Genomic DNA, 72,089 nt, shown 5'->3' with positions numbered 1-72,089 from the left:
TGATATGAAAAGACCCAGTATTACAGGAATGCACTTGAGATACAAGTCTGTCCGAGGTGCTGGTGTAGACTATGTTGAACTGACAAGCAGGGGCAGCCAGGAAAGAGAAAGTTTGGGTGAAATGGGCTGTTACAGGGGCACAGGGTCGAGCAGGACCAATGCACTCTATTTATATTCAAGGCAGACACCAAACATTTGACTCCTACTAGGGGGTTAGGCACAGCACTGCACTAATTTATATATATTTTCCACTTCCCAAATAGGTATTATCATCACATAGATATAAATGGTAGTTGGGCATTTTTGCAAAATGACCTGAGGTTATTGAAGTAGAGGCAGTAATAGGGATCTCTGCCTTGCACATGCTACATCCTGTTAGCTCTTCCGATTGAATTTAAGGGAGAAAAGTTAGATTTGCATCTGAGACCCCTAGGTGATCTATGCTGGAAAGCATCTTCACGCAGAAGCACAGTTGGGAGCGCACTTCCCAGGCCCCAGGCCCTGTGGCCTTATTGAATTGTGCTCCTCTTGCCCTGGGTTCCCTGTGCTCCCTGAATGGGGGCTGAGGGGAAGGGGGAAGACCTTGCCAGGCTGCTGGGTGGGGGTGGGGGGGGTGGGGGATGTGACTGCACCAAAGGGAGTGGCTTCCTGCAAACATCAGCCAGATCACACGGAAGACTAATGAGAAAGTTTTAGGGATGCCTGGGTTGCTCAGCAGTTGAGCCTCTGCTTTTGGCCCAGGGTGTGGTCCCAGTTCCGTGATCCAGTCCCCCATCAGGCTCCTTGCAGGGAGCTTGCTCCTCCCTCAGCCCGTGTCTCTACCTCTCTCTGTGTCTGTCATGAATAAATAAATACAATCTTTTTAAAAAATCTTTAAACACACTGAAAAAAATTATAGCAAGATGATTAAAGATTAGGAAAATAAAAAGGTAAAAAAAAGTTTAGAGATAAGCTCCATCTCTGCAGACTTTTGCTATCAGGGTTTCCATCTTGTGTTTAGGTTTTCATGTACATGTTAGCAAATGAAAGTTTCAAATAACATTAAACATAGCTTGGGAGAAGGGAATCTGAATATATACATTCCATACTTTGCCATCATTTAAAAATGTATTTTTATTGTTTACTTCTCAGTTTTCTAACATCTAGTTTATTATGGTGCACATGTCTTATTGGACTATATGGTGCCAATTAAAAAAAATCTATGCTGAAGGATGGATTCCTATTTTTTAATATAGCTGTTCATATATCACATACTCCTCTTGATGTTTTTCTTCCTCTTAGCGCCAAAATGGAACATAAACATTTTAAGAACATTTAATTCCAGCACATATATATTCTTCATTCGAAATTGGAATTGATTCCCATTTTGTGCTATTAAAATATATGTACTATTCCTAGATATTTAAGAACCTTATGGTTGTTTGATTTCTCTTCTATATCATCTTTAGTTCATCAGCCAAATCATAGTTTCTCAATCATTTTAGGACATAATCCATTTTTTGCACACTGTTATGAATATGAAATCAAGTGCCAGAGTGACACTTATTTCTCTATCTTTAAACTCTAATATCTAGGATAAAAGTAAAACTCTCATGGAAATCAGTTTTTGTAGTAATCTCCTTGGTTGTTATCTTTAATCCCTTTAATTTGAGCTGCTAGAGCTATTTGATTCTTACATGTAGAATCATTGGAACATTGAGAACAAACATATACAAAATACTACAATCATAGTGCAAATAATACTATAAATAATACAAATAGCAGTTAACGCTTACTGAGGGTTGTGACAGAGATTACTAATTGCCTAATCCCACTGTGCCTTCATCTCCTTAGTGGTTCCCAGGCTGCTACCGAGTGCCACGCTGGCCTGCTCCTGACTTAGATAAGGTGAGGGTCCAGGGAAAGATGAAGAAGAGAACTAACAGTGCCAGCTCTTAAAGTGTTACCATTCTACGTAATTTTACTTAATAGCCCTGCAGCACTTAAATGAGGTAATGATAGGATGATCACGTCATTTATTACCCAAATGGGCTCTTTGGAGGGAATAATAGGAAACTAGGATGTGGCCATGATGATCATCGTGATGATGATATATAACATTGGTTATATAGTTACCATAGGCCAGGCACTACTCTCAGTGCTGTGTATGTATTATTCCATTTCATTCTCCACAACAATCTCATGAAGAAGGGATTTTTATTACTTCTAGGTGGCAGGTGAGGAAACTTGGGCACCCGAAATTCCTTTCTTTGCCTAAGATCATCTAGCTGGCTAATGGGAGAGGCATAGTTTGAGCTCATGCAGCCTGAACCCTGTCTTTACCCTTAGCCACACTGCACGTGGCTATACCTGGAGCTCTCAGTGTATCCCCACAGCAGCTCTAGGAGACAGATTCAACTGTTTACATTTTTCTTACTCTATTTTGAAAAAGATGAAGCCTATATAAAAGTCATACAAGAATAGTATAATGACCACTAGTATACTCTTAGCTAATTCACTAATTATTAAAGTTTTGCCACATGTGCCTTCTCTCTTTCTCTCTGCATATGCCTGTATGTGTGTGTGTGTCTGTAATTTTTTTCTGAAATAATTGAAGAAGAGTTGCCGACATTATTCCACTTTATGCATAAATACATCAACATGTATCTCCTAAAAACAAGGGTCATCTCCTAAATAGCCACCATATCATTATCATACTCAAGAGTTTTAATATTGATACAATAATGTTACCTAATAGGCAAACCATATTTAAATTTTCTCAATCATCCTAACAATGTCTTTTAAAACTGTTTTAAAATATCTCACATCTACATACAAAAACCATATATGCATTTAGTTGTCATTTATAGTCTTCTATTTAGGAAGTAAATTCTATTTTTGTTTCTAATATATAGTCCAAAAAAAAAAAAGGTGTAGAGTATGCAGCAGACACCATCCATGCCCTGCCTCATATCCCCACAGCTCACCTGAAACTGCGATGTCACCTCAGCAGCCCCTGGCCATTTTCTGTGCAAAGACAGCTTCTGGCTTCACATGCCCACAGTCTCAGGTTCTCTGCCTTTGGGCTTTTTTCAGAGCCAGGGGAGCTCGCTCCCACATGCAGATAGAGCAGCCTAGAAGAGCAGAGTATTTTATCCCCTCCAGGACAACTCTTAATCAATGAAGTTCACCATATGATCCAACAATTCCACTTCTGGAAATAAAAATAGGATATTGAAGAGATATATCCACTCCCATGTTTATTGCAGCATTATTCACAATAGCCAAGATATGGAGACAACCTAAGTGCCCATCAACAGGTGAATGGTTAAAGGAGATGCGATGTATTGTACTTTGGAATATTATTTAGCCACGAGAAAGAAGGCAATATTGCCATTTGCAACAGCATAGATGAACTTGAGGACATTATGTTAAGCAAGCTAAGTTAGGCAGATAAAGACAAATACAGTATGATATCCCTTTTATGTGGAATCTAAAAAAGCTGAACTCATAAAAACAGAGTGTAAAATGGTAGCTTCCAGGAGCTCAGGGTGGGAGAGTGGGAGAGATGTTGTTTAAGGGTACAAACTTGAGACTAGTAGATAAATATGTCCTGGAGATCGAATGTATAGTATAGTGAATATAGACAACAACATTGAATTATAACCATCAAACCCGCTAAGAGACTAGATCTTAATGATGCTCACCACCAAAGAGACATAGTCATTATGTGCCAGGGATGCTATCTGCTACAACGGCAATTATTATGACAATATATAAATGAATCATATCAACATATTGTAACCTTAAATTTATACATTATATGCCAGACATATTTCAATAAAAATGAAGTTCACAAGCTGGTGCACGAATATTTCAGCTTCCCCTTCACTTAGTGAAACAGCTCTGAGACTTGTTCTTCATACGACCTTATGGAAGCTGGGGCCTATCCAGCAGTATCCTGCCCATTAGCACACTTTGAGGGATTTTCCCTCTTTCCCACACCTCTCCTCCCACTCATTCACTTGTGCTTCTTGGGATTACCTCCCAAATAAGTTACCTGCAAGCAAGTCCTTGTTTCAGGATCTGCTTTGTGTGTAACCCAAACTTAGTTGTCCACCATCATGCAGCTCACTTGTGGCAAACCCCAGATTCAGACCCAGGCAGCCCAGCTGCTGAGCTGATGCTCTTAACTCCTAAACCAAACATTTTCTACACAAAGAAACATCCCTAGAAGGGACAAATCACTTACTTCAGGTCTCATAGTCAGTAAATCAGGGCTGAAATGGAAATGCAAACTCATATTGGACTTATTCTTGAACTCTTAACAATAACATCATATAAATTCATTGGAGCCTTGAAAATGTGGAACTTGACCATAAGGACAACAGAGACTAGATTGCTTTCCCTCTTAAAATACTGAATTATAAAATTAACTTATTCTTTTACTAAAGTCAAGATTTGCTTTATTATAATCTGTAAGTCAACTATTCATCAAACCATGACTGAATTCCAAGGGCTATGCTGGGTATGGGTTTGGCCTTTAATTTCTACCCTCAAGAAGATTACAGTTCAGTGATTGTAATTTATTATTGTAGCAACTCAACAACATTCATAATTCCCTCTGATTTCTCCAAAGAAGACATATAAATTGGCCAACCGCACATGAAAAAATACTGAGCATCACTCAGCATCAGGGAAATACGAATCAAAACCACAATGAGATACCACCTCACACCAGTCAGAATGGCTAAAATTAACAACAAATCAGGAAACGAAAGATGTTGGTGAGGATGCAGAGAAAGCGGAACCCTCTTAATGCTATTGGTGGGAATGCAAGTTGGTACAGCCACTCTGGAAAACAGTATGGAGGATTCTCAAAAAATTAAAAATAGAGCTACCCTATGACCCAGTAATTGCACTACTAGGTATTCATCCAAAGGATACAGACATAGTGATTCCAAGGGGAACATGCACCCTAATGTTCATAGCAGCACTGTCCACAATAACCAAACTATAGAAATAGCCCAGATGTCCACCAACAGATGAATGGATAAAGAAGATGTGGTATATATATATATATATATATATATATATATATATATACACACACACACACAATGGAATATCACTCAGCCATCAAAAAGAATGAAACCTTGCCATTTGCAATGATGTGGTTGTAACTAGAGGGTACTATGCTAAGTGAAATAAGTCAACGAAAGAAAGACAAATATATGATTTTACTCATATGTGGAATTTAAGAAACAAAGCAGATGAACATAGGGGAAGGGAAGGAAAAATAAAATAAGATGAAAATAGGGAGACAAACCATGAGAGACTCTTAACTACAGGAAACAAACTGAAGGTTTCTGGATGGGGGATGGGTAGGGAGATGGAGTAACTGAGTGATGGGCATTAGGAGGACATGTGATGCAATGAACACCGGGTGTTATATGCAAATGTTGAATCACTAAACTCTACCTCTGAAACTAATAATACATTATATGTTAACTAATAGATTTTAAACAAAAAAATACAAGAATAAAAAAAATTCTGTCTCTCTCTCTCTTACACACACATGCACACAATGAACCTCTCTTACTACACAGACTTTGTCTTTCTCTTCTCTTTTTTTCCCCAAAGATTCTCCTAAATGTTCTTGTTAGGGCACTTATACTTCCTTATAGTTGCGTGCTTATGGATCTGTGTCTTCCACTAGACTTTGAGTTCTTCAAGGGCAGGGATCCTGTTTTATCCTCAACACCCAGCACTGACCTTAACAAACAGCTAATAATTTATCAATTTCTTTCCTCCGTAGCCAGGGATGGTACTAAGCATATTAAATGCATTGCCTTGTTTGATCTACAAACAGTCTTCTGAGACAGCATCTTATTAACTGTGTTCATTTACATATTACTTAATAGAGACTCCAGTCGGGGAGGGGTGGCACCCACCTAGTAAATGGCAGAGGTGTGGTCAGTCTTAAAATCTGTGTGACCCCTGGCTCTTATCTAGACTGTGTGGGCCATAACTGAGATCTTCTAAAACTAGAGATCACTGAAAATGGCTCTGTTCTCTTTAAAATTGTGCAAAATATTGCCGCTGCCAAGCCTCTCAATATGGGCTATACCCCCCAGCAGATGAGACAGCTGCCTTGTCTCAATTAACCTTTACTGAGATCGAGCTGGGTTGACATTAGCTCCCTGAGCACCTCTTCAATCACTCATTCATTCATTCATGCATTCATGGGTTTTCATTTCAAATCGCTCCTTTGTGAACCAAGTTGGGAAATTCTCATTTTCACACATCACCTATTTTGATGGATTCTGCTCGGTTATTTTCTATTTTCATGATTGACCAGCAGCCGTTTATACATTTTTCCAACCATCATCTCCTTTGCAGCAGTAGGCCTTCGACCTGTGATTGCTTTCAAGGAGGTATTTTACCAGTAGTTGTTTTTTTGACTGTGGTTTCCTGGTAGCTTCAGTTTTCAAATGAAATTGAAATGAAATTGAACAAGATGAATCTTTGTCACTTCTGAATCTGTGAAATCTTTATACATATGTATGTGTGTATATATATATCTCATATTTAGTATACATATATATAGCATATATACAGTATTTAGATATGTACTAGTATTTAGGTATATATATGTGTGTGTGTATATATATATATATAATTAGGTAATTAATATACTAGTTATTTGTGTACTGCCTAGTATATCAAGTAATTAGTATTCAAGTTGCTTATTAATTAATTAGTATACTAGTAATTAGGGATATGTATGTAATTTAGATAGGTAATCTGCACACCTTGGAAGACAAGGTGCCTTCCTTAGCACTGATATGAAGTTGTGTGTCAGTACTTGAGGGGTGGAAGTGCCAGCCACAGTCATTCTTTATAAGATGGCCAAAATAGTTTTTGTAAATAAAGTTTTATTGGAACACAGCCATGCCCATTCATTTATGTGTTGTCTATGACGGCTTCTATGCCAAAATGGCAGAATTGAATAGTTGCAGTAAGAGAACACTTGGCCTGAAAAAAGTAAAATAATTTATTAACTGTTTTTTTTTTTTTTTTAAAGAAAAAGTTTGGAATAGAGAAAAGGGCATGGTTATAAGATCTTTGTTTGAACCCTGACTGCCATACAATAACTAGGAAAACTTGGGCAAATCATAATGTTTCTGAACTCTGGTTTCCTGATCTATAAAATCGTGTTAATAATGAATGATGAAGGGGCACCTGGGTGGCTCAGTGGTTGAGCATCTGCCTTTGGCTCAGGTCGTGCTCCTGGGGTCTTGGGATTGAGTCCCGCATTGGGCTCCCCACCGGGAGCCTGCTTCTCCCTCCGCCTGTGTCTCTGCCTCTCTCTTTGTGTGTCTCTCATGAATAAATAAATAAAATCTTAAAAAAAAGGATGATGAAACATAATGGAAATACCTTGTAATCTGTAAAGTCTTATTCACATTCTGTTTGTGGGGAAAGTAGCACATATCAGTTAGCTATTGCTGTAGAACAAACTACTCCCAAAACCCAGTGGCTTAATGTAACAATAATTTATTACTTATTTCTCCCAAGTCTTCAGCTCAACTGGGTATTTGGCTAATCTTGACTGTGGGCTCAATTAAGTAGATTTTCTGGCCCTTGCTGGACTCAGTTTCACACTATATGCCTACCTGAAGGGTGGCTTTGCTATACTTGTCTCTCATTCTCTTCTGGAGGCCAGTGGACCAGCTTGGGCAATATCTTCTCATGGTGATGGCTGGGGCACAAGAGAGCAAGCCCAGTCATGTAAGCACTTTTGAAGAATGTCCACGCATCACTACTGCTAATGTCCCATTGGCCAGAGAAAGTTGACATGGCCAAAGTCAAGAGAAGGGAGTCACTGTAGGAGGTGGCTGCAGAGTCACATGGCAAGGAATACAGGGAGTAGAGGAGACTTGGGGTCATTAAGGCAATGCATTAAAACTATTGTTTGAAGAAACGAGCATTCTCAAACTGTAGTGGTGAGACTACCACTTCTTTGGACATTAATTTGGTGGCACACAAGAAAAACATTATATGAGTGTGGACCTTTTTACTCAGCTATTACATTTCTAAGTATTTATCCTAGGTTAATCATTATGAATATATACAACGATTTATCAGTAAGGATGCTTATTATAGCATTGCTGATAAAGGTAAACTATTAGAAACAAATGTTAAAATATGGAGGCATGGTGAATAACTCAGCCCATCCAAAGGGTGGAATAATATGGAGCCATAGAGGGTAAAGAAGATAAATGAGGGTAAAGAAGCATAGTGCTAACAAAAAATGTGCATGTTATATTGCATAATTATAAGTCATAAAATAATTTTAAAATTGTTTATAATGTATTCATATTTTACTAAAAATGTACATATACATATATGAGAAGGCATATAAAATAAAACAGTAACACTAGTTATCTAAAAAATAAAATTTGTATTGAATTTTTATGTTCTTTTTTTAAAAGATTATTTATTTGAGAGAGACAGAGAGAGCACATTGTGAGCAGGGGAAGGGCAGAGAGTGAGGGAGAAAGAGAAAGAATCCTGAGGCAGACTCCTCCCTGAGTGAAGAGCCTGATGGGGAGCTGGATCTCAGGACCCTGAGATCATGACCTGAGCTGAAATCAATAGGTGGCTCAACCTACTGAGCAACCCATGTGCCCCTTTATGTTCTTATTTGTATTTTTGGGGGATAACTTAAATTTTCCAAGATGATCCTGTCATATTTTTGTAATAGAAAATTGTTTCATACAGAATAGAATAGTTTATCTCTTTTTAAAAAAATGTGGGAAAGACGTAGGGTAGCAGCAATCATCATATATACCATGGGTTGCTGATTCTTGCTTTCAATTTTTTTCTCTGTCCTCCCAGAGGCATTGTAAGATAATGTGTACTTCACCCATTGATTGAAAATGCATTTTAGTGCAAATGAGTAACTTGTTGGACAGGAATCCTTTATGGCTATGTAGCTATGCATAAATTGTATCACTCTTGTTTAAGTTATTTATTGTAAATTAAAATTATGGTTATTCTCTGTCTCTGACTAAATATTTTTTATGTATACTATTCCCTTACCATTGCATAGCATAGCCACTAGCTGTGTTTTAACTTTGAAACATCTAAGAGAAGGCAGATTTCAGAAAGCATCATCACTTTCTGTAGTACTAAAGTATTGAAACATAAAATAATTGCCAATGTTTGACATATTGGGAGAAAACTAGTTCCGGACCATTTGCCTACATTCTTTCCCCTTCAGTCTTTGGTCTCCACTTCATGCCATTGTACTTGTTAAGATTTATGCTGTGGAGAGGAAGTTTCCTTCCCTTTCTATAGCTATCTGTGGTCAAGAGAAATGTGCTCATGAGGCATTAATGTACTCTCAATCAAGACCACTCATAAATGTTTATGGATATAGTAAGGAACTAAATTAGGTATTAAAAATATATAGAAGAAAAAGGCAATGCAACTGGCCTTGGACACATAGGCTACCTATCTCAGAACAAAATAATAGTAATGGGAATAGAAAATAAGTTTGATCATTGCAGGTATCATATGCTTGGCAAAAAAATAAAAAGAAGAAGAAGAAAGAAAGAAGAAAGAAAGAAAGAAAGAAAGAAAGAAAGAAAGAAAGAAAGAAAGAAAGAAGAAAGAAAGAAAGAAAGAAAGAAAGAAAGAAAGAAAGAAAGAAAGAAAAGAAAGAAAGAAAAAAGAAGGTGTAGCCTCAAACATTCAAAGGCAGACAGTACAAGTTTTTCAGAGTCTACCACCAGGGGACACATCGCACTGATAGCCACCCACTCACTTTCTTCAATGACTTTCGCATACACAGAAAATTAAAAAATTTGCTTGTGGTTTATGTGATAATCACAAGCTGTTTAATAGAAGATATCTTTAGGGGAATGGATAAATAAATTGTGATACAACCATACAAAGGAATGCTATATAGTGATGAAAATGAATGAATTCACTCCTCCCTCAGGTATCAACAAAAATAAGTCTTACGGAAATAATGTTGAGCAAGAGAACAAGTTGCAAAAGTATGCATACCTATAGCACTCTTCAGTGATTGCATTTGAATAAAGGTTAAAAACATACCAAACAATAGTAAATATTGCTTAGAGATACACATATAGTAAATAGATACGGTTCTACACATTAGTTCCTCACTATCTGGACATTAGCTGGGCATTAGGAATGATGAATGCCCAATTCAGCAGAGGGGTTTTTACTAAGGGTAAAGATAGAGTGCATTTGGGAAAGAGTTTACAGAGGGCTTCAGATGTATTCACAATACATATAATTCTTCCATTGGATGATGAGTGAGATAGAATTTATTATTTTTTATAGCTTTCTGTATGTCTCAAATATATTGTAATAAAACAAGAAAATTCTAGAAGGCCCTGGCAGATGCCCCTAAATTCAAGTGTGATCTGTAAGAAAGAAAATATTTTCTTTTTTTAAAAAAATATTTTCATCAATTGTAGATAAAAAGGCGACAAAAGCTTGAAAAAAATTTACAGCAGTGCATTAATATACAATGCATTCAGTTAAGAACTTGAACACAGTTTTTAAGAATATGAACTCAGTGTTGACTATGTAGACCAAGTCTGTTTGTCTGTCTAGGAACCCATTTATGCTGAACCAAAGATTTGTACTGAAGTCCCTGAATTTTGAGAAACTGCTTACTGAATTTGGGGAAAGTTTCCATGCCTGAAAATTTAGTGTTGTTAATCATCTGCCACATTTGTGTTAGGTCCATTAGACCGTTTCAGGTCTTGTCTGTTTTTATTACTTGTTATATTTCTAGTAAAGTTAAGGCTTTTAACACTGCTTGGGTGCCTGTGAGGTTGATGAATTCCTGCACTACTGATGGTGTCTCATGCTGATCCTCTAATGGGTGCATTGAAATATAATCTGCTGGGTTATTTTCTTTCCCTGGCCCATGCACAATTTTATAATCATAACCATGCAGATATTGTAAACCCCATCACTCAGAGCACATTGCCTCCGTGAACTGTGAACTGCCAAATATTGTCATGAGTGCCTGATGATCTGTTACGACAGTAAATGGCGAGCCATAAATGAAGAAGAGACAGTGTATGAAAACTGAGAGGGCTAGAAGGCCTCTGTCACTCCTCTAGAGTAGACTTGGACTCTCTTAAAATTGGTCTTGCGTAGAAGAAAAGTCAGAGCACTTGTGCCTGGGTTGGAGTACAAGCTCTATTTTCATAGATTCAAGGAAGCCCTCATAAATCTGGTGGCAGAGCCTTTTTTTAAAGAAAAAACTGTTAGGTAATGGCCTGTAAGTTCAGATATTGCAAAGCATGCAAGGGTTATTGTCTTCATTCCCATTTGTCAAGTGGCTGAGAGTATACAAAATTACTTTACAATGCTTGCCATTATATTAGCTTCCCAGTCAACATGGCAATACCCAAGCCATATTTGTGAATGGGCCCCAAATTCTGATTTCCTGAGGAATGGAGATGTGTTTGGTATTAGTGTCTCAACTTCCCCATCTAGAAAATGGCGATCATAATAGTTTCTGTGTCCTGTAGTGTTGTGAGAATTAGTTCGTGTTCAAAATGGAACTTTGGAAATGCAAATTGCCGTATGGAAGTGAGGAAACAAGTGATAAGACATATAAATTTAGATTTTTTGTTTTGATTCTATAAAGCTCAATTATCAGTTTATTTTATTCACTATACTTGCTTACATTTTTTTCATACAAAAAAAGAAAGAAAGAACACTAAACTTATGCCACCAAATGTCTCATATACTTTAGGGATTATAGCAGCTCTTATGTATCTTAATGAGTGCTAAAGATAATAAAATACTTGCCATGTCTAAAATCATCACTTTATTTTATGCTACTTTTGATGTGCTTAAAGAACATAAATGACTTTTCAATATTCTCCTTTCAAAGATAATTCTTTCTCAGCAAAAATGTAAAGGACATTGAAGACTTCAACACAAATTACTTGGTACATGCAAAAATCACTCAGTATGGAAATCTAGTGTATATCTTTTTATCTGGCTCTCATCCCTTTTATCTCACTTAATTTCCTAGTTTTGATTACCAGGTTTCTGTCCTATTTCTTTATGCCTAGTACCCCAACCCTAGAAAGGCAGGGTTCCACATTCTTACACCAATGACCTTCTACGGCACATGGCAAAGTAGCCTTTTGTTCAAACCGATGTCCCGTCTTCCAACATTTTTAGGAATTAACTGAAGAAATAACAGCAATGTAGTGAACACCTACTATATATCAGATGCTGTACCAGGTATTTTACATGTTTTATCTCATTTAACTGTCACTACAGTCTGAAGAGAGGTATATACTATAACTATTTCCATTTCACAGATGAGAAAAGGATTCAGAGAGGTTAATAACTTTCCCAAGGTCACAGAGCTACTAAGTAGCAGAGGTGGTATTCAAACCCAAGCCTGTTCAGTGATCTTTTGATACCTTTCCTCCTTTTATCTGTTTGCAGATAAATCAGATATGGTGGCTTGAAATATGTCCATAATTCTTTGATGCATCTCCCTTCAAAAGGCGGAAGTGATTGTGTGGTTTCTAAGATACATCAAAAGCACTGTAGCTTCCTCCTTGCATGGTTCACCCGTGGTGGGGGAAGCCAGCCACCAAGCGGGAGTACTCTCAGCCTTATGGAGAGGTCTACACGGCCTGAAGACTTTTGCCAACAACTAGCACCAACTACTTGTCATGTGAGTAAGCCAACTTAAAAGTGGATCCTCCAGCCCAGTGAGGTCTTCAGATGACTGCAGTGCAGGCTGACATCTTGACTACACCTTCATGAAAGATCCTGAGTTAGAACCACCCACCTAAGCCACTCTCAATTCCTGACCCACTGAAACTCTCTGAGACTCTAAATGTTAATTGTTGTTTTAAGCTGCTAAAATGTGGGTATTTTGTTATGCAGCAATACACCAGGTAATAAAACAGATAGCAGAGTTTGTACTTAGAGTGATCACAATAGTTTGGAATTCTAGGCCAAAATCAATAAAAAAAATTTAAAACAGTTACTGTTTTAGATACTTGCGCAAGTTCAATTGCTAATATGGGAGCAGTTAATTTAAAAATAACTGCAATTGATCACAACTTCAAATTGCACTAACAATGTGATTCTTTAAGAAAAAAAAAAAAATCAATGTTTGAGTAGTCCTGGGCTGCATTTATGGAAGTAGTCACTCTCCCCTGCTGTTTTCTGGATAGATCAGACCACAGCTGGAAGCACAGTAAAGCATCATTTAAGAATCTGGGGGCTCTTTGGTCCAAAGCAAGAAAGACCAGTAAAAATAGTTTTGCTGTCTCCAACTCTGCGAAGAGTTACAGCACGTGTGCTAGAGTATTTGTTGTTTTGTTCCATGGGACAGAACTAGAATATTTAAGAGGTGGCTCTGGAGATTGTGTTAACACTCTAGCTCTAGAAGAGACTACTACCCCTGATGAGAGGTGAGACCACAAAACTCTAGAGTTCTTTACAACTATAATTCAAGGCAATAGAACCCAGTTTTGGTGTTGGTGGTAGGTGGTAGGAATGACCCTAGTAGCCTGGACTATTCATGTACTACATTCAAACCCTCAATATGATACCAGAAGGGCTTAATGATTTTTATAAAATCAATATGCAATGTGGGTGAGAGTATAACCTCTAACCCTGGCTTGTGGAGGAATAGTTACTCTTCTAGGAGATGTCTGCTACTTGGAGAAAATTGACAAAGAAATAAGCTGCCCTATTTCTGAATACCGTCTTAAGTGCCAGTCCCCAGAGCCAATATACACTGTACTTGTTGAAAGTTTAAAGAAGTTTTATTTTCCATTTTATTTTTACATTTATTTTTATGAAATTATGCAAAAATTCCAAATGGGTTCATGTCATTCATGCCATTTTTCATGTAATTTTTTCTTCATGTTTTTGATCTCCTTTTTCTTTTTCCTACTCTATCCACAATAGATCTCCTCACCCCAAAATGTTATGTTACCAATCCAGAAAATATATCCTGCCATATGTCTCTCCATGCTCATGTACAACTAAACACATGTGTACTAAACATAACCACATAGACAGAGGGGTGTTTTTGGTGTTAGTTTATGAATGTGGAATCACATTATAAATAATTCCTGCATTTTGCCTATAATAGTTGTCATTTCCACTTGCAATGCAGAAGAATATTCTTTTGCCCAGGGTGTTATGGTACTTTTTATTCTTCTGTCAAACCATGGTTTCTCATTGTAGCTTCAGTTTGCATTCCAATCACTTGTTTGCAATTTTGAGGCTCTTTGCTTTGTTGTACTTGTCATTTGGACTTCATTGTTCTGGCAATTACCTATTTGTATCTTTGGCCCATTTGCTATTGGGTCTTTGGTCTTTTTCTCATCAACATAAGTAGATTCCATACACTATACATGTTGTCCCTTTTGTGACAGTGAACTGGCAGGGCTTACATAAACTGCTATGAAGAATGCATTGTGAACTCCCACTTTTTGCTCATCATTCCTCATGAATCCTTCTGTGATACCAATTTTGACATATGGACCAAACGAATGTTGCCATGGTCATCTTTGTATTAAATTAATGTAGAACTTAAATAAAAATTATAGTATTTTCCTTCCATAGCCTAATAGATCATCTTGTCCTTCCATAGCCTAATAGATCGTCTTATGCATAACCTGGGGGTATGTATATCCTCATTTAATTTCAAGAGGAATGAATATCTCACAATTAGCATCACTCTGATCTCACTTTTATTTTTTTAAATTTTATTTGTCTATTCATGAGAGACGTACAGAGAGAGGCGGAGACACAGGCAGAAGGAGAAGCTGACTCCTTGTGGGGAGCCTGATGCAGGACTCAATCCTGAGACTCCGGGATCATGACCTGATCCAAAGGCAGACACTCAGCCCAGGTGCCCCTTATCTCACTTTTTGCAAGAAAACCCTCTTCGCTTTATCTAACTTCTTGATGAAGGCCACGTGGACCTCCATTGGGGTCATGTAAGATGAGTAGCACTGTTCTAAAATAATTTCTCTTTGATCACCATTTTTTGAAATGTTTTTTCTAATCCACACCTTTCTTTCTGATTAGAGTGAAGGGAATGAGCTAGGAGTGGGACCGTTGAAGTTCATCTGCATCACATTCAATACAGAAGATAGCAACGAGCCAAAACATTACATAGATGAGTTAGAAAGCCTGATTAGGCAGGAGAAGGTTTAACCTATACATTTGATGGAAATGTGCCACAAATTTGGTACAAAGCTTTCTTGCAGCCAAACAAAAATGGAAATGCAATTGGATATAAACTTCACAGTGATCACAAGTTAAATATTAATCGCTTGCTCAGGAAATAGCTCAAGTATCCCTATAATTTGACAAGAGATTAATTTTTTTTCCACAGAGCTTTTCTTTTTTTTTTTTAATTTTTATTTATTTATGATAGTCACACAGAGAGAGAGAGAGAGAGGCAGAGAAGAGACACAGGCAGAGGGAGAAGCAGGCTCCATGCACCGGGAGCCTGACGTGGGATTCAATTCCGGGTCTCCAGGATCACGCCCTGGGCCAAAGGCAGGCACTAAACCGCTGCGCCACCCAGGGATCCCTCACAGAGCTTTTCATGTCAAAAAAGGCAGGTGTTTGTGCCTTATTTTTTCTTACCAAAGAAGAGGGAGTTGAACTGGATCTTTTCCTTGGATCTTTTTAGCTTTTTGTGCTCTGACATTTTGCTTTATTATTATGATAATGTTTTGTTTGTTTTATAACTTCCCAAATATCATCTGATAAGACAGGGACTGTGGGCATATTCTTCTGATCTTATTTTCTAGTTATGTAGAATTTGGCAGGGCTAAATGTAAGCTACAAAACAAGAATACCTCTCCTTAAAGTTTAGTGTAGGTCTTTGTAAAGACTCCCTTTATTCTATATTTAGGGTCTGGATCCGGTAAAGGACTTTTCATATCAAAATACTACATCTTCAATCCTCATCATCTTTGGGTATAATCACCTCTCATGTTATAAATGAACCATTTTGTTCATTGTTGATAGAGTAATTTGCTGAGCTGATGGATTTAGCTGGAATAGCTCCAACAGTGGTTTTGTGTGTGTGGGGCGGGGAGGGCAGGGGGTTATTACTAGATTTTAATTTTAGACCAGTTTTAGGTTTACAGAAAATTGAGCAGAGAATATGGACAGAGCTGCCGTATACTTCCTCCCTCCCTCACCCACAGTTTACTGTCTTTTAGTATATTGAATTAGTGTAGTACATTTATCACAACGGATAAGCCACGGTTGGCTATTGTTAACTAATGTCCATGGCTAACATCAGGGTTCACCCTTTGTGCAGTATACTTTAATGGGCTTTGCCAAATGCATGGCATGTGTCCACCATTATAATATTAGAATAGTTTCACTGCCCTGACTTTAGGTGAGATAGCTCCAATAGTATTTTTATCACATTTTGATACTTTGTTTGAGGTATTCTCACTCATGTTCAAAAACAAAAATTGTGTAATGCATGAGGGCCCCCAAATATGGCCAAATATTTTAATTTAGCATATGGCCAGTATTTCTTTCCTAGTTTAGGATATATGTTTTTGTGAGACTTCAGTGTCATTTTCCAGAGACATTTATAAAACTTGGAAATTCATCTGGGCTGTTCAATGCCATTGTCAATTTATTATTCCAAAAGAGCACATGGTGGTGGCTTAGCACGACATTCTGATGTTACAACAAGATGTCAAATTAAATATTGAAGACGTAGCACCTAAACAGTCCTGTCCTAGGGAGCATTGTACTATTTCTAAATATTTGATGAATTCAACGGAGTGAGTTAGTACTTCAAGTTTTAAAGTGGTGTAAATTTATACTCAGTAGGAAGAATTTCAGCCCCAGAAACATGGAAGCATGCAATCCTTATGTTATTTTGCCATCTGTCCCTTGCTTTGTTGCCGATGTAAGGAAAGGATCAAATACCCAGATATCCAGACACCCACATATGCCTTTTATTTCATGTCGTCATGCTGTTTCCTAAGCTTCTGGGCATATTGAATATCTGTGGCCAGTGGTTAGACAAGGTATCACCTTTAGTCCGTGAATATATACCCTCTGTGAATATATCCACTTGAGTAGAGAAAAGTGGATATATTTATTTACATATGATTGTTTACTCACTCAGTAAATATATCTTGAGTCCTCCTATGTGCTAGGTATTGGGCTACATATAAGAACAAAAAGTCTACTGGTGATACAGATAATAAGCAATTACAGGGCAAGATGAATGTACACAAACATAGTATTTCAAGGGTGGTCAAAGCCTCTCATTTTACAGCTAAATAAGCTGAGGTTAAGAAAGGTCATTATCAAATGAACAGCAGAGCCCAGAATAGAACTGACTCATCCCCCCAGATCCCCTTTTTGTTTTTGTTTAAATACCATTGCTTTGTTCTGATAAATCTGCAACATCTTTAATATTTTAATTTTTGCCAACTATATTCCTTGGGATGACTAGGGGAGAAGGAAGATGCCTACAAAATTCTAGTGAAGTTTAATTTAATTTGCCTTGGATGAAACTGGAGCTAAAATTGTTAGCTGAAAGACACACATAAGGAGGTATGAAAACCCAAGAGTATTGTTGTTGCTTTTTCCAAGTTTGTTGCAGATTAGAATTTCATCACTGGAGTTAAAAGCATTGGGGACATGTTGAATTACTTTTCTGATTGTATCTTTAAAATTTTTCAACAGCCGAGTTTATTTTAGACATTAATCTTTGAGGCTGTCTCAAGAAAATACAAAAATAAAATGTTTTCCAAATAACAAGATTTTGTAACGAGTTCTGAGGGTCACCTTTGTTCAAATCTGGCTCAGAAAAGACAGATGAACCATTGAGCAATTGAACTGTATCTGGTAAAATTGACCAGATAATGTATGTATCTCCTTCTTCCTATCGCTTGATCTGAGTGATTCACACCAATGCAAATTCTGACCTACCTCCATTATTCAGTTTAAGGAGAGAAAGTATAAAAGATGTATTAGTGCATGGTGCTGGATCAGTCACTGTCCTGATTTTATCTGTGCCTTTTCCATTCTTTTAAATTAGATTCTTCATTTTTCTTAAGGTTTCATGTTTCTTCATTTTTATCGTGCCGCGTCAATAATTCCTCAACATTTGCAGCTAAGGCAGGCTGTAGAATAGATGAACTATATTTTTAATGGTACACGTGAAATTGCACTCTAATATCCCAAAGGCGGAAGACTGATTCTATTAAATTACGAATAAATGTAGAACATTCAGGGATGCTGGAATTACAACAAATGTTACGTTGTCTAACATATGGAACAGAATGTTTTCTCAATAGCTAAAAATTGCTTTTATTGTCTGAATATCATAAAGGAGCCTTAAGTTGTGTTTAAAGTAAGCCAATAGAGTAGAACACACTTGGAGGGACATATTATATTATATTATATACTAACCATGTTCTAGGAAGGTTTTCCTCCTTGCAGGTGTCCTGCTTCTGAGGATTTGCCTTGACCCAGGGCTCACCTGAAGCAGTGCAATAATGAGTCACGAAGATCTCAGAATAACTCCTTTTTGCCCTTTACAGCTTATAGCAGTGCTTTCATATAATTATATCATTTTGATTCTGTTTATGACCACACAAGGAATATGCCTCTCAGTACCTTACATATACATATGGTCCTTTATCCCCAGGGGGCTAAGTAGGAAGAAAACAAACACTATTAAATGCCTGCTATAAGATCATTGCTAAGAGCTCTTCCTCAGAATCTTTTTGTCTTTTTGTTACCAGAAGATGTAAATGTTCTGAACACAAAGCATTTCCCATTTTAATCAATAACAAGCAATCAAATTGGGAAGTTAGGAGAAAAGTAGCAGGAAGAAAATGAAACAAACCTCTAGATACGTTGAGAGAGGAAAAGCAAAGTAATCCTAATTGTGGAGAATATTTCTTTTTCCTAATAGAGGCCAAGAGATATTATTGCCTAAAGCCCTTCTTTTCTCCTGGCCCTGGTCGTAGAGCACAACAATCTATTTGCACACTCGAGCAGAGAACCAAAGCATAATGCTTGTAGCAAATATCACCACCGTGGATGCCTTGCTCATATGCTCACCCAGGGGCCACTAACTGACAGTTCTCTCCTAGGATGCTTCCCTCATCCTATAATGGGGAGGGGCGGGGTCTGCTGGTCCAGTTTGCCGCTGGAGCCAGTGCACAGGGCAGACTGGGAACGCTGGAAAGTTAGTGCCCTCAGGAGTGATCCTCAATCAAGGAAGGATGGGCAGCTGTGGATGTGTTTGGTTCAGATTTCCGGGAAGCAGATGCTAAGGGGTTATTTAAAAGGCACATAGGGGAATTGCTCTGCGGGAGGAAATAGGGAGGGGGGGCCAGGGAAGGCTGGGAAAACGGTGAGTCCAGGATACTAGTCTGACCCTGACAGAGGTGATGACGAGAAAGTTGGGTGGATGCATCCTACAGGGCAATGCAGTCTAGGGATGGTTCAGCAAAGCCCACAGGAAGTCCTGAGCTGAAGTCACCAGGAAAGGAGTCTCCGGTCTCTAAGGAACATGTCTGCATAGTATCCTGTCTCTTTTTTTCAACCGCTTTTTCAAGTTTGATTGACATGTAAAAAGCTATAGGTATATAATGTATACAACTTCTTAGTTTGATGATATGCATACACCAGCATTATCATCAAGGCCATGGGCATACCCATCCCCTCTCAAAGTTTTCTCCCCTGCTTAATATTATTATCATTTTCTGTTTTGTAGTAAGAACACTTAACATAAGATGTGCCATCTTAGCAAATGTTAAATATATAATAAGGTATTATTGTTAGCTTTAGGCAGTATCTGTATAGTGGATCTCCAGGGTGTATCTTGCACAACTGACACTGTACCCATTGATCATCACCTACCCATTCCTCCCTCCCCCCCGTCTCCGATAACCTCCATTCTACAACCTGCTTCTATGAGTTTGACTATTTTAGATTCTACATATAAGTGAGATAATTCAACTTTTGTCCTTCTGTGACTGGCTTGTGTTCTCCAGGTCCATCCATGTTGCTGCACGGGGTAGGATTTCCTTCTTTTCAAAGGCTGAATAATATTCTGCTGTATATATTTGACTGACCCCGTTTTCTTTACCCACTCATCTGTAGATGAGTATTTATTTATTTATCTTTTTATTTATTTTGGAGACAGAGAGAGAGAGAGAGGAGGGGCAAAGGGAGAGGGAGAGAATCTCAAGCAGACTCCACGCTCATCACAGAGCCTGTTATGGGGCTTAGTCTCATGACCTGAGATTGTGACCTGATCCTAAATCAAGATTCAGGAACTCAACCGACTGGGCCACCCAGGTGCTCCTCCCCTTTTTGTAGATGAGCATTTAGATTATTTCTATATCTTGGCTATTTTAAATCATACTGCAATGAACATGGAGTCCAGGCATCTCTTCCATATTCGGATTTCAATTCCTTGAGATTATTACCTAGAAGTGGGATTGCTAGATCATGTGGAAGTTCCTTTTGTAATATTTTTAAAACCTCCACACTGTTTTCAATAATAGCTACACCAATTTATACTCCCACCAACACTGTGAGGTCTCCCTTTCCTCCCCATCCCAGACAACACTTGTTATCTTTTATTTTTTATTAATAGCCACTATGACAGGTATAAAGTGATATCTCATTGTGGTTTTGATTTGCATTTCCCTGCTGATTAGTGATGTTGATTACCTTCTTATACATCTGTTGGTCATTTATATATTGAAGAAATATCTATTCAGATCCTTTGCCCATTCTTTAATTGGGTTACTTGTTTTTTTGCTATTGAATTAGATGAGTTCCTTACATATTTTGAACGTTAGCCCTTCTCAGGTACATGGTTTGCAGATATTTTTCCCATCCTCTAAGACAATGCTTTTCAAATAACCTTTAGTTAAGGAGATTTCCTACCATGAAACAGGTCCTTTTTGCATGGCTGGTTTGGGTAGCCATTTCTATACTCAAAACATCGAGTCACCAGAACAGTTGGTTATAACCTATTAGTGAACCCCAAAGATATCACTAAGTTTTATCCCTTTCCTGAATCATCCCACAATCTCCCTGATTCTAATTCATGACCTCCACCCAAAGAGGTGGTCCTTAACAAAATATTTCTTCTAAATCTTTATTACAATATTACAATAGTTTTTTCTCTAGTCTAACAGCACGAGGATGTGGTTAATTAGAGCCAAAACAATTTTGCCAAAGTATCAACAGAAATTGTATTTTATCTTTGAGAGCTTCTTACAGCATAAGTGTCTTTTGCCTGATGGTCAGATATGGACTAGGGTAGTAAGGACAGAAACATTTGACTGACACAGAAGGGCTTTCCCTAAACCCAGGGGATAACCTGCATCCCCACTCTGGGAGAATACAATGAAATTTGAGTCTAAGTCCTGCTTTATTGAACCCTCTGTCAGAAAAAATCATTAGTCAAGTGATCAGGACAGGATCTAGGCTCTGACTTCTCAGGTTAGACACTGAGATGGCGTTGCCTTAAAGTTGCCATGGCAACACAGATGTGTGTATTGTCCTGTACACTGACCTACTAGGGAAGGTCACATGGAGGCCACCCAGACACATCTCAGTTCCTTGCCTTGTTACATTGAGTGGGTCAAACAGAGCCAGCACTATGTTTTATGTACTCCATTCTTGCTCACTGCCCTCTTGACCCCTTCCAATGACTGCTAGTCTTGCCACAACTGAGCATCAGACCAATCGGAGCTCCCTTTCTTCTTTCTGAGATTTATGGGCTTCCTAGTATTATAATCTGGATGACACAGTCGTGGTGGCCCCCTTGGGAAGCCCCTAACGCTAACTCTTTTTTATTTTTTCCTATTTCAACCTCAAATTATGATGGGGGAGGGTAACAGTTGTGGTATTGTCAAGCTTTTGTTATTCAAATAAGTAAATGCCAGTTCCTATTACCATTACTTTCATATACATAAATATATATCAGTACCAAAATTTAAGAAGTATGTAATCTTAGGATAACAGAAAAATGGTTCCTAAGAAAAAACATCTTATAACTTTATACTATCAAATATAAACATGTATATATATATACATGTTCTCTTTTCACATACTAGTACTGGTTTGAAAACTGGTAGCTGGGACTACTAATATAAAATAGCTTTAATAATGAACATTTATTTTGTGCTTACTATGTGCCAGGGGCTGTGCTATTGCTTTGCGAGCATTATCTCATTTAATTCTCACAATAATACTTGAGGCGAGCACTGTTCTTGTTTTCATTTTACAGGCATACAAACTGAGGCAATGAGGATAAATAGCTTTTGTAGTATAATGCAGCTGGAATCCAAATTCTGTGCTTGAACTCCACAACCTGCATTTTTAATCCCTATATTTTACTGCACTGTTCCCAGAATAAGGTCTGGAAATCAGTAACATCAGCAAAGTGTGGAAACTTGTTGAAAATGCAATTTTTTTTTTTATTGGAGTTCAATTTGCCAACATATAGCATAACACCCAGTGCTCATCCCGTCAAGTGCCCCCCTCAGTGCCCTTCACCCAGTCACCCCCACCCCCCCACCCATCTCCCTTTCCACCACCCCTTGTTCGTTTCCCAGAGTTAGGAGTCTCTCATGTTCTGTCTCCCTTTCTGATATTTCCCACTCGAAAATGCAAATTCTTAAGTCCTACTCCAAACCTACTGAATCAGAAATGGGAGGTAGGAGCCCAGCAATTTGTGTTTTCACAAACCTGCCCTAGGATTCTGATGTATGCTAAAATTTGAGAGCCTTTACTGTATGCCACGTGATATATGTAACACTATTATCCTGTTGTTTATTTTCTATTTATCTTATACCTCTTTGAAAAAAATATTGTATATTCCTTAAGAATGAGACAGAATCAGGTTCTTCAACTTTTCTTTTATTCTCTGTAGTTTAGATGGCATTGTAGACTTCCATAAAGCACTTATTAAATTGAAAAGGAAATGCTACCATTTGTCTTGGATGACTTAAGTTCAATTGTCCATAAAGATCAGATGCAAGATTAGAAAACTTTTTGAGATTCTTTGCATCTCTGGCACCCTGATATTGTTCCTGTCTTTCATTGTGTGTATTTGTGATTATCAGGAATTACATGAATATAAAACTAATATAGCATTTTGCTTGCATGTGCGATAATCATTAAAAACACAGCATGAATCATAGTAACATATGGCATTTAAAAATAAGCTTTTCAATTATACCAGGAGATGCAGAGCTCATTTTGTTTTGCTACAGAATGTATAATATTGGTAAGTAAAGGTCTGAAGAAAGTGGCTTTCTTTAGAATACGTTAGAAAGATTTCTTTTTCCTGTGCACAACATTGGTGCTGCCTCTATCTCACAGGTGCAGATCAACAAGACAATTCTCTAAACTACTTTTAAAGAAAAGCCCTCTAGAAATACACACCATTGCCATTATTAGTGATATGATGGAGCAGAAAGCTTGCAATCCCACGACTGAATTACATTTCATGTGCTAGACTCTAGATACTACATGTGATTGAATACAAATAGTACGGTTTGGAAAATATCAAGACTTATAATTACAAGAAGAACTTGAAGTGGAATGGCTATTCTGGAGTTTCTTATCAAGGGTTTAATTGCAGACTTCCTTCATTTCACTATCTCAAGGATGGCATTACATGCCCATCACTAAAAGAGAGATAAACAAATTTGATGCTCATTTTTAATCTCTTTGCCAGTAACAACATCTTTACCCATCAGGCTAAGTTCTTATACAGAATTTGTTAGATTACTAAGATTTAATAATATCTACTTACAGACATCCAAAGTATTAATAGTAAATACTATTAATACTGTACTCCCAGATGTCTTTATTATTACTCGCTAAGTGTATTGGCAACATACACTTAAAATGTTCTTCCTAGTGATGATTTCTCTAATTTTTTTTTTGCAGAGGCTATATAGAGAGGATTAACTATTTTTATTAAAATTCCTGATCATTTCAGAGAATAAATAAAATGAGCAATTTTGTCAGATAATACGTTTGCTTTATTTTCGTGTCTTTAACTTTTGGATGCAAATTACAGAAATTGGCTCTGTTGATTCCAAGTTATAGAATCCATTCCTTTGATAGAAACCAAAAGAAGATTTTGTTATAAGGTGTCTGAGGATCTTCCTAAGGAGGCAGTCAAACTCAGGAGTAGAAGGCTGGAATGAGGAACACTCCCCTGCCTTGACACACGTGGGCTCTGGTCTTTGCTTATGCTGCATGGCTTCTTTGTCCTCCCTTCTCTCCACAGAGTGGCATTCTTAGATTCCCCCAATGCATATCACCAAACACAATTGCCTCCAGCAAAGCCACCAGCCCATATGGTACTTGTGTGTCAATTAGAAATAGGCTTCTTTCTTCAATACACTTTAATGCCATCAGTCAGAAAATTGTCATAATATATTGATTTTGTAGTAACAAGACTTTCACTGCTAAAAAAAGTGCCAAAGGAACATAGAGAATCCTAACATCTACAGTGTGAATGGTGCCTCCTTAGATGTGTTGCCCTGATAGAGTACATAGCGCCAGCTCTATCATGCAGTGCCCTGGCTGCTCTAGACCTGGTTTACATCTCTTTCCGTCCAAACTTGCAGCAGAAAAGAAAGATTTACCAGGAGAGAGTATGCAATTGACTCAGTTTGAGTCAGATTATCACTCCTGAACATGAAAAAGGGGAGTGTGTGGTCTGGCTTGAACACAACTGCCAGGTGGGGTGACCAAGGATTATAGTTTGCCTGACACTGAGGGGTTTTCAGGGCAGGGGGGAAGAGCTAAAAGTGGGAAAGTTCTGGACAAAAGAGGAAAGTTGGTTACCCTACAGTGATGGCTGATACTTCACAGCAGATGTAGTTCTCATCAATAAGCGTAGGAGAGAAGACACCCAAAGAGGGTACATTGTACAGCGCACGTAATACTGTTTGGGGTTGAATTACCATAGCTAGTTTGTTATTTTGACATTGTGGAGACTCAACTCTGCAGTAATTTTATTTCATTTGGCCTTCCAGTGCTATCATAAAATATCGTGGTAATCTTTATTTGGATATACCAGGCTATATATCACAGTGCTATTTCTTTTCTGTTCAAATTCTATTCCAGAAAAGGAATTATTGTTCTATATTAAATTTGGGGGTTTTCAGCCTTGACATTTTGCTTAACTTAATGGTACTATTGTTTTTTCTTAGGAAGTTTTTGAGATGTTCTATTTTTTTTAATTCTTTGAAAGAAAAATATGTATTTGTGGATTAGATTGCAAAATTTGTTATAGTTTCCAGTGAAGATGGATATTTACACATGACACCTAGGTAAGTAATAAACCACTTGGTTTCTCAAATAAATGTTTCCATCCAGTCTGGAGTTTGATACATGGAAGAAAAAGAAGAGAGGTTGAGTTGCATTTCTTTTCTGTTGAAGGGCAAAGAAAGACAAGAGTTTCCTTGGAGCCTTATTTTCCAACAAAAAGCAACTTAATTTAGGCTTATAATTTCTATCTGTTGCATAAAATCAAACCAAAGAGAAGCAATGGTAAAGTTTCTTACTTTCAATTAAAATTACCTTCACATTGTATTTAATTCTATAACCTACTTCATGTTCTATCAGAAGAGGACTTCTCGAAAGTCTTCACTACTTACTGAGGAAAGTAATTGACCCGATATTGAATTTTAGAAAGAGAAAATACATTTAGTAACTAAAACAAGAGTCCAAAATACACTTCAATCTCTGTTGAGGGATACGGTAAGTCGTCTAGAGGGAATAAAATAAGACTGGGAGAAAAGATCCAGGGAGGAGAGGAATTTGGATAAAGAGAGAACGTGAGAGAAAAGATGAGGGCAGGTAGAGAGAAGAATAAAGGAGACTATAGAGGTACACTCAGAATGTTTTGAAATTCGAGCTGGTTTTTTAAATTGCTGGAGGCTGAGAAAAACTGGCTGTGGAACAAGGCAGAGAGAGATTCAAATCCCTATTGTGCACTAGCTCCCAACCAACTTTCTCCTGTCTCTGAGCCCCAGTGACTCTATCTATGAAATGGAGATACTGACACATCCTGTGGGGCTCCAGTAAAGGTGGATTTCCCATGTTTGAAGGTATTGGCACGTAATAGTTGGTCCATCAGTGGGCTCTTTTATTCTGCTGTGGTCTAGTCTTTCCTTTTGGGGTGTTATCATTATTTTTGAAATGCTAATGATAAGGTTGTTTTTAAAATTTAATATAATTCAAGTAATTACTTATGGAAGCTAAATGTCCTGCTAGATACTGGAAATATAAAGATACAATATTGTCTCTACCTCAAGATCTTAGAATCTTAGTACAATAAGAAAAGTGTATGTATAGAGGTATGTGCTAGGCACAAGTGGTCAACAAGGCTGAACGGTCCAGAAAGGCTACTTAAAGTCCTGAGATGAGCTTTAAGAGAGTTTCTCAAATTTTAATAAGCAAAGAAATCACCTACAGATCTTGTTACAGTGCAGATTTTGAATCAGTAGGTTTAAGATGAGTCTTGAGATTCTGCATTTCTAACAAGCTCCAAGATGATGTCAAGGCTGCTGGTGGAGCAGACCACACATTGAGTAACAAGTAAAGAAGTGGTTCTCAATCACACTCATCCATTAGAATCACCTGGGGAGCATTTAAGACAATGACTGATGCTCAGTTCCCACTCCTGAAATTGACTGATTTCATTGGTCTAAGGAGTGGCCCAGGCTTGCTTAGTTTTAAAAGCCTCCATAGGAAATTTTAATGTGCAGCCAGGGTTGACATCACGGCCTTAATTGGTGAGCTGGACCAGCGGTCTTTGGCAAGGAGATGATTTGCAGAAAGGAAGAACAGCATGTGGGAAAAGCATGGATGTGTGCATCCAAATAGTGTATTCAGACGATTACTTGTCATTCAGTTTGGAGTTATTGCTGGAGTAAAGAAAGGATGGAGGGTGGCGATCAGAGATGAGGTTGGGTGGGTAGTGCAGGGCCAAATCATGGAGGACGTTTGAGGCTATGCTCAAGACTTCACTTTTTTTCAACTGTCAATGGGGAGTCGATAAACCCCTTTTACTAATGAAATGATAAGCTCGGTTTTTTTCTGTGGCAGGTGGTTTGCTTCACCAGTATGTTAGGTACAAAGGTTTTCAATCTTCGTTAAAATCATAGACATATTTTTGCCTTTTAAAAACTTTCTTATTGTGGTGAAATATACATAATATGAAGTTTACAAGTATGACCATGTTTAAGTGTACAGTTTAGTGGCAATAGTCACAATGCTGTGTAGCCATCACTAATATATTTCCAAAACTTTCTTATCACCTCAAACAGAAAGTCTGTGACTAGTGGCCACTAATTCTCCATTTCTACCTGTTCCCAGGGCCTGGTAATCTCTATTCTACTTCCTGTCTCTATGAATTTGTCTATTCTGGATACCTCATAGAAGTGACATCATACAATATTTGTCCTGTTGTGTCTGACTTATTTCACCTAATATAATGTTTCATTGGTTGATCCATGTTGTAATATATATCAGGATCTCCTTTTCTTATGGCTAAAAGGTATATCGTTGTATGTATATACTACATTTTGTTTATCCATTCATCTGTTGAAAAACACTTGTTTTCTACCTTTGGCTATTGTGAATTATCCTGCTTATGAACATCCAATATTAGCTAAATATATTGGAATAACATGTTTAAATTAAAAAAAATTGCTACTTCCCAGGCCTCACCTTGGGCCATCCAAATTAGACATTCTGGGGATGAGGTACAGTTGTGGTTGTGTGGCTTTATTTATTTATTTATTTTATTTTATTTTATTTTTTTGGTTGGTTGTGTGGCTTTAAACCTCCCCAAGAGATTCTAGTGTGTGCCAGTGCACCACTGATTCATATAAGGGTAATTAAGCCCAAGTCCCAGGTGCAATTTCTTTAAGGGTGATTTCCCAAGATTTAGTGTGTAAGAGCATCACCTGGTGGGCTTAGTGAAAAGGCCTACGCCCAGCCCCCATGCTGGGAAAGACGGATTCATTAGGTCTTGGAGAGGAATTAGGAATCCTGTTTGTAAGCAAGGTTCCCTTCAGGGAATCCCAATGTCCGTGGTCTGGAACCCCACTTTGAGGAACACTGACTTCACAACTGTTTAGCTTTGACACAGAGAGACGGCACATTCTTGTTACATTCTGAATACAATATCATCCCTGTATTTTTAATTTTAAGAAGTGATTTTTCATAAGAGAAACTGAGGGAAAGCATAGAGATGGCTCAGAAAAACTGTTTGCCGTTACAGAGAAATGATTTGGGACCAATTGGGACATCAGCTACATGATGCTTGATACGCATCCATCAGTAGAGCAGAGCTGAATTAAGGCCCCTGGCACTCCTCTCCCACTTGGCTCATTTGTGAGCTCTGTCCTTTATTGTATTCATCAGGCCTAATGTTTGAAGAACTGATATTAAGCAGTCTCCATATTACGTTTAGATCATATCTACCACTGACTTTTTTAAAAAGAGGTGTTAAAAATGATAAAATGTCAGTGTCTTATGTTCTTCTGACCCCTATGTTGTGCTTGTGTCACAAATGCATATAGTGTAGTGATTTTCATCAAGTTGTGCCTGGATTCATTTAGCTGATATTTATTTTGTAGGATAATATTTTAGATCACAACACTTGAATTCTGAAATATATATGTATAAATATAAACACACACGTACATACCTAAACTTTTATAGAACTACAGCATTTCTTTTTATCTGCTTTGTTGTCTCCAGTCACACTTTCAGGAGTGTTGATCAATTATTGCACACCTAGATGCCTACCTAACGGAGTGACAATGCATTTTTCACATCCTCGTGTTCACTACCATAAAAAAGCTTTTAAAATCATCCAACTTTATTCTCTGGTTACTGGATGGCAAGGTTATTGTATTTGTATGTCAGACATGAGGAAAATTCTTTGTCTTTACAAGTGTGGACAGAAATGCACTTCACTGCAGTGTAAATTTATGAAGGATGTAGTTTTCCACTCAGACTTTGATTACAATAATTCTTTCAATTAACGCACCCTGTTTCTTGTTTGCTTGGGCCCTTAAATCTGACAGTCTTCTCTTTCCATGAGAGAACAAATAGAATTTTGCCTAAATACAGCTTGGAGAGAATACGGGTTGGCAGTTTTATTACTCCTTTCTTATTTTTACTATCCTCTTAACGTTTATCTCCTGTATTTTGACAGTTTTTTTTAAATGCTCTTAAGAATTTGCTCTGTCCCAAAAATGACACTTTCAAGGTAAATTTTGACTGTCCTGTCAAAGCTTGGTCACACAAACACATGGATCCGTTCTGAGGACCCTCTGGAGCCAACATAGAAAGATAGTCACCTGACATTTTTTTTTTAACTTACAAAAATTATTTTATTATTTATTTTTTTTATAATAAATTTATTTTTTATTGGTGTTCAATTTGCCAAATACAGAATAACACCCAGTGCTCATCCCGTCAAGTGCCCCTCTCAGTGCCCGTCACCCATTCACCCCCACCCACCGCCCTCCTCCCCTTCCACCACCCCTAGTTCGTTTCCCAGAGTTAGGAGTCTTTATGTTCTGTCTCCCTTTCTGATATTTCCTACCCATTTCTTCTCCCTTCCCTTCTATTCCCTTTCACTATTATTTATATTCCCCAAATGAATGAGACCATATAATGTTTGTCCTTCTCCGATTGACTCATTTCACTCAGCATAATACCCTCCAGTTCTATCCACATAGAAGCAAATTCACCTGACATCTTTGATGGTAAACTGAAGTGATATAACCCTCTCCCTTCAGTTCCTGAGGTCAAAGGCCCATGTTTTCTGGGTCTGGGGTCTGGTGTTGGTTTGAGAATCCATAGTAGCTCTTATGTGATCCTGGCTAGGCCCAAGATAGCTTAAAAGTCATTAGTCATATTTGGGGACTAAAACCTACAGAGGATCTGGCCCTCCTAAAGGGTCTTCTGGGTGAATCTTACAAAGCTAATGATGGAATCCAAACCATCTTTTAAGAAGAATGATGAATGAATTCTGGATATTTAACCAGAGAGCAAAAAAAGATTCAATAGGGGAACTATTATCTATCTTCAAGGGTTGGGAAGAATGCCAGGTCTTGCTGTACATGTGATGAGGACAGTACAGGATCATGCTCTCTGGATCATGACAACATCCTCAGTCCCTGGAGCTGATTCTCATTACTCATAAGTAGGCCTGGGTTCTGGGATGGAGAAGCAAGGTTGCCATGCAGCCTTTTCCCTGGAGTTCAGCCAGTAGCTTTCACCCAGCTCTAGCCTCATTGTCCTGGCATTTGGCTTCAGACAATAGCATTCTGTAAAAGTATTACAGTTTAAAGCAAGAGGAAAAGTCTTTACTTATTCTCCCTTTTCTATTGGAAGCTTGTAGTCAAAGCGATAAATGCTGAAAAATTATTAAATTTTAAACTAATAATACCATAGAAAACACATCTGCCCAGTGGGGGCTTCCAGCAAAGTATAAATAAAGGCCTGCCTCACTCTTCTAGCAAACCTCCAGCAGACTTGATGACCTTTTGTCAGATTCCCGGTGACCCGAGGAGTGCTTGGCAGATATCTAACTGCCATGCTTGTCAAATTATTGCCACTCAATGAATGTAACGGATGATACAACAAAATAAATTATTTAAGTACTATTAATAGAACAAAAAGCACTGCACATTTTTGTGGATGCCACATCTCTGCTGGAATATGCAGTTCCTTGAGTAGCAACTAATACTAATGGAAAAAGCACTTTGGCTACACATCATTCTGTAGGTTATTCTGATTTTCAGGCTCAAAGTTATAGTGCTGCCTGAGAGTCTCATAGTCCACAAGTGCTGGCCTGAGAGGAGGGGAGTATGTGCTCAGAAGTCAACTAAACTTTTTGTCTCTGTTAGAACTTTCTCATGCAAGCTCAACAGGTGTCATCTCATGAGTAGTTTCCCAGAGGATAGGATTGTGACTTGCTGTAGTCTTCCTGTCACTCAGGCAAAAGGCTGGAAAGGGATGGTACCTTAATGGATTCACCTCTGTCTAAAGTCTGGCTCTCAGCATTGCAGCTCCAAAAAGCAGATCTCGCTATTTCCTCGGAAGGAGTCATCCTAATCAAATTCATAATAAAATGATGTATCCAACAGAAGATTAATTTCCATGACAGCTCGAACCACATTATTGAACTGGATAGTCATTTTCCTAGATCAGCACATCCTTTCCACTAGGCAAGTCTTCATGGGAAGACACTTGATAATTAGAGGGTCCTTTTTGTGATTATGTCATTAAAGCACAATGATATTTATTATTAATATCATCAAAATAACAGCTAACATCAACTGAATGCTTGCTACATATTAGGTACATTCTAAAGGCTCTACTCTGTATCAACGTCTACACTCCTCACATCCTTGTCAGCATTCTAAATGCTTTCATATATGAGCTTATTTCAGTACCCAGGAGGTAAATAGTAGTATCATCATCTTCACTTTCCAGATGAGAAAACCAGCCCATAGGCATTAAATAATTTACCTGAAGTGACTGGTAAGTGGTGAGATTGGGATTTGAACACTTATACACAGCTTATACTTTGTTTTTACCAAATATACTCCTTTGCTCCTTGGGGATGCATCTGATACACTTTCACTCTGCTCAGTGGGCATGTCCCCCTAGTTGACCAACATGAACCCTGACATGTTCCTCACACACATTTCCCGGATTTCCAAGTTGCCCATTCCATAGTGTTGAGACATGCTTTCTTAGAATATTTTAACACCATTAGTCAGTCATTGTCAAGACCCAATCTTGCGGCTTTTAGCCTGGGCCGTATCTCTTAAGGTAACTTTTGCATGTATTTGAGCTCATGTTTCATATGCCAACTTTTTTAGGCTGCCTCTCAGAGTATCAGAGGGGCCTCTCTAACCGTATGGGCCACACTGTATTTCCTACAGATAAATTCAAAAGTGTTAGGAAAATGCACACATACAATGAAATGCATCAATTACAATTTGAGAGGGAAGAGACAGAATGAAGAAAATGTGCTGAAGAAAGTCATAATATTCCTCGTAAAATATAGTCCTGGAATCTGTGCTAATATGATTAGAAAATGCCCCTCTCTTTTTATTTAACTTTTTTAGAGCACCATGCCCCGCAGCACGCAGCTACTAAGAAGCAGCTACTAAAATCTGAGAACTGAGAGATGGAAGAAGAAATAAGGGTACAAAGCATATATAAGCCAAAGAGACAGCTTATAATTATTTTTTCACTTCTCCGAGAAAAAAAAAATAGCCAATATCAGTAGAGTAGGCACTTGAAATGACAGAGTTCTGTAACACCGATCGGCAGAGTATATTCCATCCTCTCGTCAACAACCTTTTGGATAACCAGAGGCTGTAGCTATGCCTATCTATGCAATGGCAAGTAAAAACCTCATTCTAGACAACCAACGGCTTCCAAACATCTCAGTATTTATTATAATGTGTGAAAAATACGATTTATTTCTTTTTAGATTTTATTTATTTATTCACAAGAGACACACAGAGAGGGGCAGAAACATAGGGAGAAGGAGACCTGCAGGGAGCCTGATGTGGGACTGGATCCCAAGACTCTAGGATCACGACCTGAGCTGAAGGCAGATGCCCAACCACTGAACTGCCCAGGCGTCCTAAAAAATCCGATTTCTCACATTTTATCAAAGTTTTAGCACTGTGAGAACAATCTCTTAATCTACAGTATGTGGGTTAAATGGTTTGTGTACATTAAATATGCCATTTGAAGTCTCCACCACAAGCTGAACTTCATTTATCCCTGGCATTATTTTGCAATTAGTATGATACTAGTGAAAGTAGCTATAGCTAGATATTTTAAGTAATTAGAAGTAAAAGGTGAAAGACAGGTATTTTGAACACAATGAAACCACTCAAATGTCCCTCTCCAAAAGGAGAAATGATGGCATTGCAAATCAGAAGTAATGTTATGCTTTGAAAAGGGTTTGCTGTCAAATACATGTGAATTGAACAATTGCAACAGTACAGAAAACAGTTACTTGGAGTGCGGGGATATTTATCAAGTACATTTTCACAGGTTGATGCCAACTTCTGATTTGTTGGGCTCTGTTCTGATTGGTGGGTGCCTTGTTCTGATTCATTTCATTTTTTTTTTAAAGATCTTATTTATTTGAGAGAGAAAGAAAGAGAGAGAGGGAGAGGGAGCACAGCAGGGGGAGGGGCCAAGGGAGAGGGAAAAGCAGACTCTCCACTGAGCAGGGAGCCCTACCTGGGGGTGGTGGTGGGGTGGTGGTGGCTCTATCCCAGGACCCCAGGATTATGCCCTGAGCTGCAGGCAGACACTTAACTGACTGAGCCAACCAGGTGCCCCTTGGTTGATTAATTTCTATCATTGCTAAATATTTTGATTGACTCCTGAAACAATTATTAATCATTGTTAAATGTTGTCAATTGTTAAATGTTTTGATTGTTTTCTAAAACACTTATTAAGTATTTTGAATATTACCTTCACTTGGAGCCAGACTCTAATACCATGTAGTCAACAAAATGCAAATCATCAAGGAGTGGTTTTAAAATGACATTTTTCCTAGCAATAAAAGGGCATACCTGGATGTATATTTTAAAATTCAATTAAATGTCATAGAATAAACACGAGAAGGAAAGTAACAGAATGGAAAAATAATGGAATAATAAGTTAAAAATACTTTAACTCAAAGGCTTACTTATAAAAGTAAACAGACATTTACATAGACTTATCTGCCCGCCACTGTTCTAAGCACTTTACATGTAATAACCCATTTACTCTTCAAAGGAACTTTGAGAGGTGGTTGCTATTATTATCATCACCATTCTACAGAGGAGAAAATTTAGACACAGAATGATTGATTAACTCGCTGAAGTTTACTTGCTAATAAGTGGAGAAGATCAAATTCAAATGCAGGAGTTTGGCTTCAGAGCCATGTTCTCAACTTTCCCTGTTCTCTACTGTCTCTACTACAAAAACATATACAAATTCATATAAACACATAAATTAGTAAATGTTCAAAAGAAATGAACAGACGGTATATGAAGAAATACATTCTATAAATAATTACATTAAAATCACGGCCTTTTTTGAAATTAGAGAAATACAAATAAAAAGTCTTTCAGTGAATTTCTCAAATTAGCAAAAATGAATGTGTGAAAGTTCAATTTTATAAGGGGTATGGGAAACCGGATACACTTTCAATAGCTGTTGGCACAACAGATTGATGGAAATTTTCAGGAGGCCAATTTGGATGTAGGTTATGGGAGTTTGGGAACCATGGTTCATTTCCTTTTCATGTAGGAATTCCAGTTTTGAAAATACCTTAAAAATAATCTAAAGAAGAAATAAATAAGGGATATCTTACACAGATGGTGAATCCCTAGTGTATATAATAGTAAAAATTTGACAGTAACTTGGATGCAGCACCAAAGGAAAACAGCTAAACAAGCTATGGTATGTTAAGAACACAGAATATCAAATAGGTATTATAAATAAGAAATGTGTGAGCTTTATCAATATGTAGAAACATGTGAGTAGGAAAATAAATCTGAAAACAAAATAGACACAAAGATCTGATACACTGATTGAACTCTGGAAAAGCCTAGAAGTGACATTTATCTAAAGCCTGGAAAAAAGTGATGGATGTAGGAGTTAAATCTTTATTAGCATGTGTTTGCTTCTTTATTAATCTTATGTTACTTAAATTCTCATTGGCTTGCCGTCTCATGTGTGTCAAAACAAATGAAGGAAATGAGGGAACACATTTCAGAAATGGGTCAATTTTATATCTAAATGGAATTACTCCATATATCTCTAATATGATCCTGTACGGAGCTGCCCAGGAACCCCATGTGAGAGAAAACACCAGGAAAAGGCACATGAGGAAGAAAAAAAAAACAGAAATAAATTCATGTAAGGTCAGGAAAAATAGTCTGAGCATTCATCATACTTGGCTGAAGCATACATGCAAGAACAGCCCCACCCATCACTAGTCACAAATGGTCTGCCAAATAAAAAAGTAAAATAGCGACATATGCTAGAAATTTTGCTATATTTATGATATGCAAAGAGATATTTTCTTCTATATATTCCCCTCCTTCATTCTGCTGAGAATCCAGCCCTCTGTGTGCTGTGATTTCAGACTTTTTCTGGGCAAATTTTCGACACTTTCTCACCCTGCACAGTGATCTTCAGCATCCAGGCTGAATGTGTCTGATATTTCAAAAATATACTTGGTTCACCAGAGCCTCTATTTCCACATAACTCCCCCTCCTCACAACGACCACTTACCATTTACTGCATGTTCTACATATAGTCAGATTTGCTTCAGTTAGTGTCATTATGAATATTAAAAATAGTTTCAAACAGAAACACATATACTCCTCTGTGCTGTACATTTCTCCAAGAAGCAAAGCACAACGCTGCATAATTTCTCAAATGCAACCCCATTTTCATCCTGCCAGCAATTTGGCAGTTCTCAAAAGGTTACTGCTCTGAATTTGTTTTCTTTGTAATCTTGCAGTCTATTCGTTCTGCCTTAATGCTGAAAATCTATGTAAGATCTTGACCCGCATATGTCATACACCAGTAGATTTACCCTTTTCTTTAAAATTTTCTTCTGCACTAAAATGAGAAAAAAGAAAGCATTCCATGAGTTGTTAAAATGGCATGTGGACTAAATGTTTAAAGTTAAAATCAAGTGGGTCTCAAATCACAGGTAGGGCTTAACTACCTGCTGTACCTCCAAGAGCTGGCTTTTTTGAGAGTGAGAGTATCTTTCCAAATTTCTAGGACACACACATGCATACAAATTCTTTTCCCTGAAAGGAAGGGTGCAGTTAATCCACCAAGCCTATTAGTTGCCTTGCCCTGAAGGTAATTTCACCTCTATTTTAATGACCACATAAAAGGGAATGATTAGAGGGACATAAACCAAAAGCAAAAAATGAAAGCCAGCCCTGTGTACAAAATAGTGGGGAGATAAGTATCTATGTGAAAAGCAAACTTTGTTTGTTTTCTGGCCATTTCCTGGACACTGAGACTTTTCCCCAATTGTTCAACTTTCAACGTGGGACCAGCTTCTATGGGGCCAACAGAATTGTTAAAGTACGTTGCCTAACCTCAAGAGATCTCCTTCGCACCGGAAGAGAGAGAATGAACACTCCACGGAGAACTAGAAAACAACAAATGCTAAGCCATGTAACTGAGGAGGTGTTTAGGGAAAAGAGAGAGCTGCTGGGCTGGCGGAGCAGGTAGATTCTGCAGAGGAAGTAGAGTGTGAGACCGGAATGGAAGGATAAAGAGGAAAGAGATGAGCAAACAAAGGAGGAGAGGTAGGTGGGTGGGAGGACAAGATGACCGCACCAGGCAGAGGTGGCATGGGCAGAAACCCAGGGAAGCACGGATAAGGTGAATGCGGGGGGACAGCTCTAGCTGGATGGACGACTCGGGGAAGGAATGTGGTTGTGTAAGGAGGGTGGAGGGTGGATGACAGGTCTGGAAGCCATGTGGGAGGCTCTAGGGAGAGGCCCTGGGGTTTTTCTAAGAGCAAATAGTGCTCCAGGAAGAAGAGTCTAGTATTGGCGGGGGTGGGGGTGGGGGTAGGGCAAGGTGAAGGGTTGGGGTGAGGGGTTGGGGCGGTGGTGAATGCAGAGATTGAGGCTGGAAAGCTACTCCCCTCACTCATGAAGGGGTGAGTTCCAAGCATGCTCTTTTCTTGGAGAAAGAGAACAAAGCTGAAGTTGGAGGAAAGCTTCAAAAAAGGTTAGAAGGAACTTGATGAAACCTTCAGTTCATGGTGGTTACATTAGGGAATAGGGTTGGGAGGTATAAATGGAGGACTTGACATTCCATGTTTTACTCTACACACAAGGACAATTGTGTGTGTGTGTGTGTGTGTGTGTGTGTGTGAGAGAGAGAGAGAGAGAGAGAGAGAGAGAGAGAGATTCGGGGGAGGGGCAAAAGTTATATATTGCTTTTATAGGAAAATTTAAAATGTAATTCTAAGATTTATAGAGGACTTTAAAAATAATGGCACTGCTGACAAACGGGGTGACTGAAGGAAGCTGGCCTTGTTTCTGGTATGTGTATCTGTGCGCCTGAACCCACATAGCCACCCACCCCTCTGGCTCCAGTGTGTACAGCCTGCATGTCCTTAGTCAACTGGTTGCCGCCCCCCAGATCCTTAGTCTTTGTAGGTTGGAGCTGGTCTGCCACTTGGCCCCCCTTCTGTGATGTCTCTGCTGCTCCCTCTGATTCCTTTAGGCCAGAAAGATGGGGCCTTTGCTGCTGCTTCTCCATTGTCATGGCCTACTTGCAGATACTCTGCTGAGGTTTTCCTAAGTTTCTTTAGGCTGAAGTCACCAGTGTCCTTTGCATCCTACCCCAGCCTCCTGGGCTGCTCTGCGATCCGTCTTCCACACTTGTTCAACTCGGTGAACCTGACTTGCAGTCAAAAGTGCTCCAGTGCTGGTGGGTTGGCCTGATGCCAGGACTTTGTTGACTGCAGCCCAGTGTGAGATTAATGTTCAGGGAGCACACATTCACTAACAGGCAATCAGGCTTTCCAACTGATTTCATAATTTATAGACGAGATGGCCCTGCCCCTATAATATACAGCAGTGGCATCATACGTATGAATTAAGAGACTACAAAATAAATCAAGCCACAGAAGCCTTGGAGGCTATGCATGTGCCAGCTGGTCAGCGGGAGCTTTGTGATACAAACAGCAAACAGTGAATAGGCAGGGATTTATTTATTTGAAGTCCAATATGTATGCATGACTTTGCATTAAGAAAGCTCTGGGGAGAATGCACCACATTTTATGGGAACAGACAAGGGGTGAAGAAAAAGTGTTTGGAAGTCGTGATTTGGACATTGATAATCCCGGAAGAGCAATAGTTTCCTTAAGATAAGTTAAAATCTTAATGCATGCCCACAAGAGTTGCACATCTGAGGACAAGGTACAGCCTCCTGTGTGTCACTTCTACCAATTTTGCCTTCGACTCTGTTGGCAACTCCCCGAACTGATTTTTTTTTTCCTGTAAATTCTGAGCTGTTTTCAGAGAAATAATATGCCTGCCACATAATGAAATTTATTGGATGCTTTCTTTCATTAAAACATTCACAGATAATTAAACTAGAAAAAAGTCAAGAACCTTAAAAATTAAAATTGCTGTATGAAATTATAGGAAAGATAGAATTAAGGATTTTTCACAAATGAAGCCTTTAAATAAAGCAAAATCCATCCCTTTTTAACAACATCTGAGTATCTTTTATTGTCTTAATCTTAAATATTTTGATACCTTTAAGAAAAAAAAAGGTTTAAGCAGGATGAGAATCTATAGTATTTTATGAGATTTTTGGTAAGATCAGAATACTTGACCAAATTCTTTTAGTAATTTTGTAGTTTAGGAAATAATTTTGTCTTCAGAGAATTACTAAGCTTCCAGGAAATTCCAGGCACCATGCCAGGAGCTAGACGCTAAAGACAAACTCTAGGTCTTGGCCCCTTAGTGCTTGTATCCTAGTGGAGGAGACAGAAATAAATAGCAAACAAATACATGGGGTAACACTGGAGTGTAATACTTCCTAGGAAGGCAATAATCAGGATGTTGCCAGGGGTGAGAGAAGAAGCAATCAAGGAGGACCTCTCTGAGGTGGTGACAATAGGACTGGGGTGAGGGTGGGGGGTCAAAGGATGCAAATGAGCTGGCAACTCTCAGAGGAAAGGCATTTCAGGCAGAGGGAACAGTGATTTGGGGGAATGAAAAGGGCCAGTGTGGTTGGGCTGGAATTAGGAGAATAAAGGCAGAGACCCTGGCTTGTTCTTAAGGGATCTTTTTGGCTATCATAAGGAGTTTGGATTTTATTCTATGTGCAAAAGAAAGTCATTGGAAGTTTTGAGCAGGAAAGTGATTTGGTCTGATCTACATGATCTCATTACCATCTTAAGATGTTAGTTTGGCTCCTTGAGGAAAATGGGTTGGAGGGGCCAGGAGCTAGAATAGAGAAACTCCAGCAGGTTATTGGGGAAGTCTAGGGAGACAGTGGTGAGCAATAGGAAGAGAAGTAGAAATGCTGGGGTCAGTTTCCAGATAAAATTGACAGGACTAGGATATGGACTGGACAGCTGGCAGAGAAGAATTAAGGATGGCTTGTAGGTTTTTGGCTTTCATGATGATGGAGAGTGGTGCTGTATACTGGGGTGGGAAGTCTGATTCAGGAACAGGGTTAGGGAGGAAGAAGAGGAGGACGGGGAGGGGGAGGGGGTTCAAGAACTTTGTTGTTGAGACTCTTATTTAACATCAAAGTAAAGATGTTGAATAGGCAGCTGTATATGGAATTTAGAGAAGTCTCTGTTTGCAATATAAATATGGAGACCATCAGTATGTGGATTTAAAGCCAAAGTTCAGGATGAGTTCATCTAGGGACAATGGGTAGATAGATAAGAAGACCTAAAGTACTTCAAAACATAAAGGAGAGAAAACTCCAGAAAGGGTGTAACCTGAAAGGTAGAAAACCACGAGTGTGTAAGCTGTTTGGAAACAAGAGGGGGCAAGTGATCAACATTGATCCAGAGAATTCAAGTTAGATGAAGTCAAAGAGATGGTCATTGACTTTGGTAACCTGGACAAGAACAATTTCAGTGGAGAATGAAGAATGCAAGGGGGATCGACAGATTTGAGGAGTCTGGGTATAAAGAGAAGAAGGGAAATGGGACGTGGCTAGAGGGGAAATGTGAGATCGCAGAAGGCTGTGGTTTTTCTTCATTTTTTAACAAGATATTCGATGCAGCACTGGTTCAATAAGTTATGATATGTGTCTCCAATGGAATGAGACAGCTGTAGAACAGAATGAGGAAGCTCTGTATGAACAAAGGTGGAATGATCTCCAACATGTGCACTTAAGTGAAAAAGGTAATGCAGAGAAATATGTGCAGCATGCTTTGTTTTTAAAAACGAAGAAAGAATATACATACTTGTATGTAGCTACACACATGCATGAAATATTTCCACTAAGATGCACCAGCAGGTGCAAATGTCGACCACGTATAGAGTGAGGGAGGTCATTTGATGCGCTGGGAAAGGGAGAGTCTACTTTGTATGCCTTTTTATATCTTCCTAAATTCGAATTATGTGAGTGCATCCCTTCACTGACACCTTTTAGGCGTTCCCAGAGCCAACTCCAACACTGGGGTGTTCCCCCTCCCCCACAACACCAAGCAGGCCTCTGCTGGTATCCAAGAGCTCAACTATATTCTGACACTATCTACCTGGAACTATGGATCAGATTCCACAGGTTAAGGGTTCTGCTACAACCTCCCACTTCAGACACCAGCCTTGAGCGCCAGGCTGTTACCTTTGCTGCTGACCTACCCTCTACAGAGGCTCCAGCAACCTCCTCTTTAGGTACTTTAAGATTGCTAGAGTGGCTCCCAGAACTCAGGGAAACACTTGTGCTGACCAGTTTATTAATTATTAAGGGATATGATAAAGGATACAAACTAACAATCAGATGAAAGAGATGCACAGGGCAAGGTCTGTGGAAAAGACCTTGCGTCTGTGGAAAAGGGGGCTTGCGTGGCCTCTCCAGGCATGTCACACTCCTCATTCTGCACGTGTTCACCAACCCAGAAGCTCTCGGAACCCAGCCTTTTTGGCTTTAATGGAGGCTTCCTCGTAGAGTCATGATTGGTTAAATCAGTGGCCATCGGCTGATTCAACCTCTAGCCCATCTTCCCTCTTCCAGAAGAGACCAATGGGGAGCAGGGGGGCGGGGAGGTAGACGAGATGGGCAGCAGAGCCCCAGTTGTGGCTATAAGCAAAGACACCATTTCCTTTACAACAGAAGGAAGCATTCAGGTTTGTATATTTGATAATGGGAGGATGAGGGTGGTTACTCAGGTGGTGTTTATTTTGTGAATGGGCAAAGAGTGTCAGTTAACTCTATGGAGAAATGAGACAAGTGGAAAAAGTTTGAGTCTCGAGGGATGATCCCTAGGAAAAGCAATGACATTTCTTTTTTTTTTTTTTTTTAAAGATTTATTTATTTATTCATGAGAGACAGAGAGAGGGAGGCAGAGGCAGAGGGAGAAGCGGGCTCCATGCAGGGAGCCCAATGTGGGACTCCATCCCAGGAGCCCAGGGTCACACCTGAGCCAAAGGAAGACACTCAACCACTGAGCTACACAGGTGCCCAGCAATGTTATTTCTGGGTAAAACTAGGCCGGGGGGAGGGCAGGGGCTGTGCAGAAATTTTAAAAAGTAGCAAGGCCGTGTGTTTAATATTGTCCAGTCACACTGAGCTGACAAGATGTATGTCCAAGGAAGAGAGTGGTTGAGGTGTTATTCTTTTGGTATGAGAGGCATGACTCAGGCCTAGGCACAGAGGCCTTCGCACCACAGAATTCTAGGCCTCTGCCCCTGCACAGAGATAATTAACCTACCTTAGTTACCTTTGGTTGAGTTGCCACTGGAGGTGTAGAGGCCAAGCAGGGCAGAAGGTGATGTTTGCAAGAGAATGACTCAGCAGGGGACCTCAGGATGTACCTGGATAAATTGGAGAGTGAAGACCAGGATAGGGGGCTATGGATAGCTAAAAATAGGTGGTTCTATGCATAGTTGCCCTGGGGGTTCAAAAGATAGGGAGGTGTGGTGGAAGGGCAGGGAATGGTGTCCAAGACAGAGATGAAAACCAAGTGGAAATTTAGGTCAGAGCACAACCAAGGGAAAAGATGCCCAAGGAGGATAGAAGAAAATGATGAAGACGGAGAACACCTGTCCTTGAAAGAGGCCTTGGGACGAACAATGGCCTGTGTAGAGCTGGAGAGCAAGACAGCCAGCTGAGTGCTGTTCTTAATGAAGGGGGGTGTGGAGTGTGGTGATTGCCCAACAGCTGAAGAGGGTGGTGCAAGTCATGCCATCATCTGCACTGCAATTTTTGTTTTTTAAAAAAGATTTTATTTATTTACTTGAGAGAGGGAGAGAGAGAGAGAGCATGCACAAGCAGGGGGTAGGGGCAGGGGGAGGCTAAACAGAGAGCCTGACACAGGGCTTGATCCCAGGTTCCGGAGATCATGATCTGAGCCAAAGGCAGATGCTCAACCGACTGAGCCACCTAGGCTACCCCAGCAGTTTTCAAAAAAGGAAAGAGAAATGGTTAGAAGCCATAGTGATGGAGCGGGGTGGGGAGGAAAGACCTACTGAGTGGTCTGTGAGCCTCCCCCGAGGAGACCGCAGTGGACCAAGTGGTCCAGAGGCACTGAGACAAGAGCTTGGGCATATGGAGGCGCTTGCCCAGCAGAGCACCAGCAGGTGTTCCAGAGAGCACAGTGATCTGTAACTGATATATAGCTCTTACCTTCTTTGACCTCATTCCTTTCTCACCCAGCCAAACATCCACACTGTTGCACCTGGAGCTAAGGCTCTTATCTCTTGACCCGGATTCCCTGGCTCACTACAGATTCAGAAGGGTGCCAGGTGGAAGCCAGCCACAGCGCCCTCTTGGTTTCTGTGCGTTGGAGGACTTCACCTAGCAACTCCAAGTTTTCTAGGTGTTAACATAGTGGAGCCCCAGGGGAAAGAGATTCCAGGCTAGCCACATGCAGCGAGGATCATGCTAATGAATTGTAGCAAAGGTTGAACACATCACTGTGCCCACCTGCAGACAGGTACAGAAAGCCTCTCCTAGGCACGCAGGCCTTCGCACCACAGAAATCTAGGCCTCTGCCCCTGCACAGAGATAATTAATGCACCTTAGTACCTGTGGTTGACTAGCCACTGGTGGTGTAGACAGACAAGGGGGATGGAAGTGGAATTAGGAATGATAAAGGGAAGAAGAAATGATCTCAAACAGTTCTTTCCTGATTTTAAAATCAGAAAAAGGCAGAAACAAGGAAGAGCCTCATCACTCATTGACTATTGTGGTGGATCCACAGGTTGTGAAGTTTCATGGGCATGGGCCTGTGGAGGGCCTTGTGAAAGGTCCTGAATCTTTTGTACACATATCCTAAGAGCCTGGGGTACTTAAGGTTATTTAAGGAGACTCAAGCATCTGAGTTCTCGCCCTGGGAGAATCGTATTTCAGAGAGCTTGAGGGCTCAGTCACCCACAAACTGGGCAGCCCTTACAGCTAATACTTTCTGCCTGAGACGGAATGAACACTGGGGAGCTATGTGAAAACTTACCTCTCCCTCTCCTTCCTGCACCCCAAAACTCTGCAACTCTAATAAGATCCCAAAGAAACCTTAATACCAAGTCATGAGTTGCATTGTTACTTCATTGGCTTGCATATATCTTCAACCTGAGTAGTAAATGACCTTATTTACTTCCCCAGAGTTTCTAGCAGTAGTAGAATCTCTAGTTCTAGTAACTGTAGTATACAAGGTTCAGAGTTCCAGCTCTTCCTGGACCATCTGGCTTTCTTCCTTTTCAAGTTTACATACTCATCTTTAACTGTGGCCAACTCTAAACAACCTGAAGCCCAAGCAGAACCAGATCAGGGAGTGTAGCTCCTGGTTGGTGCTCAGCAAGGGCTGTTGTTTTCCTTCCTCCCAGATCATAACCGTACTGGTCTTGGGCATACAGATGGGCCCATAGTCTTGGCATTTCCCTCATCCCCTATTATTTCTGATCCTCTTAATATTACTAACACAACTTGGCCAAGTGGTGAAAGTTTTCTTCCTTTCTTCTATCAGCAATTAAACAGCTGAAGCTGGAGGGAGCAGAGAATTGGGTTTATTATTTTGATTAAATATAAAACATAACAGCAAATTGGGGCGAGGTACTGACTCACGGCAACAAGTTAGAACTGAAAATATGTAAGCAATTATTGAGGGGGAGCTTGGCTGGGCTAAGCTGGTAGGGTAGACTTGCCACCAGATGGTACCGCACCAGCTCTGTTCGCTCTGTCAGTCAGAACATGCCGGGGATGAGGAAAGAGCGCAGGATTGGATTTCTGCCATAGGCTCAAAAAGATGTGGGAACATCCTTGGCCTTGGGATACTCAGACAAGAGGATACATCAAGTTGTTTTGGTTTCTATGGGCACCTCTCTGTTCCCACGATAAGAGGACTTGGTACAACTGCCTACACAGAGGATTGGGCGGCAAAATCTCAGCTCATTGCTGGGGGTTAGTCATGTCAATTCCCCACCCAGGGAGCAGAAGAATGTATGTCTCCAGGCAAGGGAGTGACATGACTGGCCTAAGGGATTGGTCATCTTGCAGAGCAGGTGAGGCCTTTCTCCTTTGTTCTAGCACTTCCTGTAGGCAAAGTATAACTTTTTAAAAATTACATTAAAAAATTCTTTTAAAAAAAGATCAAATACAGCAAAAGGTAATAGGAGGGAATGGAGCCTTTTTTTTTTTTTTTTTTAATCATTGCAAGGTACTTAGCCAGCTACTGCAATGCTTGTCTGGACAGGCACAAGGAGATGCTGGGCTGGTGGGCAATGCAGATATCAAATGACAGCCCTTGCTGACCACAGCTAGAGGACTAGCCCGAGTCCAGTGGAGGACTGCTCTGAATAGGTGCCATTTGAAAAACACCTCTTCTCCCTGAGGCTCTTCCCAGTACATATAAAAACACTAATTACTCCTATTCATGTTCTTTTCTATAGGTTCATTCTCTCTGATTTCGTAAAACTAAAATGTCATTGAAGTGACCATGATTTTCATTGGAAGGATATGTGGGTAGAAGGTATGTGTGTTGATTTTGGTTTGGAATATGCAGTAAACAGAACTTCTAACACAAGGACTCTAAATTAGGTCTTTGAATCTAAAAATCATGTGATTCCCATTACAATCAACTGGAGTCCTACTTGAGCAGCTATAACCAGGGAACGGTAGTATGGATTCCAGAATAAGCTCATTAGACAACTACTTCAATCTTCCCTCCAGAAATGTTAAAATTGCACAGCTGATAAGATCATGGGTCTCAGGTAGCAAGGAAAAACACGAAATTTAGTTTACTCAACCTATGAACAGTTTGACTTTCTTCATAAGAAAAATCAGCCAAGGAAACTCCAGTGTAGCTTTTTGGTATTTGACAAGCATGCAGCATATTTTTCTGTTCCAAGAGTTAGATGCATCAAGTAAGAAAGCATGAGAAGTAACTGAATATTAAAGATTACCATAAACAAGCCAAGAGTTCCCCTAAGATTGAAAAAAAAAGGTACCATTTAATAATACATGATACAACTCCCACCCTTGGCAAAGCAATATTTTAAAACTAAAATTATATTGTAATTAGCCTTTCAAAAATGTGAACACTTCAATATAGGAGTCCATTAATAATCTAACTGCTGCTGCTGCAGAGCATGTGCCTCCCACACGCATAACTTAATTAAACTCAGGGCTTCCTTTTCCAACCAGCAGACAGTCATGAAAAACAGGTGGCTCCAACTTACAGATAATGGAAGGATGAATCTTGCTTTGGCTTCACACGTCCAGATGAAATTATCTAAATGCCTTTCTTGTCCCTTCTTCTGGCAAGTTCTACTTGAAACACAGATTTGCTTCTACTTTATAGGATTTAAAGTTCAAACACTATCTAGGACAATTCTAATGAAAATTAAATGTAGATTTATATAATGGTCTGTATCATCCCTCAAAGTTCTCAAAAACCCTTCCTCTCTTACAGAGCTAAAAGGTTAGGTAAGTGCTAAGAATAAATATACACTAGATAGTGTGATTTCAAGGACACTGACAGAGGACCACAAATAAAAACAACGACTTCTAAGAATCTTCTCTCTCATCTCTAATGTCAGGCATCACAAATCCGTAAGCCCGGAGAAGCAGGCAGGTGTTTGGAATGAGGGAAGATGGCCAGGAGTAGGGGTGCAGGTAAGTGCAGAATGGATGCCCTGTCCAGGGGAGCAGCCTCCACCCCCTCCAGCAGACCCTTGTGTTGTCTTCATGTGGGTCAGGGTGGCCAGGTCATCCGATGCTTCAGGAGAAGAAGGGAATTCCAATTTTTAGGTGAAATCTTTTAATATTTAAAAATTGTGACAGCTAATTAAAAATCTAAAAGCCAAACTGGGGGATCCCTGGGTGGCTCAGCGGTTTAGCTCCTGCCTTCAGCCCAGGGCATGATCCTGGAGTCCCGGGATCGAGTCTCACGTCGGGCTCCCTGCATGGAGCCTGCCTCTCCCTCTGCCTGTGTCTCTGCCTCTCTCCTCTCTGTGTCTCTCATGAATGAATAAATAAAATCTTGAAAATAAAATAAAAAAATAAAATAAAAAAATTAAAGCCAAACTAAAAAATATATAGGCTCGGAGCCACCGTTGCTGACCATTGTTTTTTTTTTTTTTTTTTTTTTTTTATTGGTGTTCAATTTACTAACATACAGAATAACACCCAGTGCCCGTCACCCATTCACTCCCACCCCCCACCCTCCTCCCCTTCTACAAAGCTGTGGTCATCAAGACAGTGTGGTACTGGCACAAAAACAGACACATAGATCAGTGGAACAGAATAGAGAATCCAGAAGTGGACCCTGAACTTTATGGGCAACTAATATTCGATAAAGGAGGAAAGACTATCCATTGGAAGAAAGACAGTCTCTTCAATAAATGGTGCTGGGAAAATTGGACATCCACATGCAGAAGAATGAAACTAGACCACTCTCTTTCACCATACACCAAGATAAACTCAAAATGGATGAAAGATCTAAATGTGAGACAAGATTCCATCAAAATCCTAGAGAAGAACACAGGCAACACCCTTTTTGAACTTGACCATTGTTGATTAAGATTTTGGTCTCTTTTGCCTCCTCAGAAGAGAGATGTTTAAAGTTACCAGCCACTCATGCCTTGGAGTAAGTCTGTAATCTGAGAAGTAACTTTGAAGGGGAAGGTAGTGTCCCACCAGTAAATGGGGGAGGAGAGCATCAGAAGGTGTTTAGCCTCGAAGGTCAGAGAGTGGCTATTATGTTAAAAGATGTCATAGAGATGTCACGATCAGAGGGATGCCATAGGGATGTCAGGAGCACAGCTGCACAGAAGAGAGAGCCGAGATTCCTCTGTATGTTCTCATTGCATAGTCTGGCACTGTAACACCACAGGTGACACCGATGATTTTGAAGATGGAGAAGCACCACCCTAGTGGCACTCATACCTTCTTTCACTGGCTTGTCTTGATGTCCTACAGCAAGCGTCCGAAGCTCTGAGGAGTTCTCCACCCTCCCCCCACCCCACCCAAGAACAGGCTTCAGGCAATAGTGGATGGGAATTGGAACAGTCATACTCCAGCTTTCTCGCCTGCAGGGAGGATCACCCCATACTATCTACAGTGCTCCCCTGTGGGATTAAGCCTCAAGGGTTCCCACTGGTACCTGTTCCATCAAGCACCCTCACTGTCTCCCTTCGTGTCTTCTTTCCTCGCTCCCTTCCTGATACTTCCTAGAATCATCTCCCACACCACTTACACTGGAATCCAAGTCTCAGGTTCTGCTTGAATGGGAACTCAAGCCAGGATGAGCAGTATCATGAGAACATCTCCCATAGGTCTTGCTTGTCTTAGCTGACTTCAGGTCTCGAAAGAGATTTTTATAGGACTCGAGTAGGTAGTGCTCGTGTTGTCCTATCTACAAAATTGGGATCATTTTATAAGAGCTTTCACTCCAAACTCAAGATATTGTTATGAAGAGCAAATAAGATAATGTTCATAAATGGGCTTTGTGTGTTGGCAAGTGTATACAAATGCTCTTTTTATAAGTCTTCTTGCTGCTAAGATCCAGTAATGGTGTGTCTCCAGGAGCACAGATGGGAGGGATGGTGGGGGAGAAATGAGCAAGGTGAGGTGCTTTACTGAGCTGCCTGGTAAGTCTCAGAACAACAATGTCTGGCTGCATGTGGCAGCTTTATTAGATGCCTTCAAATTTATGACACCGCAACAAGATCGACCAGTCCATCGAGGTGGCGCTGTGGAGGCATGTACTATTTACAACACATTTAATGTATTTGGAAACTGAATTATTGTTCCCAGGACTGAGGGGAAGATGAGAGTGGCCGGCAGAAGGTATAAAACCACAGCTTTGCAGAGAATTTCATCTGCGTGAACTGCAGTCCCGGATTCAAACAATGAAGTAGTTAGCGTCTGGGAGACTATTTATAGTAGAAAATTAATAGGTCTTTTATACCAGATTTAATGGCCTTTTAAAGAGAAAAAGTATACTCACAGCACAATCCATGGAGTGAGTGATATTTGCAGGTTGAATGATAATTAACTATAGGAAGGAGGAGACCTTTTTCTCTAGCACTTTTGACAGTTGAGGTAGCCTTGAGCTGCAGATGGAAAGAGATAACTTATTTTTGTGTGTAGGTGTGTGTCGGGCTGGGTGCTTTCCACACTGCAGCAGCACGCCTGTGCTTTTTGCCTCTTTCAGGAGCTAGACTGCTTTTTCAGATTCCCTTTCGTAGATCAGGATTCCGGGTGATTCTCTCCTTTTATTTTTCATGAACATAGCGCTTTCTTTTCAAGAGGAGCCCCCCCCAGCGATGCCATCAATACTTAGATTTTTCACTGGTGCCACAACTTGCCTTTTGCTTTGATGGTTTCCAGCAAAGTATTTTATGCAAAGGGGAGTCCTGTTGAAATATTTAACTATCTTTAAAAAAGATTTTATTTATTTATTCGTGAGAGGCAGAGACACAGGCAGAGGGAGAAGCAGGCTCCATGCAGGGAGCACAACGGGGGACTCGATCCCAGGTCTCCAGGATCAGGCCCTGGGCTGAAGGCAGTGCTAAACTGCTGAGCCACCCGGGCTGCCCTATTTAACTCTTTAAATATCTCTTCAAGAGGCCGCTCTATTCAGGATTTCTCAATTTCGGCACAGTTAAAATTTGGGGTTAGATAATTCTACGCTGTGCATTGTAAGATGTTTGGTAGCATAACCGGCCTCTACCCACTAGATGCCAGTAGCAACCCCGCAGTTCTAATAACCAAAAGTGTTTCCATATATTACCAAATGTCTCCTGTGTGTATCTGTGTGTGTGTGTGTGTGTGTGTGTACACATGTGCAGGTGTGCGTGCAAAACCACACTCCTCGTTGAGAACCACTCACTGGGCTAGAGTGCCCACAAGGTGTGTTTCAGGGTCTCTCACTTCAGGCTCATTGGAGTATAGTGAGCACATGGTTGAGAGACAGAGGACCTTCTGTGACTGCTGCCTCTGTGAGGCCCTTGTGTGGCTTCTGAGCAATACTAATTTCTCATCTGTCGTGTAGCATGTATCTACTATAGATAAACTGTTACGGACTGATCCCCCTAGTAACCTACAGGGGCAGTATTGCAATTATCCCCATTTTACAGAGGAGGGAACTGAGGTGACTTGCTCCAAGGCCTAAGCTGGTAGGTGGCAGTATGAACCCAGGCACTGTGGGTTTTGAATCTTCCTCTCTCCTTGCACACCACACAGTTTCTTTAAGACTGAGTGTATAGAAGCACTTTGTAAATGTTAGAGCAAAAATCCATTGTGTTTCCTACACACACCCAGACAGACCTCTCTCCTTCTGCCTAAAACATCTGCAGTGTCTTAGGAGGGAGCTTTTCTGTTGTGATATTTTCCTTTTTTTTTTTTTTAAGATTTTATTTATTTATTCATGAGAGACACACACACACATAGAGAGGCGGGGGAGGGGAGGGGGAGAGGCAGAGACACAGGCAGAGGGAGAAGCAGGCTCCATGCCGGGAGCTCAATGCGGGACTTGATCCCGGGTCTCCAGGATCACGCCCTGGGCCGAAGGCAGGCGCTAAATCACTGAGCCACACAGGGATCCCTGTTGTGATATTTTCCATTTGTATTGTTCACTTTCCATCTCTACAGGTTTAAATTCTACACATTCTTTGAAGCCTAGTTCAAATGCCACCACCACCAAGAAACCTTCCCTCTTAATTCCCATGAATTTCTGTCACAAGTGCTCTATCCCTCCTCAGAACACCTTCATACTTTATACTGACTTTATGGACTTTATCACACTCTACTGCAATGACATGTGTATGACTTGCCTACCCCCACCCCACCCCAGCAAACCTCATGTTCATCAGGGACCCTCACAGTGACAGTTCCTCCCAACGGTCAACATGGAGCCTAGTCATTGTATGCATTGAAAACAAGATTTCTAAGTGAATGGATGGACTGAATGGATCATTGGGTTGAATAACAATAATTTCTACCTGCTTCATTTACTTCTATTTTACAGGTGATGCCACTGGAGTAGGAAAAAGTCACCCAAAGAAGACTCTGTGGACTCTCCCCACATCCAGAAGCAGCTTAGGAATGCAGGTGCCGTAGGAACCTACGTAGAACAGAAAGTAGCTGAACATAGCTGCTTGCATAAATAGTGCCTGGATCCTGCTGGATGAGCAGTTGGTGAAGAAAGGGTCCCGAAAATTATCATCCACCAAATGCAACTCTCTCCTCAAACCAGAATCCATTTTCTCACTTTCGTCATCATTGTCGTTGTTCAGGTCATTGTAGCTGAGCATCACCTTGTACTGACTGATGATTTGTCGTAGATACTGAAAAATATCCCATTGATCAGATTTTACCAACTGTTCAGGCAAGAGATCATGAAAGGAGAGACTGGCTGACAAGGGCCTGATTACTTTGCTTACAAAAGCTTTTTGTAGCTGTCATTGTCTGGGCTTTGCTCCTGTGCTCTGCAGTGTCAATTTCTTAGAGAGATTGAGCAGGGCTGCCAGAGGCATTCTTCTTTGTCAAATGTTGCACTTATTATTGAGTTTGTACCCAGGGAAACATTTATCTCTTGTGGCAGCGTTGCCGAGGCCAGATTTGGTCCTAGTGAAGTTAAAGGAGGTCTTGTTAGAGCAGAAAGGATAGTGTTGAGTGAATGAAAGTAATTAACTCGAAGATGTGTGATCATGGTGTCAGCATAGTAAATTGCCACAAGAATTGAGAGTCAGAGGCCTTCCACAGCTGGAGATGCTCAGAATAAGCTCATTTGAGATCACTACACATTTCTTAGACACACCTTTGGTTGACCTATCTTCCAGACTCTGTTTTTAAATAAGAGTCTGGAATCCCACAAGGATTCTTTATTAATGAGAAGCAATAGGTGCATCTGATTTATTGGTGATATACAGATTTAAAAAAAAAATCACAGTATCAGTACTTTCTGATCCAAAATATATTATCATCAACACACACACAATATAACCAGAGAGATTGTGGCTAAGATTGCATTGTCTCATGGACTGTTTCTTCCCTTTTCCTATCTACTTTTACAATAACCATGGGACCAGTGCATCCCTAAAAGAAGAAGCAAAGTCTCTTCCAATTGCATTATCAACTGCTAAGTGCTGCATGAGACCACAGGTCATGATGCAAGGAGGAGAAAGAAAGTAACTTCTACATCTGATGCAAGAGGCAGAAATAGCCCAACTTTGGTGAATGATGCGTGTTAGAGCATGCAATTAGAAAAACCCTTCTCTCACTTTTAAGATGAGCAAGTATGATACAAATAGGCAGAAAGAAAATGAATACCTAACTTTTGGAATCATGATTTTTTTTCCCCCCAAGCACAGCAGTATTAGGAAAAAATAACTCAGAAACTTGACAGGTTTTTTTTTTTTTTTTTGAAAGGTTTATTTGTTGCAAGAAACCAACTTTCCTTCTATCTCTTACTTTTCACACTATATGAATTCAGAACACAGCCCTTATTTAAAAATAATATTTCTTCAGAATAGAAAAAATAAACTTGCCTGTACATGGAACATTTGCAAAGAGAGAACATGAACAAACAGGTTTTTAATTTCAGGTGGAAAGTAGACCTTTTGGCCCAAATTTAATTGCAGATAAGAAACTGTCATATCTAGGAGTTAACTAGCTACCACCAAATGATGGCTTATTTTAAGGACACAAATTAAAAACAAGTCGTTGATTTATAGAGGAAATGGATAATTAACCACAGCTACATCGAGAGATCTTGGTTTTCCAGAAATCAAGAAGCGGAGGAAGTTTTAGTCATCGTCTTCGACCTCAGGATCATGCTCTCTTCCAAACAAGTAGCATTAAACTGCTTCCCATGTTAAAATTGACAACCTGAAGAGCTGTGCCTCCCAGTGCTAAGAAGTGCTTGTGTGACAGCTTTCAGCCTTCATGAGAGTTTAATCCTTATGAACTGTGTCTTTACCCATATGACTTCCAATTCCAAAGAGCAAGAGTCTGACTTCTTCTGTTTTATACTCTGCTGGGTTTTGAAAATTGGAAGCACATTGTTCAATTAAGAACCAATTAATGTGACATTCCAGCATGAAAGGAGTGTTAGGCAAGAGGAGCCCACTGCAAACTAATCAGTTTAAATTTCCTTGACTCACAATATGCCATTTCTTGAAGGCATGGGAGTGTTATGCGTTTATACCACCTCTGGCTCTTGGAACTTGACTGATTTCAGAAACTATGTAGGGTCAAGTTGAGTCAGGATCACATGGTGACCTTCCCAGAGTAGCCCTATTTCTGCAAAAAAAAAAAAAAAAAAAAAAGTGCGCACCATGGGTGTAGTCTCTCTCTCATAGTGGTACTAACTCATTACTTTGCAGTGATGCTCCTGTCTGCCACGTAACTCAGAAGATAATGAGCACCCGGAAACTCAAAGGGTATGCATTACAACCTAATTCTCTCAAGCATAATTTGTGCCTCGAACTTCAGTTTCCTCATCTCTTCAACGGAAACAGCAGGATCTATTAAATGGAGCTACATTGCTGTGCCACTCACCACCAGAGAAGAAAAAGCCCTGGTTTTTTGAATAGATGCCAGCCTCAGCAATTAGTCCATCAACTTAAATTCTTCTTGTAGTTTCAATTAGATTGAGAACCCTCCCTGGTTTCCACTCAGGCTGTTGTGCAACATTTCTGCAAGGCTAACAGCTGTCTTATTCCACCCCAGAGAGACTCTATTTCAGCTACTCCTGCATTCCTAGTTCATAAAGCACTCCAGGAGCCAGTGGGCGAAAGGCACTCTGTAGCATCACAAGATGATATTTGTTAGTAGTAAATAAGCTATGGTAAAAAGGCAGGCAGCGATTGTGCTCTTGTTAACCGATCACTCAGCACTCCAGTTGTATTCACTACACCAAGAACTGGTTGGATATCAAAGAACTTGGACTGGCAGATTTCATAGGGGATTTTTTTTTTTTTTTTTGACATCCAAAGATCTCACAGAAGAAAAAAAAAAATACCGAAGACCGAAGCTCACAGTCTCTCAGCATCATCTCCGATTTCAAAATGAATGTGCCAGGAGATAGTCTATACAGTTGTTTGGCAGATTCATTTGTTTTTAAATTCATTTAAGGCAGCTTTCCAAATAATATGCTAAAAGAAATAGCTTTGCTGACTTCTAGGCAGACTCAGAGAGCTGTATTTGATTCCCTTTCCCTTCATTCCCTCTATGCTCGTGTCCATTCTTTCTTCCAGCCATTCTCACCTCCTTCCATTGTGCTCCTTTTCATGAGACCTCGAATCTTGCCTTTAGCGAAGCTTCCCCAGGATAGCCTTGAACATCTCTGTTGCTTACTATCAATTTAAAAACTTGATGGGATGAGCACTGGGTGTTATGCTATATGTTGGCAAATTGAACTCCAATAAAAAAATAAATTAATTTAAAAAAATAAACCTCTGCCCATCATGTTCACTGCTGGTGCCACCCTCACCCAGGCTTCCTTGATAGCTCATGGTTGGTTGGGTTTGGTCACTGGGACACAAGAAGAGAGAGGCAGCAATATTTCTTCTCTCCTCTTGCCCTACCAAGCATTGTTGTTTTGGCAGCGACTTCATTCCCCCCTTGACTACAGCTCCTGCCTCTAGCCCCTCATCCAAGATTCCAGCTCTTTCAGGGCTCCGCTGACACTATTTCCTCTCCTTGCCCTCTACCCAAAGGCAATAAGGAATTTCTGCTGTTTCTGGTCTCTGGCTGCCTCCACCATGCGGATTTCCTCACTCCTGTTCACAACCCTGCAAGCAGTCCTTTCAGTAAAATAATTTGAGCTGCTAGGACTCGGGCTCTCCTCCCTCTCACCTCACACGTATATACACTAGGAAAGAGAAAGATACAAAACTGTCTTGAATGCATATGGCGCTCCCTACTTGATTTGGATTGATTTCCTGCCTGAGTCCCTTCAGACTCAGAATACACAAGCCCTAATTTCTGTTTGTAATAGTCACATAATGCAGCATCTGTCATATGATAGAATTAATCATGAAGGAATGCTACTTTATTTGGAGATCATGTTGATATAAAGGTGGTTAACGGGGTATCCATTTAAAATGGTGAGAACTTTCTAATTAGGCACGTTCCAAGACTTTAATAATAGTGAAAGTGGAAATTAGCCAAAATAAAATTTCTACTCATTTGTTTTATTATAATGAACGTCTTGTACATTTATTTATTGCAACCTCGTGGTAGCAGCAGCTCTCTTGGGGGTACAGCCTCATTTTAGTGTGGTCCCGAAGGAGCCCTCTTAATTTAAAAGGCAGTAAGTATTTAGTGAGAGGACTCAACTTTAGGAAATATAAATTTACTCTCATTATGTTATAAAGGATATAAGATAATTTTGAAACGGTAACCAAATATTTATAGCTTGTATCCTGCCTTTCTCATTACAGGATTTGTCATGAAGATGAATTAATGTTGTGCCATTTTCTGTTCTCATTACAACCTTGGTCCTGAGATGAAATATTGGATGCTTAATATTTTTTTATGAATTATAGCAGAAAACTGTACAATGTTGACCTTTTAAATATTCTGGTTTCTGACTGGCTGGCATTTCCACTCCTCCTCTTCTTGTAACAATTCCTACTAATATGGAAGAAAGGTTTCAAAGAGGTAGCCAATGAGAGAGCAGAATATTAAAAAGGTCAACAGACTACAGTCCTTCCTATAAATTCAAAAAAATGTACTAAGACATTAGAATTCAAATTCTATAACTCATGAACATAATATGTAATTCATATTTGTGAAAAACAACCCTGTTTTATTTATTTATTTATTTTTAAAAGATTTTATTTATTTATTTATGAGAGACACACAGGGAGAGGCAGAGACACAGGCAGAGGGAGAAGCAGGCTCCCTGCAGGGAGCCTGATGTGAGACTTGATCACAGCCTGAGCCAAAGGCAAACGCTCAACCACTGAGCCACCCAGGTGTCCCAATAACCCTGTTTTAAAACATTCTTGTTACTGTATAAAAGTACAACATAACTATTCAAGACCAAAACTAATCTTTTAAATATTTTATATTATAACAGACTAAACATATTTGTTAAAACTCACAAAGTTACTAAAACTGGACACATGGATCATTTTTTTTTCTTTCCTTACGGTACAAAGAATGATTTCTTCAGTAATTGCCCTAATAGCAACAGGTAACTGCATGGACATTTAGAGTCGTAATGTTATTCACTGTTTAAAGAAATCTTAATTTAGATTTTGGCAAATAAAAACCAACAAGACACTTTAGGTTTTAGATTTATATTCACTATTTTATATCGCACGTTGTACTTGTTCAATAAATATTGGCTGAACGAATGTATATGCAGGAAAAGTAAAGTGAACTATAGAATTAAACTAGAATTCACATTATTTTTGGAGGATTGTATGAATCACTGCTAGCAACAATGCACAAAAACAAGATGAGGGATTGTGAGATACTACAGAGCTTTCAAGTTCACTGGTGCGTTACTCATGACGTAGCTGACCTAAAGTGGAACTTAAGAATGTTTTCATGAATATATGAGTGAGAAAAAGAAAGAGGAGTGTATTAGTCACAGCCTATGGACTGTGGTAATGTCCATCTGCAGTCTAGTCTGTTCAGCATTTTTGCCTCTTATAAATTGCCCAGCCCCAGTTATACCCCCTTCCCAACTCTCCCTCATGGTGAGGGCCACGTGATCTTGGTTGACAGAGTTTGTTTCTCCTTGGATGCTGTGTTGGGATGAGGTGGGCATTCAATGCAATCAAGGCTAATATGAATCCACTTTGAGGAATGGAAAGGAATGTTGAGTGAGGCTGTTCTCATTTTCCTGGCTCACCAGCTGTAAGGACAGAACATCCTTGGAATTTCCTGTGGATATCTTTGCTTCCAACCAGAGAAAATCAACTGGAGAGTGAAGCCAACAGAAGAGAAAACAAAGTTAATAGATGAAAAGAGGGAGAGAAAGGCATGGTGACAAGATTTCAATGCCTGGACAGGACCTTATTTAAAACTAGTGCCACCTCAGGAATATCTCAGTTATTAATTCTTGTTTTGCTTATGCTAATTTAAGCTGAGTATCTGTCACTTACAATAGGAATATTCTTAGCTATGGAGTTATTGCAAAGATTTCTAAGATCTATATGGACCCCAAGCACTGACTACTGAATAATACATACAACTGTTTTTGTTTTTTTTAAATTTTTTTTAATTTTTTTATTTATTTATGATAGGCACACAGTGAGAGAGAGAGAGGCAGAGACACAGGCAGAGGGAGAAGCAGGCTCCATGCACCGGGAGCCCGACGTGGGATTCGATCCCGGGTCTCCAGGATCGCGCCCTGGGCCAAAGGCAGGCACCAAACCGCTGCACCACCCAGGGATCCCCTACAACTGTTTTTGAATGACTGTGGACACTTTGGTTAATAAATGATAAATGGGTATGAACCCAGAACACTTTTTGTCATTATTTAATTAGTGTACACCAAACCTATTAGTATATGTAGACTCTGTAAATTATTTTATACTCAGAGAAGATCTTTATATTTAAACAGATTGGGAATCATTGATATAGGACCCCTTTATTTTTAATTCATCTGTGATCTATTAGTATTATAGTTAATCACAACTAGTTCTCCTAAGTGTTGTCTAAGTTTCTCTGATCTCAGAACATGGATGCAGGTCATACCCTGCAAGTTAATATGTATCATTTACAACAGGCGGAACATTCTATGAGGTGTGAAGGCAAGTCCAGGCGCATCACTACCTTCAAGAAACATAAGATCCAGGGGCAGGACGAAGCATATACACAAGATAAGCACACCAACAATCCCGTGCCAAATAACTTTTAGGGAATGCTGCTGGCCACGTTTCTTGAGGAATTTAAAACCCCTTTACTTTGCATTTATAAGAATGCCAAAATGGTGAAAGACAGCACAGGAGAGAGGGAGATGATTATGACTAAGTCTTTTCTTCTGCTGGTAAAACAATTTGAAGCTTATCCTGAGAAGCCCCCGATTCCTGAGCATGCAAGGGTATTTTCCACCTTGGTTCATGGTGCTTCTTCTGCAGATCATGCCCTTTACTTTCCTCTAGTGGACACCTACCTCTCTGCCTCCTTTTCTCCTACTTCTGTGTCAAGGCCTTCTCCAGCATTATGCATTTTGCTGAACAATATTATTGGCCTTGACCTTTTCTACCTGCCTTCTGTCTCTGGAGGCTGAACCCTCGGGATTGTATCCACCAAGCTTTCTGGTCCCCTGACTGCCATCTGGGTTCAGTGAGTGGGAGCCTCTGTGGGAGGTGAGAGGTGGGAGGAAGGACAGGATCAGAGTGTTCTCCCCTGGTCCCCTGCCTGTTGGTTCACTGCAGGTTGGCTACATCCTTTAACCAAAAGCCATACTATCTTCTCTGAGTTCTGGTAGTGCCCCTTCCTCTTGCCTCTTTTAGACTGAGGGGTGTTAATGGATCCCCACAATTGGTAGCTTCACTACCGCTGGTTTTCTTCGACCCTTCCACACTTTTGTAAATTATCCCTTCACTGACCTCTCTGACTGTTGTGCTCTGTTTCTGAATCTTGTCCTGCTGGTTCTTCATTGACCCAGTGGAAGTGATCATTGCTGCCTTTGTTTCACTCTCGTCCTAGTGCCCTATGGAATCATTGCACCAGTCACACTTCGCTGCCCACATTTGTTCCCAATTCCATCTCCTCTGTAGTCTGGAAGCTTCTGGACAGTAGACTGGGCCTATTCTCCAATCCTAGGGGTGACAGCAGGTGCTTCCTGGCTGTAAGAACAGCTGAGAATACTGCCCTTGACCTAAGTCAGTGTAACAGACATTGATATTACAGGAGTTGGAATGTCACAGTATTTTGCTCATTGTGATGACTTCTAGTCAAGGGTTTGATTACTCAAGTTTGCCAGGTTTCGAAGGTCAATTCTTTATCTCAGATTCTGGTTGATTCAAATTTACCAACTCAAGAAATAGAATTTCTTTTTTAAAAAATTTGATTTATTTATTCATAAGAGACACACAGAGAGAGGCAGAGGCACAGACAGAGGGAGAAGCAGGCTCCCTGTGGGGAGCCCGATTTGGGACTCGATCCCAGGACTCCAGGATCATGCCCTGGGCCGAAGGCAGACGCTCAACCGCTGAGCCACCCAGGGATCCCAAGAAATAGGACTTCTTATACTAAAACAATTCCATGCTAGTGGTTGATGATAAAAACTCTAATTGTCAAATGGATAACATTGGTTTTCCCTGAGTTTTATTATGAAAAATTTCAAACAAAATCTTTGAAAAACAGAACATCCTTATACTCACCACCTAGATTTAAGAATTATTAACTCTTTTTTAGATTTCTTTTTTTTTTTATTTTTTATTTTTTATTTTTTTTCTTTTTTAGATTTCTAATGTTTAATCATCTACGTTTATATGTGTATATACGTATACATATATATACGTCTATAATTTTTTTTTGCTGAATCACTTGTAAATAACTTGCAAACATCATTAACACTTCGCCCCTATGTATTTCTGCGTGCATCTTCTAAAAGTGTGCCTAACCTCCTTCTACCCACACTACCGGTATCATAATGTAAGAGGACTAGTGATCATACCCTGATGGTATCTACTATGCATCTGTGCAGTGTGTTTGCCAGCCATACTCAGGGAGCAGGGAAACCTTTGGCTTCCAGAGCTGCTCTGGTTTAATCTCAATTTTATCTGGCTTGCAGCATTTTTCTAAATGTCAATATCTGTCAGTTTCTGCTGCAACTGTTGAGATCGACAAATTTAACTGTGCACATATCTGAGAGTCGACAGTAAAAGTTCTTTCTGGGCTTCTCTGGAAGCTTATTCTCAGGGATGAGGTCAGGACTGCCAGAGACAGCAGGAGGTGGGTTCTCAGCAAGACGAAGCTTCAGATCGCTTTCCTTTTATTTCTTATTTTTTTCCCTAATTCTAAGACAGGATATCTTTCTTTCTCTGGGCTAGAATTTACTTCTTTCTTTTTCTAAAAGAAAGGGGAAAGAAGCATCTAGTTGTAAAAGATGACCCTCATGTGGAACTTATAAAATAATCCAAGCAACTCCAAGACCCTTGCTGAGAGGCTGACCCTTGCTCATTGACACCTACATCCTTCAAGGTCAGGCTGAAAAATGTGCTTTATTTGTTGTATCACTCAAAAAGTTTTAGGTCCCTCGCTCTTAATTTACAAAAAAAAAACCAAGTGAAATCCCCAAACTAACAAAATTCAGTTGTTATGATTGATATTTCCCCTTCACCTTGCTGATCAGCTGACCAGCTATTTAAAAAAAAGAAGAAGGACTCCTGGGTGGTTCAGTGGTTGAGCAGAGGTCTGTCTTTGGCTCAGGTCATGATCTTGGGGTTCTGGGATTGAGTCCCACATCAGACTCCCAGCAGGGAGCCTGCTTCTCCCTCTGCCTATGTCTCTGCCTCTCTGTGTCTCTCATGAATAAATAAATAAAATCTTTAAAAAAAAACAAAACAATAAAAATTGTAAAAAGAAGAAAAGAAAAGAAAAAAAAAGTTCTTTGTCCTTTGGCTGAAATAACAGCATGACAAACAGAATTAGGTTTGAGATATGAGGGCTGCTGGCTGAATATTGAGTTAGTGCAGAAGGAAGTGGTGATCTTAAAGGACCTCCATTATGTCAGGGGCAAATGATGAGCTGAGCACACTAAAAGATGGGGGAAGTCTCCCAGAGGTCATTTCCTCTTCCCTGCTCCCTTCACTGGGAAAAGAGCGGTCTTAGGAGGGAAAAAAACAAAACAAAACAGAGTATTTTCTGCTTCCTGGTGGGCCTCCCTCCAGCTTCACATCCATCTCCACAAAGACCCCAGCTCTTGGGGGACTATTCCCCCAGTGGTACCAGTGGTACCACTTCTCTTTAAACACTTCTGTTAATAACACCTCCTCCCAATTGCCCTCCAACTTTCTGCCACTAATAATCTCCAATAATAATCTTAACCACCTTCTGTTTGTCTTCCATACTGTGTATCGATGTCTTATATTATACACCCCCTGTAAAGATACAGAGTAGTTTCTTTTTTTCCTTGGCTGGACCCAAACCAATGGAGTCGACTCTTGATAAACATAGTTTGAACTGTATGAGTCCATGTATACGTCGATTTTTTAAAATAACTACAGTGCTATCAGTCCCTTATGATTTTCTCAATAACGTTTTCTTTTCTCTAGCTTCCTTTATTGTAAGAACAAGTAAATAATATATGTAACATACAAAATATGTGTTAAACAGCTGTTTATATTATTGGTAAGGCTTCCTGTCAACAGTGGTCTATTAGCAGTTAAGTTTTTGAGGAATCAAAAGTTATACACAGATTTTTAACTGCATAGGGTTGGCGCTTGTAACCCCCACATTGCTCAAGGGTCACCTCTATGTCTTCCCAGTATAGCCACCCAACAGCTTAATGTAAGAATGGTCAGGACAAATTCAAAGTAAATATGAATTTTCTTCCCAAGTGCCTACTATGTGTAAGGCACTGGGGCTAGGCACAGAGGAAACAAACAAACCAACCACAACTAAATTCCAATTTTAAGGAGCTCACAATTGTAGGGTGAATAGATCAATAGATGATTTTAATAAATGATAATAAATGCTAGTAGGACACAGTATTCAAAATGCCTTCCAAGTTTTTTTTTCTTCGAGAGAGACTGTGTGTGTGTGTGTGTGTGTGCGCACACATGTGGGCAAGGAGTGGTGGGGAAGAGGCAGAGGGAGAGAGGGTCTTAAGCAGGCTCCATACCCAGCACAGAGCCTGAGGCAGGGCTTGATCAATCTTATGACCCTGAAGTCATGGCCTGCACTGAAATTAAGAGTCAGACACTTAACTGAGTCACCCAGGCATGCCACAACCCACCACCCCCCAGCCAGCTCACAGGTTTTATTATTATTATTATTATTATTATTATTATTATTATTATTATTATTATATACTGGCTTACTTTAGTGGGTGGCACGGGGAAAGGAATACTGGCAAAGTAAGATCCATGAGAACCAGGCCGTGGGCTGGCTCTGTTATGACATATGGTATGACACTGGGCAAGTCATCGAACCTCTTCAAGCCTCCATTTCCTCATTTTTAATAGGTAACATCTGAGGTTTCTTTCAGATTGCAAACGTTATTACTATGACCTTTCCAATCTCTCATTTAACAATTCTGAGAGCCCACTGGCACTTATTTTAAGTTCTTTCCAAAGAGCATGACCGAGGCATGACTCACCTCTATTTAGCCCTGTTTCTGCAGTCTACTGCACAGCACAGCATAACACAGGACAGCACACACACTGTCACTGCTTTGTCACACTAAGTCCTAGACATTCCAGAGGACCTGTTGGGAGAATGGATATTTAGCAACTAACATAACCCAACAGAGCAAACATCATCATCTGAGGGTCAGCTCAGATGCTGGAGACAAATGAGAGATGGGCCCCCAGTTGTAGGGCTCTGAACACCCTGGTGCGATGCATCTAACCGGATCAAGGATAGGTCCCTCTGACTGAGTTCTTCACCGACCCTTCCATGATTGCATTTTACAGCCGTTGAGTGATGGCTCCATTTCAATTGGAACAAAGCAGCTTCTTTCTAGGGCAGCCATAGAGGGAATTGATCATTTAAATACATTTTTTAAAACTGCATTCTCATGATACGTTTTTTTCGTTACTGTGCCATCTGAAAATAATCTCTTAATCAATTAAACTTATTACACTTGAATATTTAATTCCTGTCCATGTAAAATTTAAATAACTCTTTCAAATAACTTGCTTATGGCCATTAGGCTGTTTGAAGGACCTCACAAAATATCGCTTACAGAAGCATGATGATGCCTTGTGATGATGGCAAACTGACCTGTCCCGGCACGATATTATTATAGGTTGTTGGTACAGCGGTGAACAGAACAGATAGGGATTCACAGCAATGTAAAGAAAGGAAGGAAAATCTAGGCTGGACAAAAATGCAGTGATTTGATATATTTTCAGATGGGCTTTGAAAGGAAGCAAATTTGCCATATTATTCTCAAGAGACTTATGATTTAAAAAGTATTACTTAAAATAGGCTTTCACATATATGGAAAAAAATTCTACTTTGCTTCTATTGAGTGTTCAACAAAATCAGGCTAAATTCTAGCAGCAAATTGAATTTTAGAAATGATGGGTTTCAGCCCTGTGAATTGTAACAAGTCTGGCCCATTTGCTGGGCCTTCCATTATAAAAGAGAATTGCATGTCCTTTATATGGCAGACCAGAGTCTCTTGGTGCAGAAAGTGGGTTTCACTTCACAGGAAGCTTTTGTCATTCTTTCCCCCAATTCTCCTTAGGCTTGCACTCAGACCAAAGGGCCGCTCACCCCTTTTCCCACGGCCCTAGAATCTGTGTCTTTTCCTTCCTAGAGGGGACCAGCTGCTGGGGTTCCTGAGTGCCTTCTGTGAAGGAAGGAAACACAGAGGAGCAGCCTCAGAGACCAAGGGTGGCTTTCCATTGGCACAACCTTTGCTCTACCCCACCTGGCCCTCAGCCAAGGGCATGAGGGTGGCCATGTGACTGAACCTGCTCCTCTCCGCACAGGAATGTGTCTGCCTCCACCCTGCCTCCTGCACCACCCAGGCTGCTCGAGAGCCAGTTCTGTTTCCTTCAAACTAGGTGAGGAGTCAGGAGGACTAGCCGGCTGCAGAGCTTCTGCACAATCTGCAACTAGACATTTGTGACATTTCAGATAATAAAAGAGGCCAGGATCGCATGCTTCACACTGTCTTATTTAAACTAGGGTTCTCAACCAAGGGAGTTTCTCAAAACTTCTTCAGCTCTTAATTGCTTTGTTGTATTCTTAGCCATGGTCTCAAATGGAATAACAAAATATGAATGGATCTGCTAAAAATTCCTTTGGCTGGATGTAACAAATTCCTCTAATGATAATGGCTTATGCATAATAGAAGTCCGATTTTTGCTCAAATAAAAATAATTTGACTTTAAGTCAGGTTTTTTGTAGCTCATCTCTCTACCTAGAAAGCCAGATTAGACCAGTTTTCAAGACTTTTGGTTTTTAGGATCCCTTTATACCCTTAAAAATTATGAAGGCCCCCAGAGAACTTTTCTTACGTGGGTTAGCTTATTAGAAATTAAAACAGAATTATTTTGCATTCTTATTTAATCCATCGTGAAGTGACAATAAACTCATTGCATGTAAATATTAATAACACAGATTTATGAAAAATCATTATATTTTCTAAAACAAAAATATTTTAGTGAGAAGGGTAACATTGTTTTCATATTTATAAATCCCTATCCGGCTCACTTGAAGCAAATATCTGCCACTGCTTGCAATCTATTGCAATGTATTGTTTTGGTTGAAGTCTCAGAATAAAATTCTAGGCTTTCCACAGACATGTGATTGGAAAAGGAAGCTGAAGCCTGTGAATCTCTTGAACAAGGGCTCTGGGGATGCTATGTGTCCTCATTCTACATTTGGAGAACTGGTGTCTTAAGCTGCATAGTCTAAAATAGCTGCTGGAGTTCCAGTCATTATATCCACATTCAAGATATCATGATGGAGAAAAGGTTGAAGGAAGGATTGGTGCTCTCCCTTTAAGAAGAACCCTTGGAAAGCTCACAGCATTCCTGCCCACAGCTCTTTGGCCAAAACTTTCACATAGCAACATTAAGTTCAAGAGAAATGTTTTAGTGGGGCAGCGATGTGCTTAGCTAAAAATTTCTTTAAAAGAAGGGGAGAGAGGCTACTGAGAAGCAATTAGTAGTCTCTGCCACAGGAAGCATGAGTTAAAAGCATTCCAATGACCCAAACACTTCATCTGCTGTTTCCATGGCTGCAGATCATCAAAACACCACAGATCCCTCAGGAGTCCCCTGTGAAGAAATTATTGTTTACTTTGCTAACTGATTGGTCTATGGTGTTCAAGTGCATTTTAAAGCATCTGCAGAGGAGCAGGGTGTGCAATGGGAGTCTCCTGCTGAGAAAAGGGAGCAAGCCTTGGGTTCTCTCAGAAGTACCGACAGGAACCATATTGTGACATGGTAATGAAAACCCCAACCGAAGAGAGACAGTAGTGTTGAGATTTTACGATAACCGGTGCAGACAGTCCACTCTTTTGGAAGACTTTGTGTAACACTCAAAGAATAGCTGTCAAGGACAGAGTTTGTTGGGGAAAAAAATAAAGCGTTTGTCTCTAGCAAAAAGTGACAATGTAGGAGTGTCCGAGTTAATAAGAAAGAATTAAGAGGGAGGCCTGGGTGGTTCAGTGGTATTATTCTTGTTTTTCTGATAAGGAAATTGAGGCACAGAGAAGTTAAGCCACTTACCTGAGATCACACAGCTGATGAAGGTGGATTTGGCTCCATATTTCATGTTCTGAAACCACTAAGCAAGACTACACATATATGCTGAGGAGGAGCTTGGAGCTGAGGCTCACACTTACGGAGGTTCACTGGATGAGATATAAATTTATCATGATACAATTTAGTGATACGCTACATACTCCCGTAACTGGATGCTGTCATTTACTTAAAAATATATTTCAAATATATATATATATATATATATATATATATATATATATATATATATATTTCAATACTCCCTGTGTTTAAAAGGAAATATTAGCTATTCCTAACACATGCCCTTTAAATCTGTTAGTGTGGTATTTCAATAGAAGGATTATTAGTTCATCAAGGTAAGCCCCATGTACTCTCAACCATTCTTTCAAAAATCCAAACCAAACACTGCGTACTCACAGCCTGTGACTTCACGTGCCCCTTCCATCATTAACCCAATGGCAGCTCTAAAGCTGGAGCCCCTGCTCCGAAGAGAAAGTGGCACCTGACAGGAAATAATCAGCCTCGTGGGACATACGCTAATAACCCAAACCTTTTCAGCAGAGGGTGCAAATTGGTAGCCTGTGGGTGAAATCTTGCTTATGATATGCTTTACTTGGTTCATAGAGTGTAATTTAAAAACTATAATTTAGATTTTTTTTTTAGCCCAAATCCCAAACCAAGATTTCACATAAGAATCTGGATGAGAACTTCTGCTTCTTTTAGATAGGCCATGTTCTGTCCCATTCAGCTTAGCTTCTGTCACTCCTGTCCTCCTACATTGAACCTCTTCATGCATTTATGTTCCCTGTCTGTCCCCTGCAGGCATTTGAGTTTGTAACCCTGTCTTTACAGATATTAAACTCCAAATCATGTTAAGTCCCATATTCTATTGTAGCAGAACCTGTTCTGAAACTACTTTACCCGCAATTTTCAGTTGCACTGATTATTTAGTCACAGGTTATCTACACGGTGGATTTTGCAATCAATGGAGATATAGAAGTTATGTTCTAAATTGCCTGCTGGTAGGTAATAGATGAGCTGAAAATGACAGGATGGGAAAGATCACAAAATATTGGGGTAACTGTCTGGAGTTTGGTGACGCAGAGCCTGGCACATAGTAGGTGCTTAAACATTTGTTGATGAAGGTTTGACAACACATAGGCAGAGGTTTCCTAAAGCAACTGGAATTTCTGTTCTGTCTCCACCATCACTGTCACTACTGTGAAGATCATCGATGTTGTTCACCAAATATTTCTGGCTCTCTCACTTTGGGCACATGGTGGGATCACACTTCCTGTCCACTTGAGATTGGATGGGGCCATGTGACCAGTTCTGTTGAATGAGTTTTGAGTGGAGGTGATGTGTGTTGCTTCAGATGAGACCATGTAGTTGCCAGAACAAGATCCTCCAGAGCAATTTTTCCTCTAACGTGGTGACCAGTGTTTGAGATGGTGGCAGCCCCATTAGTCTGGGAATCTAAGCAACTACAAAGGATGGAGTTTTCTGCAAAACTCTGATAAATGCCTTGCGTGAACAGGAAATAGAACTTTGTTGTTATAACCCAGTAAGACATTTGGGGTTGCTTTTTACTGAGGCATAATGTATCCAGTCCTGACTAAAACAGTCAATAAATATTTATTAACAAATTCGAAGTTAAGATTTTTAAAAGATTGAATTCAGTGATTTGGACCACCATCAATTCTGAAGTATTGAAAATGCTTCCTAAGCCCTATGTTTCCATGACCCACTGACTTTGGTCCTTTTCTGATGACTCTTGCCACCCAAGAATGCTTATCTGGCTTTCCCAGCCTTATTCTTTGTAACTGAGCTTGTCAGTAACAAGGAAAACTCCTCTTGCTTCTTGCAAGGAGAAGATATCTACCAAGCATCAAGAGAAAGGGGAACCTCTGAAAGCAAATGTGCAGAGCCTTCCCAGAGTGACATTCTGCAGAAGCCTGACACTCATAGCCCATTGTCTCACAACTCCATGGAGCCTCAGCACAATCCCTACCATCAGGACACGTGTGTCTGGTGGTAGCAGAGCTAGGAAAGGCCCAGGTCCCACTACTCTTTAGAAAGACCTGAACCTAACAAATCCAGTCTGAAATATAATCCACTTCTGATAGGGTTCTTTCTGGGCATGTGTATATTTTAACATTGCATTTGTAATTCAATTTACCTTCCAAACTAGAGATGCATTTTCTGTTGCTACTGCCAATATTTAAGAAGGTAAGTCTCTTTTAGGTTTATTTTTCATAGCTTAGGAAGTGTCTCATAGGATCTACACATTTGGAAGTGCATAATCTCATTTGTCAGTGGAAATTACCTGTCTGGGTGGTAAAAGCTTTCCTTAATCCTATTTTAGATTTTTTTTGGTCTAAAAAAGGGCAAGTTCGGGATGGTCACTCATGGTTTCAATATACTGTGGAAAAGTTAGTTGGCTAATTAGCTCTTCATGCTGAGCATTCTCACATGATACTTAAAAGTATTTTGGTAACTCTAAGCAAGTGCTGCTAAGTAGGCAGGAGTGTCCACTTGTAGGCTTCATCATCAGTTTACTCAATCAACAAAGGATTTACTGAGCACCTACTAGACTTTGACTGACCTCTTCCATGGAAGGCACTGTGTCTTGTTCACCTTTTATCTCTACTACCTAGCCTGGTACCTGCAATATAATGGGTACCCAATATACACTTTCATAATTACTACTCAAAATGCCATGTTAATGTGTTCAGAAAAATGAGGAAGTCTTTATACTTTATGAACTAACACTCTAGCAGATAAGGGAAACTCAATGCACAATCAACTGCAGTAAAGAAAAATTATTTGAATATTCAAAGTATGATAGAGTGGAAGGGATGTGGAATAGATCCACAAATAATGCAGAAACTTAGAGTCCCTGGTTTTATTGAGTCTCCACTAACAGTGTGACTGTGGGAAAGTTGTTCAACATTTCTGGGCATCAGTGCCTCCAATTGTTAATTGAGGGATTTGGCAAATGTTACACAATTAGTAATTATAAAAATTTATATTATTGCGCTTGAATGCATTCTAATGAATTTCAAACCATGCAGATAGAGCAAAAGTTCTCCACTGCTGTATCAGCATCCTATAAATTTTACTATGTTTGTTTTCACTTTTATTCATCTCAAAGTATCGTATTATCTCCCTTATGTTTTTTTCCTTTGATCCATTTGTTCTTGGGGAAGTTTTGCTTAGTTTCCACATACTTGTGAATTTCCCAAAGTTCTTTCTGTTATCAAGATTTAGTGTCCTTCCATTGTGATGAAAGATGGCTTTATTGACTGAATTGTGTCACTCCAAAATTCATATGTTGAAGACTCAATCGCCCATATTTGGAGAAATAGTTTTAAGGAGATAATTAAGTTTCAATGATGTCATGAGGTTTGGGTCCTAATCCAGTAGTACTGGTGTCCTTGTGAGAAGAGGAAGAGACACCAGAGATCTCTCAATCTTTCACAGAGAAAGGGCCATGTAAGGATATAGCAAGAAGGTGGCCATCTACAAGCCAGGAAAAGAGGCCTCACCAGAATCCAACTCTGCTGGCAATCTAATCTCCAGTCCTTCCAGTTTCCAGAACTGTGAGAAAATGAACGTCTGTTTTTTAAGCCATGTATACTCTAGTATTATGGTAGTCTGAGCAAATTAATAAAAGTAGGATTTATATCTGCCATTTTGCTACTTGTTTTCTATATATCTATGTCTTTTTGTTCCTCTCTTACTCCATTACTGCTTTCTTTTGTATTAAATAGGTATTTTTGAGTGTATCATTTTAATTGTCTTGCCATCTCTCTTAGTATATATTTTTGGATTACATTCTTGGTGATTGCCCCAGAGATTACAATTAACATCTTTTTTTTCTTTTCTTTTCTTTTCTTTTTTTTTTTTTTTGAGAGAGAGAGAGAATGAGAGGGAGAGGGAGAAGCAGAGGGAAAAGGAGGCTCCAAGCAGGGTGTCCGACGTGGGACTCGATCCTGGGCCTCCAGGACCACACCCCGGGCTGAAGGTGGCTCTAAACCACTGAGCCACTCAGCTGCCCCAACATCTTAATTTTTTAAAGTATAGCTCAGTTTAATACTAGCTTCATTTTAATAGTATAATAAAACATTTTTTAAATAACTTTTTTGTGCTGTGATTGTTATAAAAATGACATCTTTATAAATTGTGTACTCATTGGCACAGGTTTGTAATTATTATTTAATGCAGTTATCTTTTAAATTAGAGATGAAGGAAAAAAGTATTAGACAATAAATGCATTAATATTGTCTCAGTTTCTGTTTATCTGGGGATGTCTTAATTTCTTCTTCAAAAGATAGCTTTGCAGGATGTAGATTTCTTGATTGACACATTTTTTTTTCTTTTAAAACTTTGAATATATCATCCCACTACTTTCTGGCCTCCATGGTTTCTGATAAAAATTGACTGTTAATCTTATTTACATGATAAGTTCCTATCTTGCTGCTCTCATAATTTTTTCTTTGCCTTTGGCATTGGAAAGTTTGAGTATGATGTAAATCTCTTTGAGTTTCTACAACTTGGAGTTTATTGTAATTCTTAAATATGTAGTTAATAATTTTCATCAAATTTGGGAAGTTTTCAACCATTATTACTCAAATATTCTTTCTGCTACTTTCTTTTCTCTCCTGCAGGGACTCCTATCATGCACATGGTAGTATGCCCAATGATTTTCCACATGTGTCTGAGACTCTGTTTTTTTAATAAAGATAAATTATTTCATTCTTCTACTCTTCTACCCTTCTTCAGACTAGATAATCTCAATTAACATAACATCAAGGTCACTGATTCTTTTGCCTGCCCAGGGCTGCTGTTGAACCCATCTAGTGAATCTTTTATTTGAGTTATTGTCCCTTTCAACTCCAGAATTTCTATTTGGTTCCTTCTTTATATTTTCTGTTTCTAAACTTACATTCTCTATTTGATGAGACATCATTCTCATAATTTCCTTTAGGTCTTTAAACATGGCTTCATTTAGTTCTTTGAGCATATTTAAAATAGAGGATTTAGTCTTTGACTGGTAAGTCTAATGTTTGTGCTTCCTCAAGGATAGATTGCATATGCATTTTATTCTTACTAGAAAAGTGAGAACACTGTACAAGACAAATTCAACTGTTTTTAATGTCACTTTTTGATACATTCTACCAGTAGTCTCTACCTTTAACTTATTGAGGAGTAAGGAATGACTGGAAGGAAAAGGAATTATAGGTTGCCCTGTTTATCTTACCTTTACATCATTATTTTCACCTTAGGTGACTGGCAAACGTAGGGATGGAACCTACATAAAAAAGGGTATGATAGAGTATCTAAATTATTGATTTTTCTCAAAATGCCATTACTTTCTTTCTGTATTTGAAGCAAGTTCTGATTTGAACGGAAAGCACAGCCTCTCAGGGCAGTTAGTGCCTCTATTTACTATTAGGGATGTAACATACTTATTTTGTATTGGTTTTGAATTTCACTGAGCTTCCATAAATCATGAGTCCATCAGAATTCTTTGTTTATTGGAGACCATGAATGTTATGTGCAAAAAGGAGCAATGAGACCATGAACATGCATATTACACATACCTCCTGGGCTCATGCACATGGTCCGTTGTCCCATTAGACCTCACTTATAAAACACAAATTCAAAGATAAAGTTATTAAGGCTTTCAAGATGACTATGATAAAACATTTAACCAAGCATGGGGTCCTGTGTGGCTGCATAGGCTTCATACCCATCAGATTGACCCTGTGGGGCAGACACCTTTAAATGTCTACTTAGCCAGGGCACCTGGGTAGCTCAGTGGTTGACCGTCTGCCTTCAGCTCAGGGCATGATCCTGGGTCTGGGGATTGAGTCCCATATCAGGCTCCTGCGGAGAGACTGCTTCTCCCTCTACTTATGTCTCTGCTTCTCTCTGTGTGTCTCTCATGAATAAATAAATAAAATCTTAAAAAAAAATGTCTGCTTAGCCAACCTTCCTTTATTCTTTATGGAAAAGGAAAATAGATATTTTGTTCATGGTGTCATGGTGCTCAGATAAGCACCTGTATATCCTAGACTTCCTTGAAGCTAGAGTGTTGGTGACAGAGTTCTGACAATGAGATAGAAGTAGAAGCCTATCAGGACTTCTGGAAAAGTTCTGATCTCAAGGCACATCCATTAATCCTCGCTTCTTCTTTTTATTCCTGCTTAAAATAGGGACATGAGATCAGAGGATGGGCAGGAGGATCAGAAGATTGCCCAAGAGGTGACCACCTTAATGATAAGAAGGAGGGGATAAGGAAGCTAGAATGGAAAACTAAAGGGAATGTGGATCTCCAAGGCTCTGCTTCTTATGTGAGGAAATAAATCCCTGTTTGATTAAGCCATTATTTTTCAGGTGTCTGTTACTTACTAAACATGCATTCATAACTTATTAATTTTATTTTTTTAATTTTTAAAAAAGATTTTATTTATTTTTTTTGACATAGAGAAAGAGAACACAAGCAGGGAAAGTGGCAGGCAGAGGGAGAGAGAGAAACAGGCTTCCTGCTAAGCAGGGGGCTAAATATGGGGCTCAATCCCAGGACCCTGATATCATGACCTAAGCCAAAGACAGATGTTTAACTGACTGAGCCACCCAAGTGTTCCTATATCCATTAATTTTAAATATCCCCTTTATCATATACTGAATTCCTATAGATACATGGTTCTTTTTCTGTAGTCTTTAACTGTCTCATTGACTTTAAAAATACATTTCTATGCTAAAAATCACACCTTGAATAGTTATAGATTTATAGTATGTTTTGCAATCTGTTAAAGTAATGCCACTTTGTTTTTTTTAAAAAGGTTATAGTTAATTTTATCCATATTAATATGAATTTTAAAACAAGCTTATCAAGTTTTGTGAAAACTCAGTAGAATTTTGATTGGGAGTAAATTGAATTTATGGATTCATTTGGAAGGAATTGAAATCTTTAAAAATTTCAGCATTTCCATCTAGGAACATAACGTTAACTCTCTATATATTCAGAGCTTTCATTATCCTTCAGTAGCATTTTAGTTTTATTTATATAGGTCTTACACATTCTTATTAGATTTATTGCTAGGTATTATACTGTTGGTTCCTGTTGTGAATGGGATTTTTTTTCCATTGTATTTTCAAATTGGTTTTTGCCAGTTTATAGTAAAGTGATTGTTTTTTTATTAATCTTGATTTTGTATTCAGCCAGCTGGTTAAATTATTTCCCATAGGTGCCTTCTATGATCCCATTTCAGCCCTAAAAGTGCTGGAACTTAGGTATTAAAGAAATTCTTAATTGGAAGAAGTTATATTTGGTCCGTGTCAATGAAAGAGCTTGATGGC

The 72,089-nt window shown here is 39.5% G+C and overlaps 1 long non-coding RNA gene across 1 annotated transcript; it reads left to right on the top strand.

Moving 5' to 3' along the window:
* Positions 1 to 36,126: 36,126 nt before the first annotated feature.
* On the top strand, positions 36,127 to 54,448 carry LOC111094440. Its single transcript, XR_005384961.1, has 4 exons — positions 36,127 to 36,479; positions 44,766 to 44,845; positions 45,915 to 45,990; positions 50,348 to 54,448. It is a non-coding gene; the product is annotated as an uncharacterized LOC111094440 (long non-coding RNA).
* Positions 54,449 to 72,089: the final 17,641 nt, after the last annotated feature.

Source organism: Canis lupus, chromosome 37 (assembly GCF_011100685.1).
Source record: "Canis lupus familiaris isolate Mischka breed German Shepherd chromosome 37, alternate assembly UU_Cfam_GSD_1.0, whole genome shotgun sequence".
NCBI classification, from domain to species: Eukaryota; Metazoa; Chordata; class Mammalia; order Carnivora; family Canidae; genus Canis; species Canis lupus.
The sequence above is the reverse complement of the archived record's forward strand: the minus strand, read 5'-3'. Positions and strand labels throughout refer to the sequence as shown.